The sequence below is a fragment of the Canis lupus genome, chromosome 2 (genome assembly GCF_011100685.1).
Source record: "Canis lupus familiaris isolate Mischka breed German Shepherd chromosome 2, alternate assembly UU_Cfam_GSD_1.0, whole genome shotgun sequence".
Taxonomy (NCBI): Eukaryota; Metazoa; Chordata; class Mammalia; order Carnivora; family Canidae; genus Canis; species Canis lupus.
In genome coordinates, this window is record NC_049223.1 from 14,546,615 (window position 1) to 14,618,072 (window position 71,458).

Sequence of the window (71,458 nt, forward strand, 5' to 3'; positions counted from 1 at the left end):
ACACATAATTTGTAAATACCATTTTGTACCTGCTTAACATTTAATAAAAAGATTATACCCCTGGGCAGCCCGGGTGGCTCAGCGGTTTAGCGCCGCCTTCAGCCCAGGGCGCGATCCCGGAGACCCGGGATCGAGTCCCATGTCGGGCTCCCTGCATTGGGCCTGCTTCTCCCTCTGCCTCTGTGTGTGTGTGTGTGTGTGTGTGTGTGTGTGTGTGTGTGCGCGCGCGCGCGTGTGTCTCTCTCTGTCTCTGTGGATAAATAAATAAAATCTTAAAAAAACAAAACAAAACAAAAGATTATACCCCTGAGGGGCGCCAGAGTGGCCCAGTCAGTTAAGCATCTGCTCAGGTCATGATCCCGGGGTTCTGAGATTGATCCCCACATTGGGCTGTCTGCTTGGCGGGGAGTCTTCTTTTCCCTCTGTCTCTCCCCCCACTTATGGTCTCTCTCGTGCTCTGCTTTCTCTCAAATAAATAAAATATTTTTAAAAAGTTATACTCATGATATCTGATTATTTTCTTGTTAATGACTTCTCTTTTGAAAAGGCAAGTGCAAATACATCTTTGTCAAACAGTTGAGGATTCTAGTTAGCTGAGGTCGTCGGTTCATTCAGGTTTCTCTATGTCTATCAAGAATTGCCCCCCTAGATTCTTTGGAACATGGGAAGAAACAACCAAACTTCCAGGTGTTACTGAATATCTGTTACAGACAGTAGCCTTAAATTTTTTATTTACAAAGTTTATCTACTGTTTTTTTTTAAGTTTATCTACTGTTAAAGACAGAATTATGTCCTCCAAAAAAAAAAAATGTGTTGAAGTCCTAGACCTCTGCACCTCAGAATATGACCTTATCTGAAAATAGGGTTGTTGTAGATGTAATTAGTTAAGATGACATCATAATGGAGTAGCGTGGACCCCTCATCCAATGCAACTAGTGTCCTTATAAGAAGACAGCCATGTGAAGATAGAGACATAGAAAAAGAATGTCATATGTTGACAAGGCAGAGACTGTAGTTGTGTGACTGCAAACCAAAGAATGCCAAGGATCTCCGGCAAACCACAGATGCTAGGGAGAGACAAGGAAGGATTCCCCTACAGGTTTCAGAGGGAACACTTGATTTTGGATTTCTAGCCTTCAGATGTGAGATAATACATTTCTGTCATTCCAGCCACCTAGATAGTGGTATTTTGATAAGAGCATGACTAGGAAACTAATAAGCCTGCCTTATACTTATAATTATTACCAATAATATTGTGACATCAGATCATAGTCATCAATAAGATTCAGTGTGTTTCACACCACGAAGCCAAGGGATCCTTCTCTCATTTGAGAGAGCCTGCGAAATACAGTGTTGGAAATGTCTGGAAGGACACTCTCCAAACTGTCAGCAGCGACAGTTCCCTGTGAGGAGGGAAAACAGAGGCTCAGGAACATAGAAATGAAGGACTTTTAACATTGCCATCTTAAAAAACAAACATATTTGTTGCATCATTAAAAAGAAAAAAAAGAATCCTAGGCAGATTGGAAAGCCAATAGTAGGAAAAAAGCAAAAATTGTGTGTACATTTCACGTGTTATGAAAATACTTATTGTAAATTAAGCTAATCTTTGATAAAAAGTGAATATGTGGTTGCCTATATGGCTCAGTCAGGTAAGCTTCTGCCTTTGGCTCAGGCCATGATTTCAGGGTCCCGGGATCAAGTCCACATCAGCTCCCTGCTCAATGGGGAGCCTGCTTCTCCCTTTCCCTCTGCCCTCCACTTGTGCTCTTTCTTAAATAAATAATTTTTTTTTAAAGTGAATGTATGTGATTTAGGGCTCAGAGACCATATATATTGTTTGATACCATGTAATTACTGAAACACTCTCTTTCAGTCTCAAAAGTGATCCAGGTTTTATAACAAATTATGTGATTACCTCACTAATGTCCTTTCAGAGTCACTAAGAAGGACTTTCTTGTTCAAAGACAAATATATCAGCTAAGAAAAGCTCAGCAAACAGAGGTGCCAGGGAAAAATTTTCTAGCAGAAAAAAGGAAACCGAAAAGCACTGGGACTTCTGAAACGCATGAGCTAATGGCAATTTTTTTTTCAATTTCTGTGAAATTGTGTCTTTTATCTTTAAGATCGTGGAAATTTTGCATTCTTTACTAGAGTATTTATATGTTTGGAGCAGTAGAAAAATAATGCTTTTCTCACTATAGAGTTGAATTACTTTACTTTTCCTTTCAAATCATCTCTGAGTAAAATTGGATTGGCAGTCTATGGTTCTTGTGCTCTGTCCCCACCCCACCCCCGCCCCCAAAACCTGAGATTGCTGCCCTTCCATCTGAGAGGTACAGCTCTAATGCTGCAGACTTCTTGAGCTCCTTTATTAAATGCCTGGGTGTTCAGAAGGCCTAACTGAACATTTTCACTGCTTTCTAGTGCAATCACATCATCTATTAAGGGGAGACTCCTGTGAGTAAATGGCCCTTATTAGGGAGCCAGGAGGCTGGATTCTTCCCACCCTTGCCAGGAACCTGCTCTGGGTGTCCTTAAGGAAAGGAATTCAACATCTAGCTTTTTGTCCTTAGTGTCTGCTAAACTGCAGAAAGAGGAACACAGGATCTTCTGTTTCTTTTTTAAAAGATTTTATTTATTCATTTGACAGAGAGAGAGCATAAACAGTGGGAGCGGCAGGCAGAGGGAGAGGGAGAAGCAGATTCCCTGCTGAGCGGGGAGCCTGATATGGGGCTCGATCCCAGGCCCCTGGGATCATGACCTGAGTGGAAGGCAGACGCTTAATTGACTCAGCCACCCAGGTGCCCTGCCCCAGATCTTCTGTTTCATCATAACATAAAGACTTAGAATTCAGTTAAGACCTATTCTCTTAAAATTATGTGCCAGTACTATAAGGTTATAAAAGACTTATATCAAGAGTTTCTTGGGGCACCTGGGTGGCCCAGCTGGTTAAGCATCCAACTCTAGATTTCAACTCAGGTCATGATCGCAGGGTCCTGAGATGGAGCCTCACATCCAGCTCTGTGTTGGGCATGGAGCCTGCTTGAGATTCTCTCTTCCTCTCCCTCTGCCTCCTCCTCCTGCTCATGAGCTCTCATACTTTCTGGCTGTCAAAAAGAAAATAAATAATAAAATAAATAAATAAAAATAAAATAAAAAACCAAACTCACAGCAAGTGATTCTGCCCTCATAGATTCCATTCTCTGCTGAGGAAAATAGACTAATCAGGAGATTACTTAGGTCTAGTGATAAATGCTAAGAGGGGTAAAGATTAATGTAGATATTCCCCCAAAGGTAGAGTGCAGCAAAGAGGGAAAGAGGGAGCCACTATAACTGATGATACTGGTAAACACACCCCCTCACACACACGCACACTCAAGATTGTGAGCAATTTGATATTAGGGAGTGTGACTTATTCATCCTGTTTCTCCAGCAGTAAGAAGAGAGTAGGTTCACAATTCATTGAATTATGAACAAAAAAATTTGAAGCATACTTGTGCTAGCATAGGACATATATTCATAAGATTGCCTGTCGCTTTCCCTTTCAATCAATCTGATTATCCTTTTCTTCAATTTGCTCCCTTAAAGAAAAAAGATTTTTAAATAATTTCATATGTTTTAAAACAAAGAATTAAAAAAAATAAAAAATAAAACAAAGAATTTATTTATATTCTACCAATTTGGAAATAAGGTAGTCTGGACAGAGATTAGACTACAGTTACCCTTCTGTTATATGAAACCAGGATTTGCAATGAAAACTTAAATGTAACTATATCTGAGTTCCTTTGGGCTACTTAAAGAACAACTTTTTAAAAGTGTCCTTCAGATTGTTTGGCAATATTTATTAGAATTGCAAATGTAGGGGCACCTGGGTGGCTCAGTCCGTGAAGCATCTGCCTTTGGCTAAGGTCATGATACCAGGGCCCTGGGGTTGAGCCCCATGTCTGGCTCCTTGCTCAGCAGGGAATCTGCTTCTCCCTCTCCCTCTGCCTTCTGCTCCCCCTGCTTGTGCGCTCTCTCTCTCTCTCTGTCAAATACATAAATAAAATCTTAAAACAAAAAAATTGCAAATGCATGAAACCTTTGATCTAACAATTCTACTTTTATAAATAAATGTATATACTTGCTTGATATTGCAGCTGCTTTATATTGAGAGATAACAACCCTAATATACAACCCTAAATGAATGAAGAGAAACTTTATTTACTGATCTAAAATTATCTTCAAGATACATTGTGAAAATTGCTAAGTAAAGCAAAGGGTAGGACACTACACACACACACACACACACACACACACACACTTGGCTTGTATGTGTACAAACTATTTCTGGAAGGATACACAAAAAGCTAGTCGTTTTGATTGACTTTGCAGATGGAATCGAGTGTGAAAAGGGGATTATTTATACCTTTTGTTCCTTTAAATTTTTAAAAATTTAAAATGTTGTAATTCTGAATTTTATTTTAAAGATTTAAAAAACTTCTTAATTAAAAGTGCCTTCAGATCTTCCATTTGCTTCTAAGGAGAGAAATTGAATATCTAATTATCAGGAGAGCCAGGGAGACTTACTTTTCATCATCTACATTTTTGCCCCTTTTAAATTTTGTACCATGCATATTTGGGGGGGGGAAAAGAAGTATCCTTAAACACATTAGGTCCTCAATCTAACTTTATTAATTGAGTGATTATATAAATTCCTAAATACAAACTAAACTTAAAAATCATATAAACCTTTATAATTATATTTTCTAATTTTATTATAATTCAAACTGACCATCCACATCCATATCTTACAGGTTTTGTGGACTTGCTGCTGATAGTAATTTTTCAAAACTGTTAGATATAGCTCTATACTCCAGACATTCATATACTTAAGATAGTAGAAGTGTATTTTAAAATCTTGTTTCTTTTGCTTGATCCTTCGGAGTAAATTATAGAAACTTAATTAACTGAAACTTAATTCTATTAAGTTAATGGTTGGGATTGACATGACATTCTCTGAAATAAAATTAATGAAATATGTAATTTCATTACCTGATGAGCTAGCTATTGAACATATTCAATATGCTCATTATATTATCAATTCTGGTTGTCTTTCTAATCTCTAAGCATCCCATTTTTCCAGAAGTTCAAGCTAAGAGGCCTTTCATGAATAATAGGTTGGGCATCAGCATGCCAATCCCAACCATTCACTAAAATTCAGTCTTAGAGTTTGCCAGGATTTATATAGCCCAAATAAAGTTGCCAAAGTGATTTTTCATGGTTATATTATGCAGAGAGAAAAGCTGTTCCCATGCGTATCCATAGAAATGATGTTGAACTCTTCACCAGTTCATATAATCTATGAGATCTAAATGAGATCATCTTTCAGTATTTTAAAGCAATCGCTTTAGACCCTCATACCCAGATTGGCAACATTTATTATTTCCTGAGTCTGTCTGTCTCAGATCACACATGAATCCTAGGCTCAGTCTTCTGCCTTCCAAATAGTCCTGTCACCACCTCCAGAAGTCCTGATGAAACTGATCATTTCTGACTCCACACTATTTTCTGCTGCTGCTGTTTCAATTACGGCCACACGGGGACACTGTTGAAAACTCGTAGTAGTGCTCCTCCAAAGCCAGCATGAGGCCATACAGTGCTACTGGTGGCCCAAGGTCCTAATGAAAATAGTTTATGCTGATTTGGAATTCTCTATGAGCCTGTGCTGTATTGTGTCTAATTGCATCATCTTATTTAAACCTTATAATATGCCTCTGAATGTTATTATTATCCTTGTTTTATGGATGCTAAAACAGATGTGAAAAGATGAAGTAAAATGACCAAGGTCACAAAGTAGTAACTCTAACCCAGGTTTGACTGACTTCCACCATGATTATAAGTTCATCCCTTCAATATATTCATGCTTGTTAACCTAGTAATTCCACTTCTATGATTAGAGATACATGTAAGGGTTTACATTCAATGCAGTACATGATGTAGGGATATTGGAGACAATTTAAAGTTTCAACAAGGAGACACTAGTTAATTTATAATCCATTCACAGATTAGAATACTAATAGATTAATTTATTAAGTAAATAATATCAGTTAGTCATAGTTTCTAAGCATTTTGTTTCTTGGCTCAGTTACCCCCCAAAAAAATCCTAAGATAGAGCTATTATTATATTTCATCTAGTTTAAGCTACCATCATTATTAAACAACCCATTATTTATGTACCACTAAGAAAAATGCTACTAATCTAAGATACAATGTTTTCTCATCATCATAGTGAAATACACTTTGACGTCAGAGATTTTAAAATTGGGGGAAAATGTTTATCTTAGACATTTATCTAAAATGTTTATCTTAGAATTATCTTGGAATAAGCTATCATCATGTTTCATTTTTGGGTGAGGAAATTGAGGCACAGCAAAATTAAATAATTTGCCCAAGGTTAATCAAAAAAAGGCTGAGAGCAAAGGTAGAATGGTGATCAGAGTGACCAACAGTCCCAGCTTGGTCCATCTCTATGTGCCTCTCTCTTCCTTTTTCTGAAGGTAAAATGTGTAGTATTTTAACAATATTTTTTAGAAAACCAAAAAAAAATTATCAAAGATCCTCAAAGAGAGTAATTCAAGCACCTCAAAATTCACAGAGGACTTTTGAAAAAGCCTGAAATCATAGGAAATATTTGGGATTACCAGAATGTCTTCTATTCAGTGAATTACCTAGTGCTCTGAGCTACAAGTTTGCCTTAATTGAAAGAGCTCTGTATCTTCACCATCCTTGGAAATGCTGTATGTAAATGAGTAGTATTGACAACTTTTCTCTTTCCCGTAAAATTTGAGATTTTTTTTCCTAAGCAATTACTGCCGTTTTGGGAACATGAACGGTCAATTAGGTTTAACCTCATGTACAAGTGCTTGTAAACAAGTGTTTTGAAAACGTGAACGTCAGCTTTTGGAATGTGACACCAGTGTGGTTGCAGTTTGACTTTGTATATTCCAGCCTAAGTGTTTTTTCCCTTTTTGGGAGGCTAGGCTTTCTAAAGTTGGTCCAGGGACCCAATTCTTGCCTCAAAAGCATTTGGCAAGCTTATTAAAATATAAGAGTTCCAGACTTTACCTGAAGATTTATTTAATCAGATTCTCTAGGGGTAGGATTCAGGAACCTGCATTTTTTACAAGTTGTTAGGTGTGCTAAAACTTGAGAACTGCCACTGAGGACCATCACTGTGTGTGTGTGTGTGTGTGTGTGTGTGTGTGAGAGAGAGAGAGAGAGAGAGAGAGAGAGAAAGAGAGAGAGTCTACACTCTTCTGAAGAGGTTTTTATACCACATGAAAAACACTGCGTTGATCTAGTTATTCCTGGAGGTACTTTTCTCCCTGGAGAATGGGTTAGTCCTTTTTTGCCATATTCAGAATAAAGTAATAATAATAATAATGATAATAGCTATATTTGCTTATACTAATTTTTTACTTGGATTATAAAGATGGATTTGTATGGATATGATTTGTACGGATTCACATGCATGTGAATTTTGATTGTGAAGCCAATTTTATTTTTTTAAAGATTTTATTAATTTATGCATGAGAGCTGCAGAGAGACTGGCAGAGACATAGGCCGAGGGAGAAGCAGGCTATTCATTGGGAGCCTGATGCACGACTCAATCCCAGGACCCAGGACCCTGGGATCACGCCCTGAGCCAAAGGCATATGCTCAGCCACTGAGCCACCCAGGTGTCCTGTGAAGCCAACTTTAATATTTCATTCTATGAACTTAGATCCTAACAAGCCTACACATTCAGACACATAGTCACGGCTGCAGACATACTTGTTTCCCTTCTTGCCACACTTAATATTAACTAATATCTTCTTTTATTTAGAAAAGGAAAGGAAGAAAGAAGAAAGAAAAGATCCTTTGAAAAGGCAAGAGGGAAGGGAGATTGCTGTGCCATGTTTCTTTCCTGTGTGTTACTCCCTCTCGGAGACATCTGTCACTGGCTTTTGCTCACCCCTCTGGAAATGCTGCTGCCACCAAGCCACAGGAAGGCTGCCTTCTTATGGGCAGAAATGCTTCCCCTGGGGCTGCAAGGCAAAGGAAACTAGCCTCTAGTTGAAGACCCATATCTGGGAACAGTGTGATCTCACCCTTCTGGATGGAGCACATTTTCTTCCTGGACCAAGCCACTTCTGTTTGGTCCCTGGCAACCCAGCTGAGTTAGAAAAAGAGAAACCTGCCTGATAAGTCTCATAGCTCAGGCCTCCAAGACATCAAAAATTAGGCTTATGCCAGTCTGTCTCAGTGTTCTAAAAAGATAAATACTCCATGCAGTTCCCTGAGACATAAAATAGGCCTTTTGATTGACCTTTCCAAAGAGGCAGTTAAGACCTTCTGAAAACCTCTACAAACTGTGTAAGCATTCAATGATTTCTTAGTTGGGTTTTTCCTTAAAAATGTCCTGTTTCTTATCAGTTTTAGATATTTTTCCAAGAACCCCAGGGAGATTTGCAGTGGGATAATCCAGTGTACATGGTAAAAATGAAACCACTATCACAAGGCTTATGAAGGGACAAATCAAGTATAATACAAGAAGCTCTAAAGAAAACAGGAAGATTTAGCATGTTAAAAAGAAAAACCACAGCAAGATGGCTTTGACCATCTCCACGCACTGACTCGGGGTTTATGTTCCTAAACAGAGCCCTATTCAGGTGAAAGAAAAACCCAACCACCACCAAGTTCTACTTTATTCTCCCTGATGGAAGAGGTTAAATTTTATCACTCTGTGTGTCGTTTTCCCCCTGTACTCTCTTAGTACTTTTTCCATTCAAACATTGGAATAATAACCATATTTATTAAGCGTCTTGGTTTCCTAATAAGGCAACTACAACTCATAAGGATTAAGTAGCTTTTCCAAATCACACAGCAAGTGAAAGGAGGAAAAAAAGGAATCTGGACATCACATAATACTAAAACATGTTCTTTCTTTCACCCCAGACTTGCATCAGGAAGAAAAAGATGATGCAGATGATTGTATTTGATTACAGTGTATTTATGGGAACTATATAGAGCAATATTCCATGGTCTTCTCCCCTGCCTGGCTCTGCTGTTAGCATAGGGATGGAGCTGAGCTGAGTATATAGGAAAGCTTCAAATAACAGAAGGTGGAGCCCACCGTCAGCCTACACTGTTGGAGAGTTTGCTACTTGGATTGAAATGAGATATTCAGATGTACTACGGAATATTAGAAATGTGAGAGTAGGGTGCAAAAACAAAGTTAATAACCTTAAAAGTGTCAAAGTGCCTAAAAACATAAAATGTATCAATAGGCAATGGTGTGCTGCTGCTAACTATTTAACAACCAGCCTTCTCAAAACCCAGCCCTGGTTTGTAGCATCTGCTGGTTTCCGTGGTGTGAACACTCACACCATGGCCTATTTTAAGTTACCAAGGTGAGGCCACCGACTGCAGAGTTGCAAAGACAGGCACTGGAGCACGTCATGGTGTTGTATTTCCACCACACACATATAATGGATGCGAGTAACCTCAGGAGCCTGGGAAACAATAGAATGCAAACAAAATAGTCAGAGATAAGTTTTCAGTATTTAGTATTCATTACTTTCATCTTTAATATCTATTTTATTTGTGATTTCATATCATTTCATTTTTAATAATGACTGTTAACAACCAGCTCTCACAGATCCTACAGAGGTTAACACTGGCTCTGTGAGTCGGTGAAAACGGGCTCCAAACATGCCACTGCCTGTAGGGGTCCTGGCAAAGGACTCTTATTTTGGGGGACAGTGTTGGCCTGGGGACTGTGTATCTGTGCCAGAGTTGGGTGGGCAAGTAAGAACAGCTGCACACACACCTTAACAACATCTTAGACTCCAGCAGCATCTACACAAGCCTATCATCCCACCCACCATGGCGTGAGACCCTCTGGGTTCCTGCAGACCCCAAGAGGAATTAAAGCTGGTTTGCCTTAAGGATAAGCAAAATTAATGTCCTACTCTTGAGGCTTCCTAGGGCTCAGCTCTCTGCCACATCTCTGGACTATAGTTTAAACTCCTTTGACTCTCTCCCCTCACAATTAGAGATAAAAGATTAAAAATATAAACACCTGGTTGAGGTCTGCCTGAAATCCATTCATGTCTAGAGAAAGGGGACCAAAGGAGAGAGGAAAGGCTGGGATGGGAAAGTAATTGGGGCATTTCACGACTGGCCTATGGTCAGTCTTGTTTTCCTTCAGCTGGCACAAACAAGCGCCAGCTGTGCACTGAGGCGCTTTTGCCATGGAGGCACCCATGTGCTGCTTGATGCAAGAAGTTATTATCTGGGGTTGGGGTCAGACAGGCATAGGTTAGAATCTCGTTTTCTTAGACACAATACTTAACCTCTTTAAACACATACAAATCCTCCTATGCAAAAGGAGACACTAGCACCCACTTCAGGACTGATGTGAAGAAATCTAGCAAAGGGGAGTACCTGGGTTACCATAAATTTTTGAAACACGTAGCTATTGTTGTTATTTTAATATGGTCAGGTGTACAGTGATGCCTATTATGAAATCCACCCATCAGAGCATCTTGATACTAAAAACAAAAGTTGTGATGAACAGTAATCCATGGCTTTAATTAATAAAGGAAAGAGGCTATCGCCTGCCCCAACATACACATACTAAAAATATGGAATCTGTGGGTGCCTGGGTGACTCAGTCGGTTAAGTGTCTGGGTTAGGTTCCCTCTCCTGCTACTCCCCCCCTCTCCACTCATGCATGTTCTTTCTCTCTGTCTGTCTCTCTGCTCTCTCTCTCTCAAATAAATAAATACAACCTTTAAAAAAATAATAAAAAGATGGAAACTGTTGGCAATTATTTCTAGTGCTCTAACACAACCACAAAGGCAAACCACAAAATGTGTTTAACTCACTTGATTTAAAGCAAATCACATGAAGATAAGCATGCCACAACTTTTATAGGCTGCTAAAATAATGTGACCTGTTTCCTCACATGTTGGGTGAATACCACCTTAGAGGAGGAGAGTTAATTAAGTTCATTGGGGAGGGTGTGCTACTCTAGCATGTGTTTTTCCCTACTATGCATTTACATTTGCATTTATACATTTTTAAATTTCATTTATATAAATTTTATGATTTTATTTATTTATTTGAGAGAGAGAGAACACAAGTAGGGGGATTGGTAGGCAGAGGGAGATGGAAAAGAGAGGGAGAGCAGAGCAGAGCAGGGAGCCCAATGCGGGGCTCTATCCTAGGACCCTGGGATCATGACCTAAGCCAAAGGTAGCTGCCTAACTGCCCGTTTTTTATTTTTTAATTTTAGTTTTAAAATTTTTCATTCCAGTATAATTAATATAGTGTTACATTAGCGTCAGGTGTACATGACAGTGACTCAGCAATTCTATACATTACTCAGTGCCCATCATTGAACTTAACTTTTTGCAGCAATGCCTCCCTTAAGCAAACAGTACGTTGCCAGCACTTCCCTCCCTCTGATGGTGGGCAGTAGCTTTTCCATGCACCATTTGCAGGTGATTGAGTACTAGGTGGGGGCTTGAGGTTTACCAGGAGTGACAGGAGGTACCTGAGGTTGCTAGTGGATAAGCCCCACAAATCCACGTGGGACTGCTCCAGGCAGTCTGGGGGAGCAGCCCTAATGAGCCTCTCTCCTCTTCTAAAAATGTGAAAAATGAAAGCCAGAGGCCTGCACAGTTCCTGGGGGGCATCCTGAGCCATGTGGCAATCTCGGAAGCCCAGGATTAAGAAATGCTGTACCAGGACTTTCTATTCAGGAGGTGGAAGAGAGAAGCATAGAGTGGTTTTTGTTTTCAGTGTGGTTCAAGGACCTCAAAATTGAGGAAGTCGTAGCACAAAGCAATTAATAAGAACATCATAGAGATCACACAGAGCAATGCAATTTAAGCATTTGAAAGACCTCAATTTTAGCTTTCTGCACAAGAGGAGAGCTGATTGACACACAGGCCCAATTGATACACAGCCCTCATAGACAGTGGCCACAGCGGAGAGTATTCCGGAACTTCCCTCCCTTCCCAGGGCAGCTGGGGGATTTTTCTCCCCTTCCCCCCACGTGAGGTCTCCATCTCAGCCTCAGGCCCCATTTCCCCTGTTCAGTTGCTGTTCCCACTTTGCATAGTGCTGACAAAAGTCAATGAGCACAGGGGCCCAAAAGGTGAGGCAAAGGCGAAAGGAATGAGGACAGAGAAATTGTCCCTTTCATCCTTGGCTGCACTTCTCAGCCAAGAGTCTGGGGGAGAATCTTTAGGGGAGAAGGCTGCCAGAGTGGAGGGCATGGCCTGGCACACAGATGTGCCATGAGGGCATCATAGATACTTACCCCTTATTCCTTCAGGCAGTCAGATGTGGGCCCCGGGGCTCCAGGGCCTGTTGCCTCTGCAATTTCATCTGGGATGGGTGCTGCTGGGGCAGAGCAGAATTTAATGCTGTGCCATGTGTTCTCTATAGGTCGAAGGGACATCCCTAATCCACCTCCAGATGGTGAGTGCGGCCAAGCAGGTCTGTCAATCAGCAGCTGCCGTGACTCAGGCCCTACTGCAGGAAAGGGTTTGTTTCAGGTACCAGAGGAGCACGGCCAAAGGCCACTGACAGCTAGGGGTAGGGCAAGAGGTAGGCCTTGTGGTCCCTGAGCAGAGGGAGTCAGCCCTGAATCTCCTCCTCCACTGGCTACTTCATCCTTTGTGTTGATGTGTCCTTTTAGTGCTGTCCAAGCTAACTGCTGTTAACAGAAGCTTTGTCATTTTGAAAGCCTTACTATGTAAAGGTCCGATTATAATCGAAATCCACACACATTAGCATAAGAAACTTACATATGCCCAAGAAAGAAAATGAGCTACTAGATTTTTTAAACAGCATTTCAACTTTTAAATTTTTGCAGATTATAATCATTCTTTTATTTTTAAAGATTATATTCATTTATGAGACAGAATGAGCACAAGGGCAGGGAGGGGCAGTGGGAGAAGCAGACTCCCCACTGAGCAGGGAGCCTGATGAGGAACTGGATCCAGGACCCTGGGATGGAGACTTGAGCCAAAGGCAGATGCTTAACCAACTGAGCCACCCAGGCGCCTTATAATAATGATTCTAAATTTATTACCCGGGACTCCTGGGTGGCTCAGGGGTTGAGCGTCTGCCTTTGGCCCAGGGCATAATCCTGGAGTCCCAGGATCGAGTCCCACATCAGGCTCCCTGCATGAAGCCTGCTTCTCTCTCTGCCTATATCTCTGCCTCTCTGTGTGTGTCTCTCATGAATAAATAAAATCTAAAAAAAGAAGAAAAAAGTTAAAAAAAATAAATTTATTACCCACATGTCTGCCTGTACAGTGTCTCATCTGAAGGTTTTTCTCAGAAATTTGTACAAATCATTATTCAAACAACTTAATTGGTAAATATGTATAGTTGTTACAACAAACACCTACAGAAAAAAGTTATGCTCATGAAGTCACCCTCAAGTTCCTCTTAACTTTAAAAGTATCTTATTTAGGGGCACATGGGTGGCCCAGTCAGATAGGTGTCCAACTCCTGATTTTGGCCCAGGTCATGATCTCAGGGTTGTGAATTGGAGCCCCTTGTGGGGGCTACATGCTGGGCCCCACCCCCCGCATCATGCATGCTTTCTCCCTCTAAAAAACAAAAGAGAACTTATTTAAAGCTGTATTCGAATTCAGTATTTAACTATTGCCCTCAAAAGCTTCATATTTTACGGTTATAATTTAAGAAAAGGAAACACATTTTTTCACCAAGCTACATATAGGTGTCCCTTAACTTATTCCAGTATTTTCTAAGCATTATATGACTACAAAAAAACACTGGAAAGCAGTGTCTCATATTCTGTTCATTAGTATAGAGCCCCATGTGGGGTTACATAAGATCAGTGTTCTGCCCCCTGACCTACCCACTGTTAATCATTTCGTTTCCATGAGTAAATGAGATCTGATCTGCAAACTACAGTTTACGAACCCATTATCATGCCAACCTGTAGGTGGAGAAAACCTCAAGTAAACTGCAACTGGTTGCAACTCAGTTTTAAAGTGCATTTTGTTGGCTGCAGAACAGCTTCAAAGGAGCTGTTTTGTAATGCACTTCATAATGGCTCCTTGAGTAACTCTCCTGTGGTTGTGCCCACACCGGCTCAGGTGGTTTCTGCTTGGCAAGGTGAAACCTCACTTTCCTAGCAAGCTCCTAAAAAAGCAGGATTGCTTTTGCAAGTCTGTTGCAACACAAAGTCCGGACCAAGTAAAACGTTAGCCTGCAACCTTTTTTCTTTCTGCTCCGTTGTTCATCTTGTCTCTTCCAGGACACCAGATCCAATTTTTGTTGGACTTACAAAAAAAGTATTTTTTACATTAAACTTCCTCTTAATTCCCTCCCACCCCATATGAAATCTGCTATGGAGTACGGTCATGAACAGCCCGAGAACCCTGCTGAGGCGGGCATCGCACCAGCTCCCTAAACTGCAGCTGTATTCCGGAGACCTCTTTGTAGGAAATAAGGCTAACACTTAGTTCCCAGAAGATGAGGTGTGGTTGTAATGAGCTCATTCTACTGGGTGGAGGCGGGACTGGTTCCATGTTTCTATTTTTAAAATGTTTATAAAGATCATCCCTTGTTGCTCAAAGACAACAGATGAGGGAGAGACGTCTCTCACGTTACCATTAGAGACAACAAGGCGACAAGCCGGCTTCCAGAGAAGAAGCTAGCTAGAGCCCTTTAGACTTCAGTTTTCTGCGCACGTTGCCTCTCCCCGGTCGGAGCTGCAGAGTTAGTCCCTCCCTCCCAGGCCAGAAAAGCCCCGGCGCTCGGAAAGGTTCCTCTCCTCCGGCTGCTGGGGACGCCCTCACCGCCCGCCACCTCCGGGGCCTCCGGGACGGCTCCAGGGCTCGGCCTGCATCCCGCGTCATTCACGTCACGGCACTCCAGTAGCTAAAGTCATTCGGGGGTGGCAATTTAGTGCCGACTCAGCCCGTGCTGGCCGTTTTATTTGCTGGTTTGGGCTCACTCTTGCTGATGGGCTCAGCCACTTGTCAGTCACTTTATCAGCCCCGGTCCCTGCCTGGCCGGAAGCACCGAGAAATCCCAGACCGGAGTTAGGGCCCCACGCGGAGGGCCCTGCGCTTCACCTAAGCTAGCCGAGGCCTGTCCGCAGTGTTCATAGGCCTCCTTTGGCTCGGAACAGCAACTCACTTTCCACACAAGAGACATGGAAAGCTCTCGAGCGGGTCCGACGCCGTTTCGAAAGCGCGGGGGCGGAATGAGAGTGGGTACTGGAAAGGACTGGGCGTGGACTCGGAGTTGTGGGGCTTGCGGACCTGGGCGCAGCCTGGGACGCCCAGCCGTCCGGTCGGCGAGACCCACAGACTGCCGGGCTCTCCGGGCTGCCCTGCAAAATGTCAGGCTTGCAGTAGGTGCTGGATACGAGGGGAGTATTGAGGGGCGAGGGGGTGGGGAGGTGCCAGTCGGCTCTTGGCACTGCCCGGCAGAGTGGATTTCGTGAACGGAGGCGCTTTCCCCCCTACACCTCGCTTCCTGTTTCGCCTGGAGGAAACAATTTCCACTCAAGAAGGAAGAATACTATAAACAAAACTTTGATCTTCCCAAGCGGTGCAGAAAACCCCAGACTCGCAGCCGGGGTTAGGGAGGGGAGGTCCATGCAGGTATATTCCGTAATGGGACAGTGCCACCAAATAACGCGTTCCAAGAAAGGCCGCGGGGAACAAAACCAGGTTTGGCCGGCGGAGGACGCTGGCCGGTCTCCAGGTGCTCATCGCCTTGCGGCATCCTCTCGCCAGCCCGTACCTGGGAGGCCGCCCGCGTGCGGGCCGCAGATCGAGGCACCCCCCGCGCTAGCCACCCGCCGTCGGGTGCTTGGACGCGGTTCTGAGGCAAGGCCCGGAGCCCCGGGGCGTGGGGGTGGGCGCAGGACAGGGCCAGGGCCGCTCGTCCCCGGCCCCCGAGTACGCGCGGGCGCTAGCTCCTTGGGAAACACCTCCTCTTCCCGGGACTCGGAAGGGGTGCGGGCGCCTGACACCGCCAGGGCGTCGGGGCCGCAGGTCCTAGGTGTCCGAGGCCCGGGACCCGAGCCACGGCCGCGGTCCCCGGGGCCCCAGCTCCCGGCTCCCGCGCTCGGCCCGCGCCCCTCGCCGCGCCGCGCTCGGCTCCGCCCGGGTCCCGCCTTCCGCTCCGCCCCGGCGCCCCGAGGACAAACGGGGGGGGGGCGGAGGGGACGGAATTTCCCAGAGCGGGGGCTCCTGCTTCCCCGCAACGCGGCAGTCTCTTTCTGTTTACGGAGTGAAAGGGGAAATGGAAAAGGCGGGGAGGCGGCGGCTGGCGTCCGCTGCGCCGCCCCTCGAGCGGCTCAGACGCCGTGAGTCAGGGGCGGACGAGGGCGGCCTGGGCGGAAGGTCCGGGCTGCAGGCCGGGTGCTCACTGGGGCGCTCGGGTCGCGACGACGCGCCACGCTCCGGGATCGGTGGCCCCGGCTGCAGCCTCTGCAGCCGCCGGACCTCGCCGTCCCCGCGCGCCAGGCTCCGGGGGGCCGGCCCCCAGCGGCGCGTCCGGCCGTCGGGGGGCCGCGGCTGCAGCGCTGCGCCCGCCAGGTAACCCTCCGTTCCCGGGCTTCGGGGCGTCTTTGTGGTCGCAGCCCTCCGGGGTGCCCGGCGGTCCCCGGCCGGGGGGCGAACCCCCAGGCCCTGGGAGGTGGGGGCGCGCCCGCCGCCCGCGCTGCTGAGCTTCGGCGCCTGGCGCGCGTCGCGGGCGCAGCCGGCACAGCTGGAAAGCACCTTGCGCAAGGGTCTCACGGGGTGCAGGCTCCGGCTCCTCCCCCTTCCTCCTCCTTCCCGGATCCCTAGCGCGCGAGCAGTGCCGGGCCGGGCAGTGCGCGGGCACCCGGAGACCCGCCGTGACCGCCACCCGCCGCGCACACCGCCCGGGCCGTGGCACTGTCTCCGCGGACGCCGGTGAGTCCCGCCGCCGCCCACCCAAATCGTGGGGGCTTTGCCGGCTCACAAGCCCTGGTCGGCGTCTTTGCTTTAAAGATTAATAGGAGGGGAGTGAGGGTGGCGGCTGGCGGAGCCGAGAACCTTTCGAAGAGATGAAACTTAATTTCGTGCTTATGTAACCCGGGCGCTATTCTGCCGCCAAGGGGTCGTTATAGCAGAACGCGAGGGCTGGGCTTTCAGCCTAGGAAAGAATGTCAGGGGGAAAAGGTTATTTCACGGATGTTTCTCGGTGGTAATACGATATCGGGACTCTGAAATTCTAGATCTGGGCGGGGGACGACGCTTAGAAAGAACGGCGTGCACAGGGATTGCCCCAAAAGTTAGCCGGGAAGGCAGGAGCTGTCTTTGAGAAATGGCTATTTCACTTGTGGAAAGACGTTTTGGCACGGAATAAAGAACTGTTCCTAATGAAAACAGGGAAAGAAACCCCACTGTAGTTGCATTAGGTATCTGTGGCCTGTGTCTCCTGTATTTGCCGAGTGGACTGTAATCTGAATCCAGCAGACGCCCCCAGCTCTCTGAGGGGTCGAGGTTTGTATGCAGGACTTCTGGCAGCTAGCTGGCCCCTGGGGACTTTTTCTTATAAGGAAAATTGGATGGTTGAGGTGTCTAGAAGTTTTGAAGCAGAGTGACTGTGTTCCTATACAGCTAGAATGTGTAATTCTGGGGCTTTTGGAGAAAAAAAATGTAATAAGAGATATGCCCCGAGCGGACAATGTACTGTTTTGGCAGAAAAATCTTTTAAGTGAGAAGCAACAGGAGGTATAATTATCCTTTGTTAGGCAGAGGTTTATATCTATAATCTTGGCCTTTTTTTTGTTCACACTTGCTAGGAATTTCTCCACTTTTGTTTATGTAAATGGAAGTAGCCAAGAGTGTAACATTAATCCTTAGGAATAGGGTTGCCTCTTGGTCTTATTGTTGATTTCTGAAATAATTCGAAGCAAATAATTTTAACAATCTCTGCCCATTTCTAAGATGGTTGTAGTTGTCTGACTCCATTGACAGGTGGGGATTTGATGAGGATTTTCATTGTAAACTAGGAGGGAAGAGTCTGTTGGTAAAGTAGAATACCTTCACGGTCCCCAGTTTTTCTAGATGGGTACTGATCGGTATAAATCAGAAATCACTAGCATATTGTCTACTCAGTTAAGGCTGGAAGTGCTGAGGCTTTCTGCAGGGACATTTAGCAGGCTGCCTGGTCATCTGGGTTGCTGGGGTGCACTGATTTGTGTGACAGGAGCCCTGCTGTTGCTAAGGAATTATCCCTGGCATCCTGTCATATACTCCTCCACCTCCCCTGGCACCCTCCTCTCCACTCCCCTCTTTTCTCCTCCCTTTCCCTCTTTTTCCCTCCCTTTCCTTCTTTGCCCCTCCCCTCCTCCCCCCCCCCCTCCTCTCTTCCTTCCTCTCTCCCTCAACACACAACTTAGGGGTGTATGTGTTCAGACCTCTTAGGCTTCCCATATAAATGCTCCAGACTTTCTGCAGAATTTTAAAATCAAGGCATATCTTTCCTCTCTGGATTCAGTTGACCGACTTGTAAACTGTGTGGACTTTTTTTTCTTTCTTTCTTTCTTTCTTTCTTTCTTTCTTTCTTGAGTCATGTTACTACTGAGAACTTTATTTTCTCTCCAGTCAGCCATTAGCTAAGTCCAGGAGCCTTGGAACTTTTCAGCCAGTGGGGTCCTCCGAGGCTGGTGTTTTTTGTTTTAACTTCCCTTTCTCAGTAAATTCTATAAGCAGAAACTGCAACTGAATGGGCCAACGAAATCAGAGGTGAATGCTCCTCTGTTAACCTAAGAAATTCCTTTCCTAACTCAAGACTCCAGGAGCCTGAATTGTAGGTTCCCTCAAAGATGCAGGAGATCTCTGAGGGGAGCTTCCTGTGCTCTCTAGATGTAACTGTGATTAGCAGCTTTCAGAACATCTCAGAGATTTTGGCCTTTATTTTCTTTGTCTTTTATTCTAGATACAGCCTTTAAAGCTTTACTGTGAAGAAGCCCAGGGAACAAGTAGCCACAGCCCATTTGCAGATAAGAGAAGAGGCCTAAGCAGTATCTGCAGAGCCAGGAGTGTGACTCAGTACTGCTCTCTTTTGTGCACATACCATCAACTGCATGTGGCAGAGCCTTTTGACTATGCACCAGACACCTTACGTACCTGAAATTCTTTAAACCTCACAACCCCCCTATGCGGTAGGTGCTCTTGTACTTCCATTTCACATCTAGGGGAAGCAGAGGTGCAGAGTGGGTAAGGTGCCTACCCAGGATCATGTAGGCAGTGAAGGAGGGCCTGGGATGCAAGATAGCGTGCTTTCTGCAGATACAACTTGGACATCAGAAAATGGCCATCAAGTAAGTGAATAGTGTCATTAGATTGCCTGGGTCTTTTCTCAAATGAAATTCACTCAAGGCCCAAGGTAGGGTGGTGGAGTCCTGAGTTGCAGGTGGAACATTTCCTGGAGCTTTGTTCCTGAGCTCCAGTTTCGAGGGAGGCCTGTGGCTTTTAGCACTGAGCATTGAATATTGAATGTGTTAAAGGTTTGTGCTTTCAGGAATCAGAAACATCTTCCAGAGAGGCTTTTGGGAGCACAATAGTTTAAGCAGACATTCATGTCTTTGAATTTTCTTAGATGTCCCAAATCCTTTTATCTTTAATCCTCTGGAAGGAGTTGTTCTAAAGTCACAGGAAACAGCATCGTCTTTTACCCTGGGTTTACCTTCTTTTTCTCATTTACAGCTCCCAAGATGAATCATCTGATTTGCATATAAGAACTAAAGTAACAGTATTGGCTACTGTACTTAGCTCTGGCCCTACCTGTGTCTTGTAGGATATGTTCAGCTTTCCTGGCCTCCTTGTAATACCACAACTTCTAGAGGGTGATTGATCTAAATATTAGATTAGCTTTCTTGGGCCATTGAGATACATGTTTGTACCATTAAAGAATTCAGGTCTCAAGAGGAGACAGCTGATTCACAGGCTAAAAGAATCTTCCCATTTCTCATAGGTTTCCAGCGGGCAGATTTGAGGCTTGTGGTCCCCAGTCTAAATGAGCTGTTTCGTTCATTTGCATCAGAATTATTCCTGAAACTTGACCTCTCTCTCTCATCATCTGTTTGCATAGATTAGAATCCATTTTACAGGCTTTAGGTTCCAGGGCCTGAATTTTCTTTGCCAAGGGATCTCCTGAATTGGATAAAATAGTTCTTTTTCTTTAAAGTCACCTAAGGCACGGAAGCCACAGAGGTCTGGGCGGGGAGGGTTGCCCCCTGGAGGAGGGGGGGGAGGAAGCAGTGGGGTCAGAAGGTGTTAAGGGCCAGGAGCCTCTGCTTCTCAGGTTTCTGCGTTGCTCCTATTTGTGTTTACGTTTAGTGAAAGTTTGTTTTCAGTGGCTATAGCTGATGCCTCCAGATCAGTGAGTGAGTGAGTAAGGAGTAAGCTCTCTAGATCTCAGATTTCCCTTCTGCAAAGTATACTGTTGGGCTAAGAGGTTATCTAAGGTCCCTTTCTTCACTGTCTGTCAACTTGAATTTACATACACTGTTGACACAGAACCTTCATTTTATAAACTAAGGCATAGGGGGGCCTGTCCCCAGTCCCTTTGATATCAGTTTCTCCTTGGTCTCAAATGCAAATACAAATACAGTAACTAAGTGCTTGTCTTTTCCCTTGCAGACTCTCTAGAAAGCATCACAGTGATGGAGTACATGAGCACTGGAAGTGACAATAAGGAAGAAATTGATTTCTTAATTAAACACTTGAACGTGTCCGATGTAATAGACATTATGGAAAATCTTTACACAAGTGAAGAGCCAGCAGTTTATGAACCCAGTCTAATGACCATGTGTCAAGACAATAATCAAAATGAGGAGCATTCAGAATCTCTGCTGCTCAGTGGCCAAGAGGTGCCTTGGTTGTCATCGGTCAGATACGGAACCGTGGAGGATTTGCTTGCCTTTGCAAACCATATATCCAACACGGCAAAGCGTTTTTATGGACACCGACCACAGGAATCTGGGATTTTATTAAATATGGTATGTTTTTTTTTTTTTCCTGAGCAGTTGAGGGCTGTGTTCAGCTTTACTCGTGCAGCTTCATTTAATGCAGAGGGGCAGTTAAACTTGGCTTAGACTGGCAGCCAGTGACTTTTAAAAATGTGATACCTGTTAGAATCACCTCTATGTTAAAGATGCCAAAAAGGTCTTCATTCAAAGTCCCACTTAAAGAATCTTTTCCTTATGTCAGTAGCAGTCATACAAATAGGTAAGAAGAATGTCTTTTAACTTAACAATTTATTAAAAATCTCACTCACCAAGTAAGCAGAAGAAAAAGAATTCTTCATCTGAGAGGGGAATAAATACTTCCTCTCTAATATTTTTGAAAGCTGGATTTTTTTTTGTTGTTGTTGTTCCTCTCTTGTCATGTCTTGGAATGTCACAATATTAATACTGGCTAACTTCAGTTTTTGCAGAAATGTAGTTTGCAGGCAGTAAATAGCTATCCATGGATTCACTCTCTTTAATTGGCAGAGTATGAATGACAAATGAGATTTTTCCTTAGCCATACCAAGCATGCAAATAATCTAAAATATTGTGACAACACGTTGTCAAAATCGTTGATCAGATGATGTGTTTGGGTGTGCCTGGGGTTTCTCTCCGTGTGTCAGAGGTGAATGTAGGTGCTGGGTAAAGGTCATCTAATTCTTTAAAAAGGACAGTTTGCAAAGGAGTAGGTAGTAACTTGCAAAGTGTACATATTGAGGAAAGTGATCCCTTTTCCTTGGTGCATCTATGTGGCAAAATGGCTAATGTAGGGGGAGGGTCAGTGTTGAATGATTAGAGTCTGGACAAAGTACTTAATTTTTTTCCCTGCATACTACATTGGTTCAGTTGAAAACAACACAGTAATTTAGGTCAGCTATGTGGCGAATTGTTTTGTTAGAAGCCAGTTGTGTTCAGCTCTAGCTCAATTTGGAGCAAGACTACGTTTTGCATAGTGGTGTGAATTGCTTTGGTCTGAGTAACTGTGTTTAATAGTTGACTAAGTACTTAACCTTGAGAATATTATTTTTTCTCATATGTAGAAGTAATATTGAACTGGGAGCACTACCTGATTTTCTAAAGTAAAATATAGCTGGAGAATTCTGGTTAAAAATGTCCTATAATGAGAAATAATTATTTATGTATTTTTCTTTCTTTTTTTGTTTCCTTTTTCATATATGTATTTTGTTAAAATGAGTATTTTAAAGGAACACATGCAGGTTAACAAAAATATTTTTGCTTGTAAATATGTAGAAACTTGCATATATTTCCCCTGACCCATCAGACTGATGAGAGATGGGCTGTAGAACTTCATAGGGAATGTACAGAAGAGAATTCAGGAAAATTATAAGAAATACAGAGAAATAACTTCCAAAAGGTTTGGAGTGGGGGGAAAAAGCCAATTCAGAAAAGGAGAGAAACAAAGACATTACAGGGAAGTGGAAATATTATCAGTCAAGGATAGGAGTAAAATGTTGTCTGTCCCTGCCATGGAGTTTGTGCTCTGTAAGGAAACAAATGAATATTCAGGAGAAAATTTAAGAACAGGACATATCCTAAAAGCAGGGATCTTTAAAACTTTAAAAAGATTTTTCGTTTAAAAATGATCAAGAATATTAAACCAAGATTTAAAACCAGAGGGGAATAATAGGAGAACCTCAAAATCTGCAGGAGTGTAGACCATGCCTCCCTGGGCCAATCCAGCCAGGGGTCCCTGACTCTCGGGGTTGTGGTTGACTTTTCTGTCACTAAGCTTAAGAATCAGATACATCCTATGCCTGCTAGTAACCTGTGCCAGGTCCGAGCTTTATAAACAGTGGCCCAGAATCATGACTTACCATGCTTGATCTTTGGCAGTCAGAGACAAGATGATGAAGGAGGCATAGTTTGCTTTTGGCTCCCATTCATCCTCACATGGTGCTCTCCTTGGAACCATCCTGTGTTCAAGACCTTTGTCTCCCTGTGGCCCTTCCCCTAATAGCCTGTCAAAACTTTTCCATTCTGGGCTTCATTGGTTGCTATCTGTTTCTCTGCTTTAAAAAACAATTGCTAATTATCTAACAGACTGGTTCCAAGGTAAATTTGATCTATAAAGTGTATCTGCATACAGACCAGATACCTTCAGTCAAGTATTCATCCATTCATTTGCTAGACATAGGTCAGATTTGGACAGTGTGTCGGGCACTTTTCCAGGTGCTACAGATCCAGCGTGGAAGAGTCTGTGCTCCCTGTAGCTCACTGCCTGGTGAATGCTAGAGATGAGGAAACAGGCAATTATAATGTGGTATGTTTCTTCCCAGTACAACTACACCCTGATTGCTGTGGGGATGCTCAGACAGGACACCTCACATAGCCACGAGGGGAGAGAGAATGTCAGCTTCTAAAAGGATGATGCCTAAGCTGAAATATTTAGCCAATTCTGATTGTAGGAAAGACCTTCCTTGTATAGCACTAAAATCCATCTCTGATTCTCCTTAGCCTACTCTTTAGCCATAAAAAAGGTATGGATGAAAAAAAAAAAAAAAAAAGGTATGGATGTTGACTAGTGTAAGGATGCAGGCCCATGAATTAAAGTACCTGGGTGTGTATTTCAGCTCTGAGATGGATCAACTGTGTAGCTTTTGAGCTAGTCTCTCCTCCATGGCTCAGTGTACTCATTTGTAAAATGGGTCGCATCATAGCACTTAACTCTTAGTGGCTGTCGTGTGGGACAAATAATGAATGCACGTGACCTATTTACGCATAGTGAGTGTTGAAAGAATGTAAGCTGTTGTGGTAGCTGTAGTTGTAAACAATTGTTGGTGTCCTTCCTTACGACAGTCTTTCCAGTATTTTAAGACTTGCATTTTCCCCACATCACGCTTCTGTCACAAACACTTCTTCTTGTGTCTGCTACTTGTCACTTACTGGACTGGTAACTTTCATCCTCACCTGGGCTGCACTCTCTGAACACAAGCCTGGGTCAGCGCCTGCCTTATAGCCCCAAACTTGAGCGTGGCAGTTCATTTGTTGTGTGACCAGACCAGCATCTGGATAAGGAAATTAAAAGCATGCTGATAAGGTCTACACTTGATGGTGGCTTTGGTAAGCTGAAGAATTGGGAGACAAGAGCAACATAGAGTTCCATCAAATTATTTGAAGGAGCCCCTAAAAGAAGAAGAAGAAGAAGAAGAAGAAGAGGAAAGCAAAAAACATCACAGACCCAAAGAGGAAAGGTCTGGGCCAGAGGAAGAACTGGGGACTTTGCAGAACTGCTGACTGGTGTGTGCTTGCATATCACACATTTCAGGGCCTATCATCAAAGGAGAACTTGCCCTCAGAGGAGGGTCCCCAGAACATGGGAGGTTGTAGAACAGAGATGAAGGAACTCGCTGCATTCCATCTAAAGAGGCGAAGGCTGAGGTGCTCAGTGACTTGTAAATGTAGGCTTTTAGTAACAGGCTTTTGATCATGGCTTGATCATGACAGTCTTCTGGAAGAGAGAAGGCACACAGGAGCTATAGCTTTGGGGTCAGACAGATCTGAGTTCAAATCCTGACTCTGTCATGGCCTAGTGAGTTACTTGACCTCTGGAAACCAGCTTCCTCACCTGCAAAGTGGAGATAAAAATAGTACTTATACCTCCCAGAATTGCCGGGAGATCTTGATGAGAGCTAGCATAGTGCCTGCCTTATCATTAGCACTCAAAATAGGGCTGCCATTACTAGTTGTGATCTGTTGGGTCACATTGGGTTATCACAAATTGAGTTGGACAAAAGTAAAACTTATACAAAGGCGAATGAAACACTGAAGTGGATAACTGGAGCCTAAGTGACATGGGATACGTAAATATTTAAATATTTAATAACAAGAAAGAGACAGTAAGCAAGTGAGTGCCGTGGTAGGGTTCTGTTTAAATGTGGCAAGGGACTAAATTTATCACGTTCTTAGCATACTGTTAAATGAGGCCTCCAGTAACTTGAGGTGACACACTTCTTGAAAGGAGGTCATATTTTAAACAAGGCAAGACCATGGACTGTAGTGAGTGCTTATTCATTTTCCTGCTAGGGCTCTACACAGGAGCTGGCTCAGGGGAGTGCTCAGTAAATGCTTCATTTTAAATTTAGTGACTTCACATCTCTAAGTATTGGAGTCGTCCTCCACTTCGTTCCCTGACTAATAGTGCATGCATCTGTTTGTGGGGTACAGCTAAGATTAGCAGTAATGAAGCCTGAATGAATAACCCTGGGACTATTAGAACTATTCCCAGGCAGTGGCCTTATGAGGGGCCCATGCATCTGTAGATGAATCAGGTGTTCATTCTTTTCCCATGTGGTCCACATTCCCCTTTTTAGCCTCTGCGCTTCAAATAACTTAATGCCACTTTGACAGTTTCACAATTCCTGAATCCATAATCTGAAGTCAGGATATTGCTAATGACATTGAAGAAAAACTCCTTTTTTTGAGATCCTTAACTCTTAGAGAGAACAATTTTCAACATATTTTAGTCATGTGCTCCAGGTCATAACTCTGGTGGACTGTCTTATTAATTGGTTTTCATATTTATAATTATAATTATTCATCCTTTTAATTTTTTTACTCTTTTGAAATTAAGATCTGCTTTATATGCAGTAAAATACACAGACCTTAAATGCCCAGTCTGTTGAGTTTTGACAAAAGCACATGCCCTTGTAACCCACCCTGCTATCAGGATACATCTTTGTTCATTTTTGAGTTGACTGGTTTTGAAATCTCTTGTTCTGATGTTGACCTGTTCAGGAGCTCTCAGAGGTTAAGGGTCATCTCTCACTTGTTCATAGTTGCCCTCCTTGGCACTGAACACAATGCCTGGTGCTTTTTATGCACCCAGTAAATATTAACTGTTGCAAGTAGATGAGAAATAATTCTGCCTTTACTTTATTTATGCAGCGCTGTCAACCCATAGCTTTGGCATAACACATTATTTTCCAGAATCCTCTACGATCATCAGTGTATTTCCACGCTCTCTCTGTATGCGTCATGTGTGAGTAATAGCTATGTGGACTAACAGGTTAGCACATTTTAATTGGAAACAAGTCAACTTGCAGGCATAGTTTATGCAATCCTTATTTTCAGCCTTTTGGTCACAGTAGTCATGCTCCCTTAGATAAATAATTTTTAAATTTTTGTTTGACAATTAATTACTCACTGGTAGGTAGGTAGAAATTCGATCAGGTCTGACCAGGGACGTGTTTCTGTTACATGCTTTCTCTAGCTTGCTGAAGCTCTAAATATAGTCTCCCTACACTGTTAAGATTACACAACAGTGACATTAATTTCAAACACTGCGTGGAGGAATTCGATCTAAAGTAACCAGTTTCTAAAGGGTGTGTCTTAGAAAAGGAGTTTGCTGCAATTCTCACCTCCTGTCTTTTTGTTTTTGTTGTAGGTAATCACTCCCCAGAATGGACGCTATCAGATAGACTCTGATGTTCTTCTCATCCCTTGGAAGCTGACTTACAGGAATATTGGCTCTGATTTCATACCTCGGGGGGCCTTTGGAAAAGTGTACTTAGCACAAGATATAAAGACTAAGAAAAGAATGGCATGTAAATTGGTATGTACTTTATAACCAGACATCCTGCATCCTATGTTTGGCCTTATGGCTCTTGTTTGTTTGCATTACCCAAAGGTTGTTACCATTTGACTGAATCTTATGCAAGGTGCCCTGTCCAAATGCATCCTTCTTTTTTTGCGGGGGGCGGGGGGGAGGTGGGATTTACTTGCTACCAGGGGCTCTATGGCCCCTAAGTCTGTCTAATGCATAGTTGGTTCTAATCTGTTTTGCCTTGATAAAAAAGAAAACACTGCTAGTATACTTAGCACCAGCTTGGATAACACTGTCTCTCTTGTACACTTGTATAAGAGATAGGGTGTAATAGGGTGGAATAGAGGGGAGCTATCCTACAGGAGCAAATCTTGTGATAGGGTGGAGTAGAGGGGAGCTATTCTCCAGGAGCAAATCTTCATGCTGCTCCTTTAATCCCACTGACTGGGGAGGGAGCCAGGCAGGGAAGCAGAAGCTGGGAAAGCTCCAAGGCTTCTCAAGCCTGCAGATTAAAGGACTGAATGTAAATAGACCAATTATCGAAAAGGCCTCATCTCTTTTTATGAAGTAGCTATTGCTAAGGCACCCCTGCTCGGGAAGACTGTCTGGCAGTGTCTGCCTAAGCTGGACGTGTACACACCCTGTGGCCCAGCAGTTCCACTCTGATAGGCACACACCCAATAGGTGTGTACACATGGTCACCACAAGCTATGTACTAGAATGTTCATCATAGCACTGTTTGCAATAGTCCCAAACTGGAAATTTTCCAGATGTTGCAATGTGGTATATTTATACAATGGGATACTATACAGTGAGGAGAACAGATGATTTATAACTGCAATAATGTAGATGAATCTTATAGCCTTATGGTAAGCCAAAACAGCCAGATACTAAGTAAGATTTACTCTGTGAGATTCCACTTATGGACCTGGCCCCAAATAGGCCAAACACATCCGTGCCATTGGAAGTCAGGATAGTGGTGGGTGCCCTTGAGGGGCAGTGACTGGCAGAGGTCAGGAAGGGGTTTCTGGGGGTATCGGTAGAGGTCTGCTTCTTGATCTAAATGGTGGTGACATGGGTGTGTTCGGTTGAAAATTCAGGGAATTTGATACTTAACCAGTTTTATACCTTTTAATGTATCTGTTTCACTTGGAAAGTTTTTAAAAAGTATAATAAAATAAACTCACTTTTGATTTGCTAAATATGGGCCTTACTCTATCTTATTGTAATTAAAAGATCAACCATACATTGGCCTCATTTATTCCTCCATAAGGATTTGCTAGAGTATCTGTTAACAAAAGAAAAGAAGGAGATATCATAATGGGCCATTTGAAAAAGCTTGCATTTCGAAGGGACATGTTCCGGTTCTCTTAAAAGAAGCTAGTGACAGTTTAGAAAGATCTTAGAACCAAAATTTCCTATTTTTATAGTTTTACCACAAAAGGCATGAAAAAATAGCTTTGTGGGTTTGTTTTCCTAAGAGTACTTATATTTAATTTTTAAGCTGTATTTTCTTTCTTAAGGAGAAAAACATGTAAGATGATTAACAACCCCTAGCAGATTCAAAAGAATGTAGGTTGAAGAATGAGATCCCTTTCTGTGAGGCAACTACTGTTAATGAATTCTTATACATCTTTCTGGAAAATTTCTATGGACATGTGTATGTGTAGCTTAAGTGATTTTTACAAATGGGAGTGTAGTGTGTATATATATATATATATATTTACACACTTCTGCATCTTGCTTTCATCATATAACACTGTATTTTGGAGACATTCCATATCTATCTACACTGAAAAATCTACTTCTTTCTTTATTAATGACTTTTGAGTTTCCCCAGAAAAGATAGCCAGTGTTTATTTTAAACGTATTGCTAGAGCATGAGCTGTGGGTCCAAAGATATTCTATTATTTCATGACAAGTGGAAATATTGAAAATACAACCTAAAATCTAGGTGCCATAGAAAGGTCATGTAAAATAGATGGGAAATTATCTCTCTTTTTGATTCAGTCATAAATAATTCTTTGGTTGGATTGCTATATTCTAAATGAAAATATTTTATATTGTGTTCTTATTTTTTTATTTTGAATTGTTTACCTAAAGCTCACATGATGTAAAAGCTGATTTGAATATTATCTTAATATGGCAGCCTAATTTTACGTAGATCACAATATCCTTGAGGGCATTTATTTGCTCTCTGGTTTGTGAGTTGACCTATATCAAATATATTTTTCATTCCCCCAGAGTTGTTTAGAATCCTATTTGTATTTTTGTTTTCTAGATCCCAGTAGATCAATTTAAGCCATCCGACGTGGAAATCCAGGCTTGCTTCCGGCATGAGAACATCGCTGAGTTATATGGCGCAGTGCTATGGGGTGAAACTGTGCATCTCTTTATGGAAGCAGGAGAGGGAGGGTCTGTTCTAGAGAAACTGGAGAGCTGTGGACCAATGAGAGAATTTGAAATTATTTGGGTGACAAAGCATGTTCTCAAGGGACTTGATTTTCTACACTCAAAGAAAGTGATTCATCATGATATTAAACGTGAGTTACCATTGGACATGTAACTTTTTTGGCTTAGAGATGAGTTAGACAGAGGAGGTGAATGGGTTTACCTCTTCATTGTAAAGTTCCTTGGTGGCAGGGAAGACAACTCTCCTGGATAACTTTTCATCTTCCTCCCCTGTGCTCCTGAAACATGTTTTAGCACCAAATGGGAGTGCTAAATCTTTCAAAGTCATCAGGAATTATGATTATCCAATTGTGGAGGATTAGGGCCACACATCTATTAAGTACTGGCCATGTCCTTGTTCATAAGGCTTTAAAAAATCCTAATTTACTTTATTTTTTTCTTTTTTTTTTTCTAATTTACTTTAAAACATGCACAGAGTCACATAGTTTTTGAGAAACAAATAGCTTTTTAATTTCAGAATTAAACACCATTTCAGTAAATAATTCAATAAACAAACCTTCACTGATGGCTTTTTAGGAGGAAGAGATGCTGGGAAATGCACAACAAAGACCTACTATCAATCCTTAATATTTAATACTAAATTGAACGAACAACATTTTTACTTCTAAAAACATGGGTATTTTACTTTTTAATTTTAGGAAAGTGATTTGATAATATGCATATATCTTAGAATTTGAAAGTCAAGCTCATGAGCATTATCATATTTTTCCAGCTTTATTGAGATATAACTGACATAACATTGTATAAGTCTAAGGTATATAATATGATTTGCTGTATGTGTATATTGCAAAAAGATTACTCCGATAAGATTAGTTAACATATCCATCACCTCACATAGTTAGAATTGTGTGTGCTTTTAAAATCTCCTCTTTCAGCAGCTTTCGAATATCTAACACAGCATTATTAACTATAGTCACTCTGCTATAGTACATCCTCAAAACTTGTTCATCTTACCACTGGCATTTTGTACGGCTTGACCACCTTCACCCATTTCCCCCCATCCCACAGCCCCTGGCAGCCACAGTCTATTCTCTATTTCTATGAATTTAGTTGTTTTAGATTGCACATACTAGTGAGATTCATACAGTATGCATCTTTCTCTGTCCGACTTACCTCAGTTATCTCACTTAGATCTTCAAGGTTTCATTCATTTTCAAAAGGCAGAATTTCATCCTTTTTTGTGGCTGAATAATATTCTGTTTCAAAAGTATTTCTTTTTAATTTTTATTTATTTATGATAGTCACACAGAGAGAGAGAGAGAGGCAGAGACACAGGCAGAGGGAGAAGCAGGCTCCATGCACCGGGAGCCTGACGTGGGATTCGATCCCGGGTCTCCAGGATCGTGCCCTGGGCCAAAGGCAGGCGCTAAACCGCTGCGCCACCCAGGGATCCCTATTCTGTTTCATATGCATATACACATCATATTTTCTTTATCCACTCATCCATCATGGACCTGTAGGTTGTTTCCATGATGTAGCCATTGTATCTTGAGCATTATTAGTACGTGCAACCATTTACACTGACATTGGCTGTGTTCTTGGCATATCTGAAGTGATTTTCACTTCAATTCTCACCCAGATTGATCCTCCTCTTTTAAATATAATACAGTCATCTCGGTAGGGAGCACATTTCAATCTATTCTGATTCGGGATTCATTGTTTTAGATGCTGTTTTTATTTTATTTATGGGTACACAGACAATTTTATACTTAAAAAAAATGTCCTCTTTTTATAGCTAGCAACATTGTCTTCATGTCTACAAAAGCTGTTTTGGTGGATTTTGGCCTAAGTGTTCAAATGACTGAGGATATCTATTTTCCTAAGGACCTCCGTGGAACAGAGGTAATTCTATTCTCACAGGAAAGGTCAATATCTTTTTATTTTTTTATTTTATTTTTTTTAATTTATTTTTTATTGGTGTTCAATTTACTAACATACAGAATAACCCCCAGTGCCCGTCACCCATTCACTCGGTCAATATCTTTTTAAAAGTAAAAATTAAAAATATTCTGGTGTTATTGCAGAAAGAACAAAGAAGGAGAGGAAAACCATTGCATCAAATGTTATTATCATTGAAACATATTTAGTGAGCACTTGCTCTGTGCCAAGTAGTAATTTTAGCATTTTAAATGAATTATTTAATCCATATAACAACCCTATTATTGGTAGATACTGTTTTGTAGACAAATACTATTACTTATAATAAGGAAATAAACTTGAAGAAGTTAAAGTGCCCAGAGTTACTCAGCTAGTGACATATCTGACACTTAAACCAAATTTTTTTCAGAATCTAAATTCTGTCAACTACTATTTGACTTTTTAATATAACTAATGTATGTATTCTTAGTATAACATATATATATTCTTAATGTATATATATATTTTTAGTGTATATATATATTCTTAGTATCACTAAGCAGTACTGTTTTGGTTCAATTATAGTCAGAATTGTCATGGTCGTTAATATATATTGAGGACCAACCTTATTCTAGGTAGCCTATAATAAACCTCAAATTTGTTATAGCACAAATAGATTGTATTTGAAGATACAAACTAGCTATAATATTTAATTCATTTGAGAAGCAGAAACCAAACCAAACCAAAAACTTTTCTGAATGCAAATGAGATTCAGAGGAATGTGTTCATGGGCTTCCAAATAGTATATTTAATTTAACATGCACAAGATTAGGCTGAATAGTGTGGATTCTGGAGCAAGCACCTGTTGAGCGCCGCTCTGAGTCGGGCTCCTGTGGGCATCAGGGATAGAGCCCTGGCTGCATCCAACAAGGACGGTGCCCTTGGCAGTACTCTGGCAGCCCCCACTCTTGGTGAAAGGACCTATTTTAAATTTACCTGTATTATTAAACGAAGCAAGAGTTTAGTTCATAGTAGATTATCATGGGCATGTGGTTGGATGCAACGGGGACGGTAAATGGGTATGAGAGCTACCTCCCTGGCCCATGCTTAACTATCAGAGCCCCCCAACCCCATGCCTTCTCTCTGCTTTAAGTGCCCCCAGCCAATGGAGAGAGGGCACTTGGCTGTGCCTTTGCCATAAGATTATCAGTCAGGGGGCACCTGGGTGGCTCGGTTGGTTAAGCTCTACAATCGGTTCAGGTCATGATCTTAAGGTTCTGGGATCCAGCCCTGCGTCCGGCTCCCTGCTCAGCTAGGAGTCAGCTTCTCCTTCTGCCCCTCCACCTGTTTGTGCGTGCTCTCTCTCTCTCAGATAAATCAATAAAATCTTTAAAAAAAAATTACCAAGTCAGTCTTAGTGTTCAGCCAAATGACAACCCTTAGTCTAGCTGGTGGATATATTGCACCGAACCCAAAGGCAGTGCAAAAGCAAGCAAACAAACAATCTTCCACTTAAAAACCAAGATTGTGTTAGCTTTTTCTTAAGTCTCTCAAGGAAGAAAGTCTCCTGGGAAGCAGAAGAAATTGCTGGTCTTGCTGCATTATTCTGAAAAAGACTTGAGGAAGGGTCCTTGATAGTTGCCTCTGAGTAGCATAATATTTAGAAGAAAAAACCGTAGACTTCTTAAAAAGAATGTTTTAGTGGTCAGATCTTAAGACTACTTCAGCGAAGCACAAAATCTAATAAGACTTAATGCTTATGACATGTTTTTTTTGGAAAATGTCTCAGCATATTTTGGCATTAGTCAGAAGTTCAGATATGTGACATTCTATTCTTTTTCCTGGAGCCAGTTTGAGAAACAAACTATTTATGGTATTAAAGATAGAAAATACCTTCTCTTCCCGGCAGTATGATCAAATTGAACATTTTGCAATGGCTGGAGAAGGAAACTTCTTCCCTGGGATTCTCTAACAGAGAGTCTGTGCTTGAGTATGAGATAATAACATAGTGTTTTCTCCTAAATAGTATTTGGATTATTTTCAGCAAGTGTAAATTGCTTTTTATAAAGTGCTAAACCGATATTGAGAGTTACAAACGTTCTTCAAATCAGCCTGCATTTATTATCTGTACAGTACTCACAAGTCAATGTTTGATAATGAGCAAGGTTGTGAAATCACCATGGAAAGCTTTTAGCAGGTTGTTTTTAGTCTTCCGATTTAAAGAGCCAATAAGATGTCATTAGTTAATGTCAGCCATGTCGATTTACTTTCCATTAGATCTTGATCACTTGGCTACTGAATCTCTGTAGATGATTTCTGATCCCTGCAATGTAGGGATCAAACTCCCCTGTTTGATCTCTCTCCCAGCATTCATATTCAGAACGTTACATTGTAACCATGAAATAGAAGCACAGGATTGATCTGGCATATATTAATCTATTGGTTTTCAATTATATGATACAGAGAAAGAATAATGAATGTAGATAGCCAATTAGAATTATTTTTGCTTTTTTTAGAGAGAGAGAGTGAGCTTAGTAGGGGATGAAGGGGCAGAGGGAGAAGGAGAGAGAGAATCTTAAGCAGATTCCATGCCCAGTGTGGAGCCTAACATGGGGCTTGATCCCAGGACCCCAAGATCATGACCTGAGCTGAAATCAAGAGTCAGACGCTTAACTGTCTGAGCCACCCAGGCACCCCTAGAGTTACTTTTATAGCATGGTTCTTTTGTAAAAGTTCTTATTTTCTTCTGAGTCTGTGTTTGGTCTTACTTGATTTAAATAAACATGTAACCGTCACATGTGCACGCCCACGTGCATGTGAACACACACACCTACATAGTATCTTATCTTTTTAATAAATGTGTTGAGAGATGAGGGCCTTGACCCCTGGTCATATAGGTTCCTTTGCTCCAGTGCCCATGCCTGAGGCTGTGCAGGTGTCAGAGAGCCTTGCATGGTTCCCACCAGGCCTGTTTTGTGCTTGCAGTGAGCCAACCTGAAGCCTTCTCGAACACCATGCCCTGCTGCTCTGGCTCCTGTTGAGCCCGAGGGAGCAGGAGCTCTAAGCCTTGGAATGCTAGGGCATCTGCCTGGGGGGACGGGGGGCAGCAGCCAAGTCACCAGGTGGACAGGATGCTGTATCCCCAAATGTGTACTCGTTTGAGAGCCTCCAGAGCCCTGTGTGCAGAACTGCTGTTGGTTACACCAACAGTAAATAATTGGCCTGATCTTTGCTTAGGAGGGCAAGCAAGGGGGAGGAGATAAACATCCTTTATTGACAACTAATCCTTCCTGCTGCATTTGTTGTTTACTTTTTGATTATATTTAGTATTTAGTAAGAAAGTCTGTCATAGGGATCCAAATGCTCTGCCTTCACTTCAGGAAATGTTTGAGAACAAGGAGCTCAGTTTAGCCTGTTTGGTGAGACAGACAGACAGAATGAGCAAGGGAACAAAAAGCAAGCCAGCCAGGAAGTGTGTTGTAGAATGGTGTTGAGTATGGTTAGGATGGGGAAATTGGGAAATTTTCCCAGTTTTTGTAAGCCAGTTTTTTTTTTGTTTTTTTTACTTATTGACTCTGAAATATATTCCAGGAATATTTACCCTTTTTTCATATTCAAAGGATGGACAGCATAAAAATGTCTTAATGTTAAATATTGATAATTAAGATATTAACTCCTGTATGTCTGTACCAGCCATCAATATGGATCATTGGTCACTGGCCTTTGCTTACTTTTCTTTCTTTTTTAAGTTTACAAGCAAAGACTAAGAGAAACTATTTCTGATACTAGCCCTGCTTTTCCAGCATGAAACCAAATAGAACTTATTTTTTTTAATTTATTTTATTTATTTATGATAGGCACACAGTGAGAGAGAGAGAGAGGCAGAGACATAGGCAGAGAGAGAAGCAGGCTCCATGCACCGGGAGCCCAACATGGGATTCGATCCCGGGTCTCTAGGATCGCGCCCTGGGCCAAAGGCAGGCGCTAAACCCCTGCGCCACCCAGGGATCCCTCAAATAGAACTTATGCAATGTTAAAATGGCATGCGTTTAAATATTTAGTCCCTGGGCTACATGGTAGCTATAAAGAAGAAGTAGTTTGTATAAAATGACCGATGAGGACCACTTTACATTACAGCATTACACTGTAAGTGCTTTTCTCACATGTGATTAGTGTTAATACCCAAAGGATCTCTGCCACCTTTAATCACTATAGATAATTAGAGGTTTGGCAGTTTAATGACAAACATGAAGTGAGGAAGCTTATTTGTAGTGTCCATTTAAATATAAAAGGAATCGGTGTTTTAATAGAAAAATTAAGCCTCAGTTGATATCTTCCAGAACCTGGATAAGTGGATGTGCCAGGTGGGTTCTCGGCTGTAGGCCCTGCAGCTACCAGGTGTGTTTAGTATGTAGAAAAACGGTGTTCTTCCTTAGGCTGCAGGGATGCCTTAGGCCAAAGCTGTCTGCCTGACCGCCCCCCCCCCCCCCCCGCCACCCCGCCCCTCCCCCGCCAAGGGTGTCTGTGTCTCTCTAGCTTCAGGGAACACAGCATTCACATGCTCTCCTAAAGGGCAGGAGTGTACAATAAATGTGGTAAAGGCGATGAGCCAGCTTCCAGAACTGGCTAAGGGAAATGGACACCCAGACAAATGGGGAGAGTCAGACTGATTTTTTTCTGCTTCTTTTTTAGATTTATATGAGCCCAGAGGTGATCCTGTGCAGAGGCCATTCAACCAAAGCAGACATCTACAGCCTGGGGGCCACGCTCATCCATATGCAGACGGGCACCCCGCCTTGGGTGAAGCGCTACCCTCGTTCAGCCTATCCCTCCTACCTGTACATAGTAAGTGGAGGTCGGCCAGGGCTGAGGGTGCAGGGGGGGTTCCACTTGCTCAGGAGAGCTGCTGTCCCTCTTGTAACACACCCAAGTGGGATGATGTGAACTAGTGACTCATGAAGCTGAAAGTTCTTCCCACATGGAGGAAAGTCCCATTCCTGCAAAGAAGGCATTGCTCTTGTAGTGGGAATTTACTAAATGTGTGCTGGGCACAAATTATATGCTCTTCTGTTATTCGTGACTCATAAAATGCCACTTAGTGAAATCAGGGGAGCATAAGTCTCTGAGCCAAAGAAGCTGTACATATTCTTTGAATACTTTCGAAAAAGAAATAGTAGATTACAGATCCCCAAGCCAGTCTGGCATTCAATGAAACATGCAAATTCCATTTTACCATTGAGAGATCAGAGAGCATATGCTTCTCCATTATAGCACAGTGACCCTTGAACATCATTAACCCAAAGGATAGGTTTAACTCAGGGTACCTAAGAAATGAAAGGGAAATCTGCTTACGGGTATGACTGTATTTGCTGCAGGGCATGCAGTGGGAAACAAATGACTTTCCAGGTCTTGTTCACCAGAACACTTTTAACTATGGAGGGTGTACTTTTATACCATTGGTGCTAAGACTGCTGATCTGTTGCTAGATCCACAAGCAAGCGCCTCCGTTAGAAGATATTGCAGATGATTGCAGTCCTGGCATGAGATTGCTGATAGAAGCCGCCTTGGAGAGGAACCCCAATCACCGCCCAAGGGCAGCGGACCTACTCAAACATGATGCCCTAAATCCCCCCAGGGAGGATCAGCCACGCTGTCAGAGTCTGGACTCTGCCCTCTTTGAGCGGAAGAGGCTGCTGAGTAGGAAGGAGCTGGAACTTCCTGAGAACATTGCGGGTATGGACACCTGCTGGGTGCAATGCCCCTTGTTTCCCTTCTTTTCCTGTCTACCTCGAACTTCTGACGTCATTCATGAAAGCACTTGAAAGAAAATGCAGTGACTTCTTGAGTGCCATAAGTTGTCTGAGAAATTTCAGCAAGAATTAGCAAAAGCTAATTTATTTTTTTAATAAAAAAATGTGGCTAATTGACCATGAAATCATAACGTGTTTCAGAGCAAATGTAGGTAACAACGGTCCTTAAAAATTGCCTCTGGCTTGCTTTTTTTTTGCAACAGGGAGTATCATTTGCCTTTAAAAACAAAACAAAACAAAACAAAAAAATCAAACCTGGCAGTTTTGCTTGTTGGTTCTGAACAGGGTTCTGTTTCTTTCAGTTACAGTAAACCACACCAGTCCTGAGTTGGAGACATCAGGGCACTGCTCTGTACTGATAAAACACTGAGTTTGAAGTCAGCTTGCATTTTTGTCTTCCTCTGCTTAAAACCTCTTTGCCAGCTATGAATTTTTCCCACTTAGAAAAGTCAGTACACATTCCAGGAACATTGAATATGCAAGGAGAGGGTTTCTATTTTTATGATTAAAATCTGTAGCATTCTTAATCCATTTGGGTCCAAACCCAGATGTCAAGCCTGGAATGTTTATTTGCATTTCCTCCTCTTCTTGTCTGACTTTTCTATATTTAAAGAGAACCATCTGGGGTGTTGGAAAATATGCCACACTTTCTAGCTAATTTCTTGTCATCATTGACTCTTTCTTGAACCCTTTTTTGTAGGCCATATGACGTAAACTAGCCCATCATCTACAGCTGTAAGTCTGTAGGTCTTTTTTTTTTTTTAAAGATTTTATTTATTTATTCATGAGAGACACACAGAGAGAGAGGCAGAGACACAGGCAGAGGGAGAAGCAGGCTCCATGCAGGGAGCCCGACGCGGGTCTTGATCCCAGGTCTCCAGGATCAGGCCCTGGGCTGAAGGCGGCGCTAAACTGCTGAGTCACCCGGGCTGCCCAAGTATGTAGGTTTTTAATAAAACCATAGCTTGAATGCTGTTTGACTAGAGTCAAGGTTGGTTGTTTTTTTCGCCCCAGAAGAAATATTTATTATTGAGCATGTCACCTGGTCATTTGTTTAATTTTCTTTTTCAATGTTTCCCTTTCCAGATTCATCATGCACAGGAAGTACTGAGGAATCTGAGATGCTGAAGAGACAGCGTTCCCTCTACATAGACCTTGGGGCCCTGGCTGGCTATTTCAACCTTGTACGAGGTCCACCAACCCTAGAATATGGCTGATTGATGGCATCGTATGTTTTAGATGATTAAGACTTGGTGTTGGGCTCCTGGAAGCTGGTTCTGCTGACTCTATCCTGGGGCTGTGGCTAGTGAAATGTGCCATCCATTAGCTGGGGATATGGGCTCCCGTGACTCAGGAATGTGACTCCATGTGGCTCCCCTAGGTTTGATGCATGAAGCTGCCCTGGGAGCTGCCAGGTCTAAAAGTTCTCATTTCTCAGGTGGTGTGACTCCAAGGAAGCTGAGAGTTCGTAGAAGAATCATTTCTGGTGACTGACTCCATTCACTGTGCACTTTGCTCAAAATTTTTAAAAATACCGATCACGAGGATAATGTATTAGCCTGAACTTAGCATTCTTGGTTCTGATTTAAGTATGGGGACTTCATTTAACTCAGTATAGTTGTTTTGTACATATTGGTGTATATAATATGATATAACTTCTTGAGCCTCTGTAGGTAGATTGTAGTATAAATTAACGTCATTATATTTCGGGTAAATAGAACAACTTGAATATTACAGCAATAAGCTGAACTAGTGTCTTAAAAATGGCTGATTATTTAGGAGCCATCTGACAGCAGGCCACTAGTGACAGGTTCTGTTATGTTCCTATGGAAACATTTTGTACTGTATATGCTATGCCTAAAACATTTAAAACATGATGTTTTGAATGTGGATAAAACTGTGTAAACCACATAATTTCTGTACATCCCAAAGGATGAGAATGTGACCTTTAAGAAAAATGGAAATGTTTCTAAATTCTTAATGATACTACTTTTGTAACTCTTCTGACTCTACTTTCTCCTATGCATTTGTATATTAAAGTAGCATACCATGTATGTTTTATATCAAATGCCTCCAGGAATCTTTCTTGTATAGACATATATTTTTAACTTTGTGATTATGTGCGTATTTCTCCTTAAGGTATGTTTTTTACATCATGCAAATGAAACAAACACTTTTATCCAGAATAATTGGCCAAATCAACTGAATAAACTCAGTATTTTGCCTCAATTCTTTTAAAGAGTATAATTCTCAATGGGGACTGGGGAGTGAGTTATGGGGTTTGAGATATAGGTCAGAGGAGAATGTGTATTATGAGGAAGGAAAAAAACCCAAGAGCTTTGCAAATTGTTTATATGCTCCTCTTCTATTACTGCAGTGTTAAGCCATTGTCATCTGGATTGTGCCTCTTCGGCACATCGGGGCAGAGAAAGAATTGTCAGCCATTGGTTCAGGCGAAATGTGATTCTATTTTGCCTCTTGTTTTTATGCATTCATACTACCTTTGAATATATTCTTGCCTGCTCTGTGTCTGTTGTTTGTCAAATTAATACCTAACTTGCCTTGGGAGGCGCCTGGGTGGCTCAGTCGGTTGTCTGGACAATCGATTTCACTGATTTTGACTCAGGTCATGATCTCATAGGATGAGAGATCAAGTACTTCATCAGACGACACTCAGCATGGAGCCAGATTAAGATCCTCTCTCTCCCTCTCCCTCTGGCCCCCACCCCATCTTGTGCACTCTCTCTCTCAAATAATAAAAGAAAAATTAAAAGAAACCTAACTTGCCTTGTATAAGGTAAATTTCAGTCATGTACACAAATTCTAATGGAAACTGTTGGATGGGAGTCGGAATCACCATTCACTGAGCAAACAGTATGACACATTTTTAAGCGTATTATGTAAAACCTAAAGCCATCCCTATAATCCTCATAGCACGCACATGAAAGATGGACTATTATCTCCAGGTTTTTTTTTTAGAGGGGGAACTGAACCATGGGGAGGTTAGATAACTTTATGCTTAAGACCACAGAGCAAGTCAAGAGAGCTGGTCATGGAAGCCAGGCCTCTCTGCCTCCAGTCTCCCTTCACTTTTTCATATCGTGCTGCTTGTGGGTGATAGACCATTGCAGATCATCTTGCTGCAGAGAAAGCCTGTGCTCCTGCTGGGAATCAGTTCTCCAAATAAGGGCAGAGGTGGCTTCACCACTGAGCTAATGAAGCTTCACCCTCAGGGCCCCTCACTTGCCTGGGCCTTGTCTCCCCATGGCTCTGTGCCTGCTTATGCCTGGACCTGTCTCTGGGCCAAGGTGTACAACCTTTGATGATTTTCATGAAAAACCAAAACAGTTAATGTGGATTATTTAGTTAACAAATTCCATTTGGAGGAAAAAGAAAATGCCTTTTAAGCAAACTGGAGCTTTCATGGAAAGATCTGGGGATGTTTGCCAAAAGATGATCAGAGCCAGTGGTGACTGAGAAAGTGGTCATGAAGGCTAGCAGGGCAAGTTCAGGGCTGGAATCTGTGCATGGAGCACTTGCAGAGCTGTTGGCCTGGGAAGCCAAGAGTTGCAGCCTGGGATGGGCCAGCAGACTGAGCTTAGGAGAAGGAAGAGGCCCTCAGTTGGTCCTGAGGGAATCCATCATTTGCTTCCTGGGCAAACAGTGGCTGTCAGGCTTGAGTGTAGCTGGCAAGGAATAATCACACCCCGAAACCTCCTTCTGGCCCCCTTGAAGATTCTGGTTTCAGGCAACAAGATTCTGATTTCGTGGGGCATTGGAATGCTTCATGGAAGGCAGAACGGACCTTTCTAGCTCGGGTCCTGGAGATCATTGTTAGGTAAGTTGGTATACAGATAAACCTGCCGGTCGTCACATGGCAAATGCTGGAGCCATGTCTCATGATTATCACTCCCCACCTTGCGTGTGCCTTGAGGTCTGTAGAAGAACCTGAAACAGATCATGAAGACTGCCTGCCAGGAATTTGCTGGCCCTAGTGGGGATTTGCCCGGCTGTGGATAGACAGGCACCATCTGGGGGAGCTACGTTTCCACCAGGGGTTTGCCATGGTGCTAGGCACTGCCGTGGGACTTGAAGTCAGCCCCCATGTTCCTCCCTAGTGCATGCCCATGACAAGACAGACTGAGCCTATCAATCTTTAATTGATAGCAAATGTCTGTAGGGTAACTTCTTAAGAAAGCCAGTTGTGTACAGGCTTGCTGTGATTTCAAATCCATGTTTTGAAAGCTCATTATGGACAAAGTTGTTTGTGGTTTGAACTTGCTTTGAGTAACTTGTTTTGACGAAATGGTTCTGAAATTGGATATTAGGACTGTGTTCTTGAACTCTCACACCTGGAGTGGAAAGGACCATTATGTTATTGACTCCATAGTAACGGCAGTGGTGTCCTCACTCAATGGACTCTTAAACTGCAAAACCGAGAGATTTGACCAGCAATTTGAGAGGGATCGGTTGAGATAAGACACTCTTTGCTGATCTAAATAGTTCTCCAAAGATCTTGAAACACTTGGCTCCGGCCATGGCCAGGGTATTCTTGGTTAGTGGTGCTGAATCTCAGGAAGAGAAGGGACATCTATCCCTACCTTGGCGAGCCTCTTCCTCAGTGGCTGTGGTGCAAGCTGTGGAACAGTCACTGGAACAGCCTTTGGAACAAGCCACCTTGCCTTCAAATGACGATGCCATCGCCTGCCAGCTATATGCCCCAGGAGTGAGGAACCTAAGCTGGCAGCTGATACCCAGCTTTTAGTTAGAAGGACTGACCACTCCGCTGAGAACCAATTTGTAGAAAGGCACACCTTTGAACAGAATTTGGGCTTCATTTCTCCCACCTCCTCTTTGCTTGGAATAATAGTGTAATTAATCTGTCATTGGTTTGGAGTATGCTTTTTTTTTTCTTTATTGGTTTAATTAGGAGGCATGATCTTATATGCTATTGGCTTGTAAAATATTATTATTATGAATTCTAATTCCTGTAATGAACCTGTGTCAACAAAATTATTGGCAATGAATCTCAGTCTCTGAGCTTAATATACCCTGAATAAAACACTAGTGTTTTCTAAAGGGCCTGGGGGAACTTTTTGTAGGTCTGCTGTATGATTGGAAGTAAAGATTGCTTAATACCATGGGTCTAGGTCCAATCCCTTAAGGGCAGCCAGGAGAGAATGCACCCAGGGGGAGAGCAGACCTATCTAGTGGAGTGCAGGCCAGCTCTAGTGGAGAGCTGAAGCCTTATTGGGGACCTACTTTGTGCAAAGAACTACGCTGGCCCCTTCAGGGAACATAGGTAAGAGAGGGCCCAGCCCCTTTCATATCCAGTCCCTGCAGAAAGGAAGTGTCTTCCACGCTGCTGCAATTGTTAGAAGACTCTTTGTTTTGATGTACATCCTCACTGTCTCAACAAAGACTTCTTTGGCCAAGCATTTACTTGCAGTTTTACCTTACTGCCCCTGAGCTACATTTATAAACGACGATCAAATGCACAAAGATGCTCAAATGCACAAGAAAACTGTGATTGCACTAACATGGTTTCAAAAGCCCACTTTGGGGCAGAGAGGAGAGATGCAAAGTGGCTACGTACAAAGCACTTTTGTACTCATCTGTATGCTGCCTCGCCAGCATTTTTGCTGGGCTCTTGGGAGGGTGTTCAGGATGGAGTGAAGAGGGAGAGAGCACGGCACAGCCCACAATCGTGCTCCCTACTCCGCTGCTCAAAGGCCCCCTGCCCAGGAGCAGCATCTGCCCCCTTGATGGCTGGAGCTTGGCTTGTGCCTCCACCCGGACTGCAATCTCCTCCCATGTTATCCAAGGTTAACCTAGATGTGGGAAGTCTGTCTTGTCTCCCTCCAAAACCAGAGTTAGACGAGACCCCTCTGAGCTGTCCCATCAGGGAACAGAGCATGTGCTTCATTTATGTTCAGTGTCGGGTTAAAGTTCTGGGTACTCAATCCATTCAGAGGCATCTGTTGCATCAACAATGAGAGTGAGGTCAAAGCTGGTTATCTGGCTGCCCCGCACGCAAGAGCTGGTTTCAGGAGAACCTGCTCATTCGGGTGAGCGGACAAGGGGAACCTAGTGGAAATGTGGATCAGTGAGGCATCAGCTACAGCATGGACCACAGCATCCTCTCATGCCAGCTCCAAGTCTTTGGGGAGCTGCCCTGAGCCTGCCCCCAACTGTATCATCGCACGGATACCACCAAAGTTTACAGGAGTTACAACATTGCTGTACAAAATTGGCTATTGTTATTATTTTTTTAAAGATTTTATTTACTTATTCATGATAGACACAGAGACACAGGCAGAGGGAGAAGCAAGGTCCTTGCAGGCAGCCTGATGTGGGACTCGATTCCAGGACCCCAGGATCACACCCTGAGCTGAAGGCAGGTACTCAACCGCTAAGCCACCCAGGTGTCCCCTGTTATTATTTTCTTTAACTCATGCTAGATTTTCTCTCTATGAAGCTGAATGTACTCAGGTCTAAATTTTCCCACACACGTATAGAACTCCAAAGAGGAAGAGTGGTCTTGCTTGTTGCATCATGGGCACAGGAAACAAGTAGTGGTCCATTTCTAGATTCCAATAGACTGGACTCCTCTGAGTCTAATGAACATTCTTCCGAAGCATCAAGGAGATCAAAAGGAAGAAGAATATTCTCAGGAGAAAGGGTTAATGGATACTACTGAAGGCTTGAAGCTAGGAATGGAGTTGAGTTCTGGTTCAGTATCACTTTTCCCTCAAAGTGCCTACAGGGACTGGGTGGCTGTGAGCGCCCAGGCAGTGCCGATAATGGAGAGGTTGTGGAACAACTCAGCCAACCAGATCCCCTGCTAACCCCCGGCTGGTGAAAAGGTGAAAAGGCGATGGCATTACCCCCACCTGTACCACTGCCCCCCCCCCCCGCCCCACCCCTTTCTGCCCAGATATTTCTTCTGATCGGAAATTCCGGTCTTGCCAAAGTTTTGGTCTCCATAAGTCAGAGGGCTGGATGGCGACTCGGGACCAAGGAGACTCTCTGTGCCTGCGCTCTCAGCTTCCCCATGTGGACTCACATGTGAGTCCTTGCCAGGGACCGCGAGCCAAAAAGGCCCAATTGTTCCTATCTTAATTAAGTTACATAGGAAAGAAAGAGGACAAACAAGGTAATTAATTCAGATTTTCTCACTGAAATCCAAAGTTTCCTTTTTGTCTGGCCAGCAGGCAAAAGCAAACAGAAAAGATTTGGCAAATGCCTTTGTCACTTACCATTTCAACCTGGCCTCTAGCTCCTCACACCCCTTCCTTTCCCAATTCCCCAGTCCTGTTTCTAGAAGTGCTTGCTGCTAGCAAAGATACTCTATGCATATACAAACGTGATTATGTAACACCCTTCTTTATAAAACAACAATAAAATGTGCACCTGCTACCATAATTTATGCATAGTTTTATGTCTTGGTGTTTTTTTGACAGTATTTCCCAGAGATTATGAAAGAAGTATTGTGATAGGAGTGATCTTGCCTAACATGAGTCTTGCATGTCTCAGACAAAGCTTTTTCCCAATCACTTCTGCCACAAGGTGGGAGGCTTGAATCTGGCTCTCCTGCTTTTCTTTCCTCCTCTGGGAATGAGGGTTGGAACTTGATGACCTACCAATTTGCTTCCAGCCTTTGAAATATTTAAAATTTAGTTTAGGGGTACCTGGAGGACTCAGTCGGTTAAGTATCTGACTCTTGATTTTGGCTCAGGTCATGATCTCAGGGTCATGAGGTCAAGCCCCAGATCAGGCTCTGTACTGTACTGGGCATGGAGCCTGCTCAGAATTTTCTCTCTCCCTCTGCCTACCCCTAACCCCAACTCATACTCTCTCTCAAAAAAATTTTTTTAGTTTATAGGAAAGAAAGTGGAATGGCAACAAGTTTATGGATTTAAGTTCTGAATCTAATTGTGCACAGAGGGGATGGGATCCAAGCCCTTCACTTATACATCGGGACCTTGCCACCAGAGCATATTGCTGTCTGCCACTCACTGTTGCCTTCTGACTGCTGATGGCCCTGAGAGTCCTTGAGCAGAAGCAAGACAGCAGTTTACACTCATGTTGACCGTGGGGTGTAGAAATTGATAGGAACTATTTGGCTAGACTGATCAAGTTTCCTTTCTCCTGATACCAAGAGGCTACATCCTGTCTCCAGTTGATGTCATGGCATGTGATCTATGTAGATGAGAATAGGTTCTCGGGTAAAGGATGCAGGGGAGAAAAGATTCTACACATGGAGGAGATTCAGGGTAATGGTAAAGGGAAAGAAAACAAAGCCAAGAGCTGCTCATTAAAGTTAACGATCATAATGAATGTTGCTAAGTGCCAGCTGTGGTGCTCAAGGTCTGGAGATGTAGTTGTGGCTATCATCATGTTCTAGTGAGCTAACTGTGGGAATCAAACTCCTTCCATGTAAATCACACTGTCATTTTGACAAATTCTAGTCACCAATTCCGATGTAGAGGGTGGTTTCCTGTTATCACCACCAATTCTCAGACACCTGGCAGGTGTCCTGTAATTCAACTTAATTCTGACACGACTTTCCTGGAGACAGCGCCAGATCTCATGGATTAAGGGTTCAGTCTCACAAAACTGCTGCTCATGCAAACACACTTCAGATGCCAACTGCAAGTTCAGGTTGTCACCCAGGCTCTGACTGACTTACTGGCTATAAATCAGAGGTCCCCATGATTTTCTCCTTGGGTTTTATTTAAAAAGTGGCTCAAAAAAATCAGAGAAACATTTTGTTTCCTAGATTACCAGCTTATTACAAAGGATATTAAAGAATATGCATCAACAGCGAGAGGAAGAGATACATAGGGCAAAGTTCTGAGCAAAGGAGCTTTTATCCTCATGGAGTTTGGGGCCTGGAGTAATGGCACCTAAAGCGTTGTGGGTCATCAACCTGAAATCTCTGTACACCCCCATCCTTTTGTGTTTTTATAGAGGGTTTACTACAGAAGTTCAATTGATTAAATCATTGGCCATTGATGATTCATTCAACCTTCAGCCCCTCTCCCCTCCTGGAGGTTCGGGGTGCGGGGTGGGACTGAGACTTCCAATCCTCTAATCACATGGTCTATTCTCTTGAAATCTGTTCTCTATCCCTAGGTGCTTTCCAAAAGTGACCTCATTGACATAAACTCAGGTGTGGTTAAGAGGAGTTTGTTATGAATATCAAGATACTTTCATCACTTTTATAAATTTCAAGGGTTTTAGATGAGATATGGGGAAAAACAAATATATATTTCTTACTATAAATTAGAATATCACAGTATTTTATTTCTGTTTAGAATCAACAGAATCACAGAATTAATCAATTGTGAATTCAGCAAAATTATGCCTAATGACCTAAAAGCAAAGCTCGGTCCAAACTAACCTCCACCTTAGAGTTGGCAGGTATGTTGGGGAGTGCTAGTCTCTTTTGTCATGTAATTTGGTTGCTGCAACTCAGAAAGCAGAGGCCAGGGTGAATCATAGTTGTCTTCTGTTTAAGCCAGAACCCAGGCCTGGGCAGGGGAAGGCTGCGTTCAGGATTTCCAAAGTATGTTGATTTAGAAGTGGCCAAACTATCACTGAGCCATTACCATGTGAGGTTTCACATTGTTAAACGAGGGAACAACCTCAGAAGAAATGAGACTGACCTTTTCTAAGTGCTGGCATCGTGGCTGACATTTGAGTAGCCACATTTATGTATAATAGTAAACCAGGGAACTGAGACTCTAGGAGGTTGAGTGAGTAATGTGAGGATACATTCCTAGTACATGGTAGACCTGAGATTTGAACCCAGGGCCATCTGATTCCAAAATGCATGCCCTTCTCACTAAACTCAACTCTTCCCCGTGTCACTGGAAGGAAGAGGGAAAAGAAATTACCCACCAAACCTCATTACAGTGAGAATCCAAAACCTATGACTCCTATGTTATGCCTATCTCTAGAAATAAAGTTACTTGAATTATTGTAATATTTGTTACTGGGACATATCCTTATCTCCAGAACAAACAGCTCTGTATAGAAGTGGTCTTAGCTCCAAAAAGGTGTACAATCTGACTGTCCAATAAGATCAAAACCCATATGCAAAGCAACCAGGTCGCACTCCATGTATTGAAGAACATGACTGTGTGGCACAGAGGGTTTTATGAGTACACAGAGGATATAAAGTTAGAGGAATAAGATCTGTAGTGAGAGTGGGGAGGGGTCTGCTTCAGTTAGAATCTTTCTCAGAAAGAAAGGAGGGCATGAGGCCAAGTTTACGTGCTGATGTTTTATAGGATGTACAATCCTAGAGTGAGGGAGAAGGAAGAGAAGGAAGAAGGAAGTGAAACAGGAAAGGACAGGAAGCAAATGAACAGTAATATTACCAAACTGGCCACAGCTTTCAGAAAAGACACGGCTGGGTGCTTTGTTGTATGGAATATGTTCAGAGGGACTGTACGGAACACCATGTCCCAGAACAGCTCACTGAAGGGATGAAGGAAAAGAGACTCATTCTGTCTCCTTCCTCTCTCCTGTCTCATTGGTTGAGCTTTCCACATGAGTGTTGGCTTCCCTGAATGTCTGGGTTGTGTCTCCAGACACCTTTGGGCAGTTGCTGGAAAGCCAGTTTTCATGTGCTGCAGCTTATCACTTCATCCAGCTCTGTCTGTGAGGGGAGGGACCAGAGCCTCCTGGCCTGGGCATCAGAATTGTCTGGCCTGGGCATCAGAACTGCTGTGGCTCCCACTGGAGCAGAAGCAGTAGAGGCCATGTGGGCACTTTGGTAGAGACTTGGAGATGGTCAGTGCTGGGAGCTGTGGCAATGGGCAGTGGCGGGTGGGGAAGGATGTCTCCATGAATAAGCAACCAAGGGCTCTGGAGACAAGTGGGGTCAAGTACATCTGAGGAGGTGTGTAAATTGTATCTGATACAGAGTTCCAAGAGATAAGAGATGGGACTTTCAAGAGATAGGATATTCTAGGATATCCTACTCAAGAGATAAGGTAATCTGAGAAAAATGTATTCACAGTGACACTCCTCCAGAGATAGCAGTGAGGAGGAAACATGGGGGTGTGGGGTAGGGGATGATATTTGATAGCTCTGGGCTAGTAGCAGCAGAATTATTATTTTTTTTTAATTTATTTTTTATTGGTGTTCAATTTACTAACATACAGAATAACCCCCAGTGCCCGTCACCCATTCACTCCCACCCCCCGCCCTTCTCCCCTTCCACCACCCCTAGTTCGTTTCCCAGAGTTAGCAGTCTTTACGTTCTGTCTCCCTTTCTGATATTTCCCACACATTTCTTCTCCCTTCCCTTATATTCCCTTTCACTATTATTTATATTCCCCAAATGAATGAGAACATATAATGTTTGTCCTTCACCGACTGACTTACTTCACTCAGCATAATACCCTCCAGTTCCATCCACGTTGAAGCAAATGGTGGGTATTTGTCATTTCTAATAGCTGAGTAATATTCCATTGTATACATAAACCACATCTTCTTTATCCACTCATCTTTCGATGGACACTGAGGCTCCTTCCACAGTCTGGCTATCGTGGCCATTGCTGCTAGAAACATCGGGGTGCAGGTGTCCTGGCGTTTCATTGCATCTGTATCTTTGGGGTAAATCCCCAGCAGTGCAATTAGCAGCAGAATTATTATCAACTCCAGGCTGGAGGGACTTAGGGGAGAGAGCAGTTACTGAACTCAGAAGTAGAAGAGGTCATGTAGAAGAGGTCATTTGGAAAGGAACAATGACTTTTGGTCAATGGACACGGCCAACTCCAGGATGATAGATAGCACAAAGGAATTAGATGGTATTGGCTCCTATCAGAGGCCAGAGAATAAAAGTTTACTGAGATAGCTCATGGGAGTGGAGAATGAGAAGTTCAGATCTGGAGGGGCATTTGGCAGATCTCTGGCATAGTGTTTCAGAGAGACCTAGTTTGGGCCTTTCTCACTCTTGCCTTTTTTTTTTTTTTTTTTTTTTTAATGAGATGAAAGATGATGTAGCTTGCTTGAGGTTATAGCCCTGGGAGAGGCTTTTGTGGCTGGGAACAGGAAAGCTTGCCATAGGCAAGGAAAGTGGAGTGAACACATGCCTGGGTGAGAATGAGCAAGACAAATTCGTGGAACATCAGTGGGGGCATCCTGACCCAATAGAAGTTGAAGGATTGTGAGAAATACTGGTAAATGGGTGGGATCATCCTTTGAAGGGCATGGAAAACAGGCAGGTCCATTTCCCCTCGGTGTGGCCGGAAAGAGGTTGCTATTGAAGATTTTGAGATGAAAGCAGCACTGAGTAAGATCAGCCGAGGCAGAACAATAAATCCATTTTAAAAGAAAGGGGAATTGGATCCAGGGAGTCTAGTGAGGAAACTGTTAAATAAATACAGAATGGAGGTGAGGCAAGCCTGGATTTGAATACGGTGGAGGATAGAATCATAAGATGTGCTTCAAAGGGAAAATTGGTAGGAGTTGCACATATTGCCGGATGTGGAGGTGAAGGGGAGGAATGAGCTGGTTATCATAAATGTTTAAGTCTAGAGGACAGAAATGACATGGTGCTTGACCAGGAGAGGAAGGTGAGGTGGGAGGTCCTCTAGGGCAAGTGTGGGGCCTGAGGTGATGATCGGCTCAGCTGGGATGTGTTGAGATTGGGAAACCCACTACTTATCTCTTCATCTTAACATGTGTGACCAAGGCTATTACCAATGAAAGGACAGAGCAGTGACTCACCAAGGCTAGGGCAGTGGGAGCTGTCCTCCAGGGTACAGGGGCAAGGAAGTGCATTATCTATAGAGAACTCACAGACAATCATGAAATCAACTAGAAGTCAATGTGCTTTTGAGTTTTATTATGCCCTGGTCAGTGAAGAAATGCTCCTTCCTAAAAGAACTCTTTCGTTGGTCTAAATTCTAAACAATTGTGATTACTGTTGACTTTTAACAACACATACTCCCTTAAAGTTAGTACATTTTAGTTACCTGCCCCCCCCTTTTTAAAGGTAGTTATTTTTTTTTAACTATGATAAAATATACCACATAAAATATAAAATTTTCCATTTTATCCACATTTAAGAGTACAGGTCAGTGGCATTAAACATTCGCATGGTTGGGCTACTTTTACCACCATCCGTCTGAGGATGGAGGGTGGTAAAACTCTGGAGATGGATGGTGGTAAAGTTTCACTTTCATCTTGCAACATTGAAACTTGGTCCCCACTAACAGTAACATCAAACAAATATCCCATTGCTTCTCTCCCCAGCCCAGTGACCCAGGTGTTCCAGAGGAGGTGAGTACTAACAAGTGATCTACTCCAAGCGTTATGTTAGGTCTGCCACTGTGATAGAGTCATCTTTGCAAGTTGTACAAAGAGATCCTTTTTTGCCAAGGTATTCAGAATAGGGAATACCTTCTTAACTTAAAAAAATTTTTTTTAAATTTATTTACTTTAAAGAAAAAGAGAGTGTGTGTTTGTGTGTGTGAGTGAGGGGAGGGGCAGAAGAAGATAATCCTCAAGCAGACTCCCTGCTGAGCATGCAACTAGATGTAGGGACTGATCTCATCGCCCTGAGATCACAACCCAAGCCAAAATTGAGAGTGGGATGCTCGAATGACTGAGCCACCCAGGAACCCCTAACTTCTTAACTCTTAATCGAATTTTGAGACTAGGGCTGGAATTTGGATCCTGTCTCACTATAGCCATATCGTTGTAGATGAGAGGATGTTTTATAAAGTTTATACATAGGTGCTTATAAGCATTTCTTGAACAAATGAGTGAATGAATAAGTGAATGAAGGACATTTCTCTCTGGCAATCCCTGTTCTGCACAAAGGAGCATGTAGGACTTGGAAGGGATTTGAAAATATACTACAAAGATACCGAGGATGAGATAGTTTATTAGTGAAGGGGTTCCAGAAGTTTTACAAGCTTTGGCATGGCTCTTAATATCTTGGTTGTACACAGCCTACCTAGCAAAAACTTACACTCATAAAAATTGAGTGTTTCCTTAATGAATAAAATTTAATTTGAGAGGAAGTTAAGTGGTCAAAAAAGAGGGCAAAATAACACAAAGAGCTTTGCAATGAGTAGGAAATGACATGGAAAGGGGGGATACCGCCTTACCTAAATAGTCATAGCCAACACATGTTTTGGCTCTTTGACACCCAAACCAGAGAAATGAGGTTAAGTAATTTATGACACCGGTGTGAAGCTTAATAAAACTTTTAGTTCAAAGCTTCAATTGTGGGTCCCTCACGTTTGACTTAAAATAGCTCAGCTACTCAAGAAGGGTGGCATTTGCTTCCTTCCCCTTCTACACTCACTGGTAATCAAGAACTAAACTGGAATAACTAAAAAAAGGTCCAAAAAAAAAAAAAAGAGGAAGTGTGTGAACATGGCTGGTATGAGTTTTCTGTACATTTTTGGTCAGTGTGCATGCCGGCAATTTATCACTATGCTTTCTCCCTACTACTACGACTCCCGACTCCTTTCAGAAACTCATGCCATCTGGTCCCTGGGGCTTTCTTTTTGATGTGAAATGCACTGAGTGCCTCTCCCTGAGATATGGAGCACTCTAGTGGAAGTTCGGTCATTAGGAAGGTAGGCATCAATGCATGCCCCAGTGGGACTACCTATCTAGCAGCTATTGCTAATAGGCCGTGCTAAATTCGTAGACCAGTGCAGGGCTTGAATTGGAGGCATAAAACATGAACTGGAATTGGAACAAAGAAAAGATAGGGTTAATTACATAGAAGAGGTCATTTAATTGGCATCGAAAAAGGGTTTTAGTCTGTATAGGTAAAAACCAAAGAGAAATATGCATACTGCAACATTGTAATTTTAAAATATCAGTAATAGCAAGGAAATGCTGAAGTAAATTATGGTACAGTTACTTAGGGTCTTGTGTTATCAGCAGAAATATGTATTGTGAAGAGTTAATAATTATACAAAGAAATTGATTGATGCTCCATTACTATAGGTAGAGATGTCTGATCAGCAAATCTGATTCTGCTCAAAAGGAAGTCTTCATTGATCTTAGGATAAAATTCAAACTCAATAACCTAGTTTACATGGTCTGTTATCTCTAGAATCAACCTTCAAAACGTCTCTGTCCACTTCCCTTCTGTGTTGCACGCATACTATTCTCTTCACCTAGAATGGTCCTTCCTGTTGGCCAGGCAATTCTTCAGAACCTGGCTTGGGCCTCACCTCCCTCAGGAAAGCCATCCCTGACCACCAGATTGGCAGCCATAGAACGTGCTTTCTGCACAGTGTCATAACTGTCCCATTACTTCTGACACAAGACAGTAGGCTCATGAGGATAAGGAACCTTGTATCCCCTGGATCTTGATATAATCAGTCACACATAAAAATGCTTAATGAATATTTGATGAGTCAATTTTTGTATTGAGTGAAAATGGAAGGATCCACACTGTGTGATATAACTGCGAGTATGGTTTATAAACTATGTCTTTTAAGCAATAGGAAGGACATACCATACAACGAAATGTTAATATTTTAATCGCTAAATTTTGATTGCAAGTATGTATTACTTTTACAATGACAAATAATTGCACTTCACGATTTTTAAAATGCAACAGAAAGAGGAAACTCTGAATTCAACCATGCAGTTGAGAATAGTGTTTCAAGCACAGTACCAACAACTGCGATTTGATTAAAAAAAAAAAAAAAAAAAAAACCTGGGGTAACCTTTGGGTGGAGGGAAGTTACACTTATATAAACTACACATGTGTTGGCCGCAGCAGAGGTGGGCCCAGTGTGAGAAGGGAAATGAAACACAGGGCTGTTAGTATGTGCCCAGAGGGCAGGCACTTCATGGATGCCAAAAGGGCAGAGCCTGCAAGAAAGGTTTTAGGCAGGAATGGGGGATATACTGGTGGATGCTGAGGAAATGTGAAAGGATGCTGAGGATGACCTGGAGAAGCCACAGGGCACCACCTGGGGCCAATCATCCCCACTAGGACAAGGATGGCCTTGCTTGGTGTAGATCCAAAAAGAGAAAGAGGGAGAGGGACAGAGGGGAATCTAAGGAGGTCGAGTGGTGGTGGCTGTGGTGGCAGTGGTGTTTGTGTGGTGGGGAGCTTGTGTGTGTATCACAAGGCATGAGTAACTAAGCCCTCAAAAAAGACCCCAAGAGAAATTCAAGGGGAAGTAGGCATAACTTTACAAAAAGAAACATCAGATTTCATCTACAAAAAAAAAAAAAAAAAGTGCAAGGTGCCAGAAGGAAAGGTGTCAAAGGTGAAGAAAACTTGAAATTTGAATGAAGATGAATAAATCACCATGAGGTGACACTCAGCTGACGAACCCGGCAGGTGAGGGCAGGAACCAGAGGAGCTAGTGAGGGCATGGAAGTCAGAGGTTGTTTGTTGTGCTAGGAGACTGGGTGAGGTGAGCGTCAGGGACGACTTCTGGCTTGTTTGGTAGCAGGTTGGGGCAATCATGTAATGACAGCCTATGAGGATCTTCCTAAAATAACACCTTCAGAAGCAGCTGACAACAACAAATAAAATAAAACAACAACACAAAAGGAAGCTAGCATGAATTTTCCCAATGGTGTGTTTCATGCTGGATGGGAGAAAATGGGCCTGCAGTGCGTGTGGGGGTGGTGATGAAAAGTGTGGCCGCCTGAAGGGCTTCTTCAGCTGAGGTGGGCAGTGCCAGGGGTCCAGGAGACTCAGCATCCAGGAGCCTCTTACCTTTCTGCCTGGCAAATCCATTGTCCTGGAAACTACCCCACCCTTCTTGCTTCAGCTCTGGCTGATTCTCTTAGGTATAGAAAATCAAATCCATGCCACCTCCCATCTGGATCTTTGGACTGGAGACCCAATTCCATGATCTCAGGTGTTGACCTCTGGTCAAAGCACTAAGATGTGTCAGACATTCACCAAGCACATCAGTTAAACAAAATTAGTTCTTCCTTCCCCAGTTATCAAAAATTGGCGGAAGAATCTGAGAATGGAAGTGAAATCACCAGTGTACATATACCACCAATAAACCTATTTCTTGCAGAGACCTTAAAAACCAAACAGTTAGGAAAGCTCTCCCCTGTATCCAAGCAGAGAGCTCATTGATTCTCCTGAGAGGCAATATGCCTCACCTGCTGTGTCTTCTGGGCCACGTGTGACTTCAGGGGATCCTGGCTGCATGCCCAAGTTCACATGTAGGAATTGATGGAAATATACCTGTAGCCACACACACACACACACACACACACACACACACACACCACCACCACCACCACCACCATCACCACTAAGGTGCAAATCTTGGGAGCCTAGAAACCACATTTCCTAGCCATCAAGGAGAGACATTCAAGCTGATACTCCCAAATAGGGCCAGATATGCAAAGAGAGTCCAGGTGGCACTCAGATTGCTGGTTCTAGTCTTTTCCTCAAGCCTGGCTGTATCCCTGTCCTTCCTACTGTCAAAAGTTTACTTAGATCCTTGAATCAATGAATTGCTCTTTGGGGCTAAACTAGTTTGAGTTGGGAGTCTATATCCCTTACCTCTGATGCAGAGGCTAGTGAAGTCAGCATGGCACTTGCCAGAAGGTATCTAGCTGCTAAGGAAGAGGGGCATGATCCTCAGAGTCGACACAGGCTTGTTACAGTCTGGGGATTCGTGACTCACAGATTCTTGCTCGTGACTTTGGGAGTGTCCTGGTGGGTGTTGCTGCAGGTACCTGGAAAGTTGGGGCAGGGTGGATAACAGAAGTGACATAGAAACCTGGGGAAGTGGGGAAGGCCAGGCAGGCAACAGATACTATTATTGGAACTGGCAACTTCAGTGACTATGACCATGAATATGACAGCAAGTTTAGCCACCCATTTAGGGCTCTTGTCATTCAAAGGAGGAATCTGGGTGATCCGGGGGACAGTCTGAGACATGCAAGACATGACTCAACAAACCATACGGTCAGGGCTGGTGACTCAAAACTACAGGATTAGGACATAAATGCATCTCATAGAAGAAAATTATACGAAATCTCAGTAGTATAGTAAGCAGGTCATATGTCTGCAGACAGTGGGGTGGCCATAAAACCCCATTTGGGACAGTCCTGGTTTACACCTATTGTTTTGGCGTGATGACCGACAGCACCTCTTTCACACTCAAAACTCTTCTGGTTCGAATGGTAAGTTCTCCGGCAGCCCCAGCGAACAGCTAACTTGCCACTGTGTCACCACGGACGGGAGGGTTGCCTTTCAAGGTCCCAACGTGGCTAAGTTCTGCCCCGAGGAATGCAGGGAAGCCACAGGGAGCAGCGAGAGGGCGGGGGAGGAGGACAGCGGCAGCTTGGGGAAGAAAGGGGGGAAAAATGAAGCTGCTGCCCACTGTTGGTAAGAAAAAAAAGAGGAAGATATAAAGAAAAAATGAACTGATATGTAGCAAAATCAGCAGCTGGAAGAAAATTGTTGAGGACAGAACAGGTGGAGCTGCTGAGGAGATGTGATGAGCTCAGCACCGCAGGGACACATGATGCCGAGCACAGCGGGAATGACCTTGGAGAACACTGAAGTGTCACAGCTGGAGATGAATGAGTCACGGAGGTAGAACCAGACGGAGCGGACTCCCAGGGGTGAGTAATTTGCTGCAGGCAGTCGGCTCGGCGTTTGTCACCGCCGGGGGACCAGAGCAGAGCTGATGACAAACCGGCTCAAGACTAAGGTCAAGGGGATACAGACACGGTGAGCCGTCCGAGGAGGCTGTTGCTCGGAGGTTCTCCAAAGGGTTCATGCTTTTGACTTGAGACATCCAGGCTTAGAGGGCGGCGCTGGCTCCGGGATAGACGTTGAATCCTAAAAACGTGAACATCTAAGACCAACCCCTTGACTCGGGCAGGCAATGAAGGGGAGATCCGACGGGGCTGAGCGGCCTGCGGTGTCCGCCCAGAGTTGAATTCAAGAGCCAGAGCTGCCATGGCCAGCTTCTCAGGCCGCGCTCGGTGTGCTTTAGAGAGCGCGCGGGCCCAGGCCACGCTGCCAAGAAGCCCTCTCTTTGGGAAATCAACCAGGGGCACTAGGTTAAGTCAAGAGCTTCACAAATCTGGGAGTGAAAAATCAGTTTAACCCAGGACTTTCTGGACTTATTTGACCACAGTACCCATTTTTTAATTATATCAGAGAATTGCTTTCGGAGACGCACATCCACGAAAATGCTTTGGGCGTGAGATTCATCTAGTCCATGACTGCTTAGAACAGACCCAGTTTCTCTGGGGCTGACGGTGCCTTTTTGCCTCCGGGAGCCTTTGCAATACAGGTGTGAATACACAGCCAAGCTCTTTTTGTCAATGAGAGTCTCAAGGAAGAAACATGAGGGTACGTGTGTGCCTATGTGTGTGTGTTGTTGGGTTCTATGGTCCTTATGCTGCGCAACCTCCATTCACCACTCCAGGTCCACTCCCTCCTCCTCCCCTGCCCACTCACCTGTATAACCACATTAGTGTGCTTGGGCTCCCTTTCACCCTCCTTCCTGGCTTCTAGTTGTATTTGGATGAAAACAACCAATAGGATATGAGGAGGAGCCTGAAGTTAGGCACTTAGTTCCTTGGTTCTCCTCCATGTAACAAGATCCCAGGTGCTGCCATATGGCCCTATTCTCCTCGCTTGCTCTCTCCTGGCTTCCTCCATGTCCCTTGGGCCTTGTGATGGTGATGGAGCACCTGCTGCTCCTGGCCCAACGGACTTCACTCAACCTTCTGGTTTCTCTACACACTTCCTACATCTTGAAAAGCAGTCCCTTGGGACGTCTGGGTGGCTCAGCAGTTTGGTGCCTGCCTTCGGCCCAGGCTGTAATCCTGGAGACCTAGGATTGAGTCCCACATCGGCTCCATGCATGGAGCCTGCTTCTCCCTCTGCCTGTGTTTCTGCCTCTCTCTCTCTGATGAATAAATAATAAAGTCTTTAAAAAAAAAAGCAGTCCTTTTATTAAACTCTCCTCAATTTAAGTTTGTCATCATTTCCTGTGAGGGCCTTGCTGATGCAGTTCTCTTTCATGGAGGTTTTGGATTCATTATCCATTCATTTATTTGGCAAATGCTAAATTTGTCAGGCTTTGCACTGGGCACAGGGATACAATGGTGTATGAGACAGAGCAGATCCCTGCCAGCATGAAGCTTAGTGAGGGAGCGAAAATGCAGTAAGTACGTGACTAAACCCATATTGCCCTGATGATCAGGAAAGAAATAAGCACACTGCTGTTCCTGAGAACACAGAGACACCGATCTATCCAGGAAGGCCAGGGAAGAGCTCTCTGAAGAGACCTGAAGAACAAAGTGGTGGAAAACCAAAGGAGAATTTTCCAGACAGAAGAAATAATAAGCACCAGGTCTTTGGGTAGGAGAGAGTTTGGAGTGTTTGGCATGTTGTTTTGTTTTGCTTTCCACTATGAAGAAGCTTTAATGGTGGCACCTGCACAGCACGTGATGCCCAGAAGGAAGAAGAGCAAGTGCACACACAGTGTGAACAGGTTGTGAGTGAAGAAGCCCTCATGTGGCTTTTGCGCTTTACGGGGCACCAGACAGCGCTAGACCACCTTCTCCCCTGCCTCCTCCACACACCTGCCCTCCTCCGCATGCCCACCAGACGCAGGGACCTGGCCAACCTGTCGCTTTGGGCCTCGGGGACTCCATGTGGTCCACGCCCCACCCCCAGGCCCTGCCCCGGAGCGTGGCCTTGACCTGCTCTGGATGCGACAATAGCTCCTGGATGGCTGTGCTCTTGCTGATGAAGGTGGGGGTCATTTTTAGCTGCCCGGGGCCTGATGTCACAGACAGCTGTTCTCACCTTGTTGGAGACTCACTCAGCAAAAAGCTGCTGTTCTCGGTGTGGACATCAAGCGCCTGCTCACCCGCCTTCTCCGTGTGCACGTGGCCCGACACAGAGGCACAGAGGCCAGAGTCGAGGGGCAGCGGGGGGCAGCTGGGGGTCCCAGGCAGCCGTGGTACTCCTGGCGCAGACCATGTGCTGGGTGAGCTGGGGCTGCTGCGCCCCACTCCCCGCACCCCCGCATGGCAAAAATGAAATGGCAGCAGCCCCGGCGGTGGTCCTGTCGGGAGGGCGGGCGAGGGCCAGGTCACAGCTCAGGGAGAAGGGCCCTTGGTTTACCTTCCCTGTGCCCACCTGCCACCATCCATCCTGGAGCCCTCACTGGGTCCCTCCAGCCCAGACTCCCTCCCAAGCTCTACTCACCCCCACCTGCATCATCGTGTGCAAAACTTTTCTCCTATTTTCCTAGACCCGCTCCTCCTCCCACGCCTTTGGGCCCCTCATTACCGTGCACCCTGTTGCCTTTGTGGAAATTCCGAGAGCTGTTCTGCTCTGTCCCCTCTTTGCTCATTGAATCTTGTATCTTCTCCATCTGAATTGTGTCCCCCACTCTTCGACTGCAGCCTCTGTAGCCAGCGTCAGACGCCCCTCTGCCTCCTGCTCCTGCCTGGGGACTCCGAGTGGGCCTTGCCAGCGCGGCCTCTCTCAGGGTGTCACTCTGCTCCTTAGGCATGAGGGCTCTGCATTCTTTCCACATAAAACTAAAATTCCTTAACCCTGCCCATAATGCACAATGACCTTGGCCTGGCCCTTCTCCCGGCCCACTTCCTCCTCACCCCCTCGTGCCCTCTCATTCCAGCCATAATCCTAGCAACCCGCCCCGTGAGTGGGGGGTGTGTCCTCCCCGCTTTCCAGCCCCTTCTTAGGAATCAGCTCAAGTGTCACCTTCTCCAGGAAGGGTCCCTGCCACCTTCAGTCCCTCCCCTGTGCCATGTTATTCTTTGCACTATGTGACAAAGGTGGGTTTGCGCATCCGTTACCCTCAACTGTGAGCCCCTTAAAGAAAGACTGCACCCTTCATTTCTGTTTCCCCCAAATTTATTACTCTGCCAAGTACATAAGGTGCATTCATTCAGTGAATTCACAAAGAAATGAATGTCTCCGTATGAAGGGAAGAAAGCAGCAGTGAGAAGTAGACACGTGTGACATGGTGCTGATGCAGGGAAAAGAAGAAAGGACAGAAACAGCAAACAAGGACCTCAAAAAAAGAGGAAGGGAAGTGGAAAGAGGACCATGAATGGGCCGTGGAGGCTAGAAGCACAGCTGCAGGGATCCAGATATGAGAAACAGTACGGGAAACACTGTCGCTCACTGAGCAGCGGGAATCAGAACACATCAGTTGGTGAAGACTTCAGTGGGGCTAGCGAAGATGGCATCTTCATTCCACGTGTGTAAGAGGAAACAGGAAAGGTGTGTTTCTTCTTTTTTTTAAAGGGCTGCACTATTTTTTTTAAAGATTTATTTATTTTTTCATGAGAGGCACAGAGAGAGAGAGAGAGAGAGAGAGAGAGAGAGAGAGAGGCAGAGACACAGGCAGAGGGAGAAGCAGGCTCCATGCAGGGAGCCCAATGTGGGACTCGATCCCGGGACCCCAGGATCACGCCCTGGGCGGAAAGAGGTGCTAAACTGCTGAGCCACCCGGGCTGCCCGGTCTGTTTCCTTCCAATGCACAAACTGCTATGGAGAACCAACGGTCTATGATCATATTGCATTTTGTCATCAGCCTTGTATGGTTAGAGCACTTACACATGAAATGGCACCAGAAATATTTGCAATAATAAATGATACAGAGAGAAGTGAGCACCATCCCAGTGCCTTCTCTAGGACGTCCATTTTCACCTCGTTGTTTTGCTGACTTTATTTAACTCCCACCTCCAGTTACTAGAACTGGGAGCAGCCAAGCCCATGTGGAACAAGTGTGGAGCCCTGTTGATCCCCCATGGCAACAGTTCCTTCTCAAAGGTCGATGTTTCCAAAATTTTATTTGGAATTTCTGGTCATTTTGGATATGAGAGCTACACTTTGTGGGACTGTAACTATGGGAAGAAGAATCAATTCAGTAGAGACATTGAAGCACCAGGAAAAGAAGGCACATCTATTTGCTGAACACCTATGAAGTGACAGGCACCATGCGAGAACGTTCTCCTGTTCTTCTCATTTGGTGTCTTTCCTTTGCCATATTGTTTTCAAGTCTAGGTCATCTTTGGGAGAGGCTTTAATGATTTGAGAAAACACACCCATGATCTTAGATTTTCCCTTGCAGTGGGAGTAAAGTGTGTGGCAGAGAGATGGGCTGGTTCCCGGCACATCTGTGATGCTAGTAGGTTTTCCCCTAGTGAGACACCACCTTCCCCTCCTATCTGATCTCTGTCTCCACTGGCCTACCTTGCTTCCTGGTATCACATATTAGACTTATTTGCAGTAAAGCACCAGGGAGAGAGTGTGATCTGTTTCCCAAAAGCATTTATCATTTTAATGAAAACTGAAGAGCTGGCAGTGAGGTGGCAAAATTTCAGGCATTGTAGAGAAGACCATTGTGTAGGAAGAAGAGAGGAATGTTTACCCTTCCCAAGCCCTTCAAAGCACACTGTGTAGACAACTGTATCCCCACCCACCAGCAAGACTTGTCCACCCGCAAGGAGGTGTTGTGTGGTCTTGTTGCACCTCAGACCTCTACCAGTCACCTTTAGGACCCCTAGGTACCTAGATACCCCTAATAGAGATCTAGCACTACACTGGCTTGAGGCCCAGTGCCCAGAGTTGTATGGATTTCCTTTGCCTTCAACTTCCTCACTGGCCTAGGTCCTCAAATTTCCCTAAAGTGCAAAAGATTGAACTTGGGTGTACCTAGGCAATGGCTTTGCTTGATTAGCCAAAGTACATCAAAAGGTCACTGGAACACTTGAGCTCTGAGTGGCCCCACTGTGCTAAGCTTGTAAGCATGTTGGTGCACTGTTGTTCTGATTTGTGTGCATTTTTATGAAGTTTTTATGAAGTTGTTCAAGGTTTTACTGCTTGAAAAGCTGAAATTCCATTTCAAAAGGAGAGAAGAAGAGAAAGAGTGAGAGGAGCTCCCAGGCCACCTGATGTAAACTAGTTGGTCCAGTCAAGGCCCACAGCCAGCTCTCAGAAGAGCGCACCCCAGGGCACTTCTGATAGAGGTGTCTTAGGGAATCACTCTAGCGTGTGATTGTTTGCAGGGCCAGAGAGAGAAATTTCCCCACACTTCACTGACCACTGTTTATCTCCTTGAGCTCACTACAGACACCTTGCCTTCACCACTTCCTTCCCACACCTTCCCTTTGCTTTCCCTGCCAATCTAGACACACTACAGCAGGGATGCCTGGGTGGCTCAGCGGTTGAGCGTCTGCCTTCGGCTCAGGAGGGCGTGATCCCAGCATCCGGGGATTGAGTTCCACATCAGGCTCCCTGCGAGGAGCCTGCTTCTCCCTCTGCCTGTGTCTCTGCCTATCTCATGAATAAATAAATAAATCTTTAAAAAAATAGAAAGACTACAGTATTAGTACCTAAGTCTTTGGAGAAATGAGTTTTCCCAATCCAGAAAATAGTGTTGATTCTAAACTACCAGATTTAGAATTAGCTATTTGAAACTAATAGAGGTATTCAGAACTAAAGAGAATAGCACCATTAAAAAAAAAAAAAAAGTTTTATGGCTACAAAACCTGAAAAGTAAATAACATGAAAAGATCACTGCATTCCAAAGCAAAAAGTGACATTGGAAAGGATTTGGTTGAATTCTGTTAATTCAGAGCTGCTGAGACAATCTTCCTAGAAGGCAAGCTGATGGCCTAGAAGACTCAGAGCTTCCAGGAGTCAAAACCAGAAGGAAAGGCTCAGTTTTTCTGACTGTTGGTCCTGTCCTAGTTCTACATGGTCCAAAAGACTGAAGAGCTTATTATGTCATAGTTTACAATGTGAGGATGAGGTTGGGTAGATATTTTTCAAAGTAAGATGTAAGAAGTTTAATGTGATCGGTAATAGGAAAGCCATGAAGCTTTCAGCCTGGTGAATTTCTCTTCAAAGTTTAACAGAATTTTCAATTTGTCTGGAGAATATAAATTCTTCTGGAATGAACACTATCACCCACAGGGGTTGCATGCAGTTCCCACCATCAGAACGTGGACTTAGGAGCTCCTAGAGAGGAGGAGGCCAATGGTATCCACATCTGGATACCATTGGCCACTGGTACCGATGTCCAAACACAGAATTTTTTGAAAGACAGCACTCTGGTCGGATTTGAATAAAAAGATGTAGTTGGAAGACAATATTGTATAGAACAAAGGATTGCAAAATTTGGAATTGGACAAACATGAATCGGCAACTTCCTCCAGTGTGAACTTGAACTGTCTGAATCTTCAAGTTCTCATCTATAAAGCAAGGTTCAGAGTATTTACCCCACAGGTGTGAAGATAAGGTAACAATACATACAAAGGAACTGGAATATAGTAAATGTCAATGCAAGATAATTCTCCAGCCTTTCAACATTTTAAGGAGTAGAAGAAGGCAAAGGAGAGATTGGATGAAAGAGGCAATTGAAAATACATTCTTATCTGGAGTGCAAGCCAATACTAGGTGCTGAAAGGAGAGAGATAAGACAAGCAGGAACAGAGTAGAGGGGAGACAGCACAATTTTTAAGGTAACTTCCCTTAATTTATTATTCCTTTTGATAGAGACTGGTCTTGGCTACGTTCTAATCTAGATTACCTTAGATTTGTTTTTATGCAGTTAGTAGGACTAGGCTTGTTTTTGAAATGAGAAAAAAATAGGCCTTTCTCTTCTTTATTTGTAAAAGCTCCCATTTTGCTCATAACGATAAGAGAAGGCTCATGCTAAGAGAAGCTTAACAAAGCTTTCAAAGCCAGATATATATCCAGTCTTGATCCAGAGACACTTGAAATCCGCTCTGAGTTAATGAACATGCTCTCAAGAGATAGCATAGCTTAAGGAAGAGTGGAGATCTTAAGGAATCATTTATCAAAGGAACTAACGGAGGAAGAGGGAGCAAAGAATGGAGGAAGAAAAGAAAAAACAAGCAAGCAAGCCAGGAAAGAAGGAAGATGACCTGTTCAGTTTGCCCATGTTGAGTTAATGAAGTGGTCCAATGGGATGCAAAAGGGAGAAAAAGCCCTTGGGGAGAGAAATTGTGCAATAGGTAGGCTCTCCTCAGGAACAGCTGCAGCCTGGATGATGAGGAACCTCTGCAGCTAGAAGTGGACTGCTAAGGGAGTCCCCATGTTTCTAATGCATTGCCCTGAGTGCGGTGTAACCGCGAGGTTGTTTTGTCTACTAGGGTGACCATGACAAAATACCACAGACTGAGTGGCTTAAACAGTAGAAATCTATTTTCTCTCTGTTTTGGAGGTTGGCAGTCTGAGATCAGGGTGACAGCAGTGTTGGTGTCTGGTGAGAGTTTTCTTCCTGGCTTGCAGAGGGATGCGTTCTCACTTCTAGCTGTGTGGTCACATGGCCTTTCCTAAGTGTGTGTTTGTTGGGTGAAAGATGGGAGAGAGATCTTTTCCTCTTCTTGTAAGGCCACCAGTCCTATCGAATTAGGACCTAACTCTGATGGCCTTATTAACCTTAATTACCATATAAATACCTTATCTCTCAGTACAGTAGCATTTCCATTTTAGGTTAGTGCTTGAACGTCTGAATTTTGCTGTGTGTGGTGGTGGTGGTGGGGGCACGATCAGTCCATAACATGAGTTATGAAGTCCGTTTAGTGGTTTGCAATGAACAGTTACAAAAATTTAAATAAGAAAAAAGAGAACAAAGGGCACTGCACACAAGGCTGCTAGATATGGTTGTGCAGGTTGTGCCACTGCACACTTTAAGAATGTCACTTGCATTTTAGTTTATGGGGATGACACACCTAGTGTTTTTTGTGCACCACCCACAGGTCATAAGGTGGTGGGTCTGATAAGCAATGATAAGTATCACATGAAACTTTTCTTTATGTGAAGGAGTGTGTGTGTGTGTGTGTGTGTGTGTGTGTGTGTGTGTTCTGATGTGTGGTGTAAATGTGTTTCTTATTAGGAACGCAGAGAAAAAAGATTGAAACTTGCTCTGGAGGTCATGTCACTTTTTGGTTGCCCAGCATTGAAACACCCTCTCTGGTTTTGAGGAATGCCTAATTGTATGACTCCTGATAAAGACAGAGTCCTGTCTTCCTCTACGGAATCCAAAATGGAAAAATGGATTCTGTAGGTTCTCTCCTTGGAGTCCAGAGTAAGATTTCATTACCAAGGCTAGCACAATTGGATATTCTTACCTAAAACCTTGCATTTTGAGGGGTTGAAGCAGAGACTCAGGGCAGTTAGAGATTACTACTGTGACCGGATGGGGGTGAGTGGCAGAAGGATGGCCAGTCAAAGGTGGAAAGTGACAGGGATCTGTAGCAAAGGCCAATGGCAGCATTCTAAGCTGTGGTGTGCTCAGCAGCTGCCTGCTTTCTGATGCCAAGTCATTCACTATGTTTCCAAGAAGTTTTGCAAAAATTTACTGGAGTCACTTTTTATCATTTACAGCTAAGAACTGTGATTAAAATACATAGATTTTTTCCAGGGAGGTGAACGTTGGATGTAACTCACCCATCCCCTGAGCCTACATTTTCAAGCCACGTAAATAATGGAATACAAACGAAGAAGTAAAGAAATAGATGAGAAGAGAAAAATACATATATTCCTGTATTTTTTCCAAATGATTATTTAATAAGCATTGTCTTGAGAAGGCAAATAAAAGAAGTAAGCATTTCCTTTTAATTACAGCACATGACCATAAATATCATGGCTCATGTGGTTGAAACCACTATTCTTTGATTTTTCTAATATTTTTTACTCCCACCAGTTAGCATTTATTAGAATGAAGCAGTCTTCCCCTGAAGCATTTACTATTTTCTTACTATCTATGCCAATCAGACAATACACAGGATCTTTTTTTTTTTTTTTAAAGATTTTATTTACTTATTCATGAGAGACACAAAGAGAGAGAGGCAGAGACACAGGCAGAGGGAGAAGCAGGCTCCATGCAGGGAGCCTGATGTGGGGCTCAGTCCCGGAACTCCAGGATCATACCCTGAGCTGAAGGCGGCGCTAAACTGCTGAGCCACCCAGGGATCCCCCAATACACAGAATCTATGCAGAGTATACCCCCATGGCCCTTCCAAAGGCCTGAAACTTGCACACTTAGCAGTGTTGGTTTTTTTTTTTTTCTTTTTTCTGAAGGAAAATGTTAGAATACTTTCCAATCAGGTTTTTTTGATGTTGTTTTATTAAGACAGTGTGTAGAAAAAACAGCATTTGATAAGACTTTTTCAATATAAGACTTGTTATTTTCACACTTTTAAGCTAGGTATTCCAGTTTGGCATAATATACTGTTCAGGTACCCTTTCAAGAGGGCCTGTGTTTATATTTTATGTTTTACCTGAGTAGAAAAACATCTCATTTCGCATACTTAGGAAGTGGTTTCAGCAGTTGGAAAGACCTCAGTCACAGAGTGTGATAAGTACACATGGCAGGACAGGAGGTTCTCACAACATATGTCCCAGGCCACCCACTGATGGGAGGAACCATCCAGAAATGACACATGTCAGTGGCTAAGGTAAAGCAACGTGAGAATTTGCATCAGTCTGACCAAATGAATGACAAAAACCAAAGAAATCACACAGTTTAGTTTTCATGCATCAAACAAATTAACCGGTTGGTTACAACAGTTTTGCACCCATGAAGTCAAGTGTTAACACTCTCAGAAGTTTAGCTAATTTCCAGTTTGTCACAGTGTCTTTTTTTTTTTTTTATTGTTCTTTTTCTTCATTGGCATCATTTGAACCTTCTTGTGCCCCAGGCTTTGTCACCAGCATCACAGCTGGTGGGGACTCTCTCTTGCTTTTTCTACCCATGGTGCTCAGCCTGCAGCCCTCTGGTCAAGTTTTGTTCTGTTTGTCTACTCTTGAGGCTGTTGTCTTTGTGTGGCTGACGTCCAGTCCTGAATGTCTGAATTATGTGTCTAAGTGAACCCAGTGGATCTCCGAGTGCGTCCAGTGTACCCTCCACAGGCTTCCTCCCTCCCTCACTGGCAATTCTTTCTCTGCCTCCTTTGGCAGCTCCTCCAATACTTAATCTTTATATCATGGTGCAACATTCAGCTCAACCCAGGGGTTTCACTCTGGGCTTTCTTCCTAAACCATCTTCCTTCTTCCACAGATTTCAATTACCATCACTCTATTATGTTAACGACCCTCAAATCTTCACGCCTAGGCCAGATCTTTCTTTTCCTAAAGATTTTATTTATTTACCTGAGAGAAAGTGAGAGGAAGCAAAAGAGAGACAGAGAGAACAGAGGGAGAAGCAGACTCCTCACTGAGCAGGGAGCCTGACACAGGACTTGATCCCAGGAATCTGAGATCCTGGCCTGAGCCAAAGGCAGACACTTAGCTGACTGAGCCACCCAGGTGCCCCTCAGCCATATCTTTCTGTTAAGTCCATGACTTCTGACTCCAATTGCTCATTTGACATCTTAGATTCAGATGACTTAAACCTGTCATAACTAAAATTGAACTTCTCTCTGATCCCACATCTGCTGCTCCTCAGTAATATGCCTCCTGTGCTTTCCCAATAACTCAAAGCCAATCCCCCCAAGGGCCTCAAGGAAGACAGCTGGCTATCATGCCGGACTGCCCCCTCTTCCTTACCCTGTTCCTCTCCCGTCTGCCTCCAACACATTCTTGGTAGCCTCAACAGTGAGCTTAAACATGAATGTGAGACACCCTCCCACTGAAAACCTTTCAGAATCTCCCACTTGGTCTTCCTGAGTGAAAGGCCTGAGCTAATGTGGCTGACAAGACCCAGTGTGGCACCATCTGGGCATCCAGGCTCCTCGAGTGCCTTTCTCCTCACTGCTCAGCACACTCCAGCCACACTGAAATCTAGTCCACTCTATTTCGGACACATCTTATGGGTTGTAGGTTCCAGTCCCCAGGCCTTTTCCACCCACCTTTCATGGCTAACCCTTCCCTCTCTTTCACCATCTGCTTAGGTCCTTCCTCTTGCTTCACAATTAGCTTCCTTGCAATGCATTCTTTGGTTTTACAATGTATTTTTTAATAACAAATTTATTTTTTGTATTTTTTTATGAAAGTTATAGTTGTACATAGTTTAAGAGTTAAATTGTTCTTTATGTTTTTAACCCCCCCCAAAACCTAGTTCTCTGAACTACCTCCTTCCATTATCTGCTCTCTAGGGGCAACTACTTCCAACAATTCTGATTTTTTTTGGTAACATTAACCTTATTTCACTATGTAACATACTTGCTGCTTCTTTATTTTCCTGTTTGTAGGCATTATCTATTGATTCCTCAATATTAAAGGTGAAGATTTTTAAAAAATTTTTTTAAAGATTTTATGTATGGGGCACCTAGGTGGCTCAGTGGTTGAGTTGTCTGCCTTTGGCTCAGGGCATGATCCTGTGCTCCTGGGATCGAGTCCCGCATCGGGACCCCTGAATGGATCCTGCTTCTCTCTCTGCCTATGTCTCTGCCCCTCCTTCTCTGTACCCTTCATGAATAAATAAATAGAATCTTTTACAAAATACAAAAGCAAAACCAAATATCTTCCACTCCTTGGCTGTCCACTCATAGTTAGCAGTTGGGCACTCAGGGTTGATTGACAGTGCTGGGCATCTGGGCATTTTTTTTAACTGTGGGGTGCACCTTACTACGATCCAGATATGCTGTTTCATTGGGAAAAACTCACTCTGTACCAGTATTTATATGTCTACTGTCTGGGTGGTTTAAGTCGGGCTGTCAGCCTATGGGAGACAAGTGTGGTCAGGGTTTCAGTATTTTATATGTCTTCACTCAATCCTTCTTTCCTTGGAACCCAAGCATCACCTTCAATTATGCTTGGCTTCCTCCAACCGAGACTCCCCCTGTTCTACCTTTTCCAGAGAATACACCTCCATGCTTGCACCATGGAAGGGAGAGGCAGTCTCAGGAGGAAAGGAGTAGATATGGAGATTTTACTGCTACTTCAACAAACTTTTAACCAAATATCTGGTGTTTTAAGTCTTTCTGGAAGTATCAGATGATGCTATTTCTTCAGCATTTTGGAGGTCTATCATTTATATTAGGTTCTTTCTTGACTTTTCCCAATACTGGGTTAGTATTCAATTTCTTGGTTCTGCAAAGTCTGTTACCATATAACTTTCCAACTCCCCCATTTGTTTTGGTCTTTATGGCTTATGCTTTAAAACATTCCTTTGCTATTATATTAGTTGAGCTTCAGGAAAGCACGGAGACTGAAATGTGTGCTCAGCTCACCATCTTTAAATGGAAGTCAGTACGATACTCTTCCAGCACAGTTAATCTCTCCTTTGTTATAACAACATAACTATAACTTCTCTTAAGTCCTCAAAAATCTTTATGCATTATTTTTTTGATATATGTGTAGGTTTTGTTTTCTATCAAGTTCATTTCACAATAGCAAAAGAGGTATTTGGTGTAAGGTAGAGACCACCTGAATTATAGTATGTAGAATATACTGTATTTGTTACGTATGCTTGCCATTAAATGATGGCTCCTTATGTTAAGCATTAGCTGAACACACAAATAATTCAACAAATAACTATTCATAACAATTTAATCCTCAGCCTGGAATCCTTCTTGATGGCTATGAAAAAGTAAAATTTCCATTCTTCGTCATATGCTATCTGTTCTTGGTTGTATTTTTAAGACCAGACTAATGTTGCTGTAATTTCTATGTGCATGGTGTTAGGTTGCCTAGATATATAAAGTACACAAAACTCAGTGTGTAGAGTGTATAGCAGTCTACACTTTGGTTAAGACCCAGGTTTTATAATGGGATAGATATGGCTTTAGAGATTGACTTAACTCTCTGAGGAAACTTGGATCATCAGACTCTCACATGGAAAATAAGGATACCAGATCACTCATTCATTCCATTGTTTGGGGATTTAAGGAGATGTGGTTGGAAAATTTATTCTGCTTCCTTTGGAGCAGAGATACATCTGGTATATGTGTTTTTGTTTAGTCATTAGAGCTCTGTTCTTCAAAACAAACAATATTTGGATTGTTACTTAAGAGTATATTCAAAAAATAAATTTGTGGTCCACAGAGTCTAAACTTTAAGATACTTTTCACAAAGATGGTGCTGAAGGAAAAGAAGGAAGCCCCTGCCTCCCCCGAAGCTGAAGTCAAAGTGAAGACTTTGAAGGCCAGGACAGCAATGCTGAGAGGCGTCCATAGTCACAAAAACAAGATCCACATGTCACCTACAGTCTGATGGCCGGCCCAAGACGCTGTTTCTCCAAAGGCAGCCCATATATCCTTGGAAGACGGCCCCCATGAGAAACAAGCTTGACCATGATGCTGTCATCAAGTTCCCCCTGACTGCCTACTCAGCCATGAAGAAAATAGAAGACAACACACTTGTGTTCGTTGTGGACATCAAGACCAACAAGCAACAGATCAAACAGGCTGTGAAGAAACTATGACATTGGCATGGCCAATGTAAACACATTGATCAAACCTGAGAGAGAGAAGAAGACAACTGGTTCCTGACTATGAGACTTTGAATGTTGCCAACAAAATTGGGATCATGTAAACTGAGTCCAGCTGGCTATATATAAAGATAACTTTTTCACCATAAAAAAATAAATTTGCTTCAGGAAAGAACCTAAACTCCATATCCTCATTAAATGTTTATTGACCCTTCATACATCCACAAGGCAGGGAGTCCCCAGCTGGTTCCACGGCTCAGGAGAACCAGAACACAGCAGCAAGCAAATATCTACTAAGCTCAAGTGACAAAAAAGAAAAGAAAAGAAAAAAAGTCTGATTAGATCCTATGGAATAACAGAAGACAATAAAACTGAAATTTAGGCTATTAGTTTTTTGGGGGTGGGATCGAGGTAAGGATAGCTTGGACATTAAATTTTAAGGAAACCAGCAGGTGATGACCCTCTAAGGACTGGAAGCAAAAATCAATGATGCATGCAAGGTCATGCCACTCATACCTAAGATTCATTATCATTGTAGACTTTCCGGCAATGTCTTTGCTTTGATTCTCCCACCCATCCTGTGGTCTCTTCCTGGAAGATACACATCTTAACTTAGATGCTTCTTATAGGAGAAACTGTGTTTTATCTGTCTCAGTAGAACTGGAAATTTTACCATAGCTTTAGAAGCATCTCCAAGTATGCAGATTTTTCTGCCTTATATCTGGGGAAAAGCTAGGTCAAAATTAAAAAATATATATGTTAAAAATCATAACCAAAGTTACTCAGCAAACTGGCTATTTAGCTCTTATTTTTAAAAAAATAACCATGACTTTTCAAAAGACTCTTTTAGTTAAATCTGCGGTATAGGAAATAATTCACTAGAACATACTATGCCTTAAATTGCTTTAAGATGTGCCTATAGTAGATTTTTGATCATTTAGAAATATATTTTAGGTATTTCATGCAAAAGCAATTCAAAGAAGCACATCTTAAGTAGCACAAGTGAAGTAAACATGCTTTCCTTTGGGTACTCTGAAAAAACACATGCATTGCTTTTCAGGGTGCAGAAAGAGTACTTTGTAGAAAGGGTAACTTAAATATTTTGGTTGAGAGACCTCAAAGTACGAGACTTGGGTGGGTGGTTTTGCGTGTTCACAAGAGTGAAGATGGCAGGAAACACCACAGCTTTCTCCTTGTATTCCCTGCCCACAAGAGAATAGCAGACAATTTTCATAGAATGACAGCACATGCTTTCCCTGAAACTGCAAGAAATGTAATTTCAGTATATATATATTTTTTTTTTTTTTTTTCTGTAGCCTCTTGAGATTTTTTTTTATCTATTGCCATTTTTCTTTCCTCTCAAGGCTACTCCTCAGGCAGATATTCTCCACATGGCTTTGTGTAATGTCTAACATCCGAACAAACCCATTCCTCCCATGGGATGGGCCAGGCCCCGTGGCTTGGGGGTGGGGTAGGGCCAAGCTGGAGAGAAGTGGTTTTCAGTCATTCAGAATTTCCCATAGGGGCTCTCATTTTCTCTAGAGCACATCTCATCCGCTCAGACTTAAGTTTATTACCACAGTATGAATTGCTGGTACAGTCATCCACAAGATGAGTCCTTTAGATACTCCCAAGTCATTTGTAGAGAGTTCAGGAATTGATACTCTACTGACTCTCCGGGAAACACTGCTCACTGTTTATTTGTTCTTTCTGGTAGATCTTTTTTTGGTAGAGAGGGAGACATATAACCCATGTCTGTACAATGCGTTTTGCTTTTCCAGGCTTTAATTTTTAGCTGATAGAGACACAGAACCTGTATTGGAAGAGTTATTCTTGTAGTCAGAGTTTGAGACCCTGTGATCCAGGGCAAGTTGCTGCCTGGCCCTAGGGAGTAGAGGGAGTAGGAACAGATGAGTAATTAATGCTGGCAGAGCTGACGTCCTTGGCCTTAAGTTCCTCAACTAGTGAAGCACAAGTATAAAAACCTCACTGAATTGGCTGATAAGATGATATAGGTGGGATTTACTTCAAAAAACCCCAGTGGGTGGGGTGGGACAGCAAATGGGGGTAGAGAGAAAACAAGATTGTCCTTGAATTCATAACTGCTGAAACTGAGTGATCAGTACATGGCAGTTTATTTTATTATTTTCTCTGATTCTGTGTAGTTTAAAACTGTTCCATGATAGATAGTTAATCCAAAGAAACACGTGCTTCTTTTAAGGTCATTTGGAATGGAACAACTTGGAAATTAGCTCCTGAAATCCTGAATTAGTGTGTT

At 43.3% G+C, this 71,458-nt stretch overlaps 1 protein-coding gene, 1 long non-coding RNA gene and 1 pseudogene across 10 annotated transcripts; 2 read left to right on the plus strand and 1 right to left on the minus strand.

Moving 5' to 3' along the window:
* Positions 1 to 239: 239 nt before the first annotated feature.
* On the minus strand, positions 240 to 16,137 carry LOC119870122. 4 transcript variants are annotated; one of them, XR_005355227.1, is made up of 4 exons: positions 14,692 to 16,137; positions 12,359 to 12,573; positions 9,434 to 9,539; positions 240 to 1,403 (listed from the first exon to the last, which is right to left on the minus strand). It is a non-coding gene; the product is annotated as an uncharacterized LOC119870122 (long non-coding RNA). The 4 variants fall into 4 exon arrangements; XR_005355228.1 differs by lacking the exon at positions 240 to 1,403 and having other exon boundaries at positions 7,644 to 9,539; positions 14,880 to 16,137; XR_005355226.1 differs by lacking the exon at positions 240 to 1,403 and having other exon boundaries at positions 7,644 to 9,539; positions 12,359 to 12,570.
* A 132-nt stretch (positions 16,138 to 16,269) lies between these two features.
* On the plus strand, positions 16,270 to 39,313 carry MAP3K8 (mitogen-activated protein kinase kinase kinase 8). Of its 6 annotated transcripts, none has more exons than XM_038529918.1 (9): positions 16,270 to 16,402; positions 19,009 to 19,234; positions 20,715 to 21,073; positions 26,487 to 26,654; positions 28,927 to 29,188; positions 30,853 to 30,959; positions 35,667 to 35,819; positions 36,461 to 36,707; positions 37,871 to 39,313. In XM_038529918.1, exons 3-9 carry the CDS (start codon positions 20,738 to 20,740, stop codon positions 37,999 to 38,001), a joined length of 1,404 nt encoding a protein of 467 aa, XP_038385846.1. In that variant the 5' UTR covers positions 16,270 to 16,402; positions 19,009 to 19,234; positions 20,715 to 20,737; the 3' UTR covers positions 38,002 to 39,313. The 6 variants fall into 6 exon arrangements, with proteins under 6 accessions (XP_038385846.1, XP_038385847.1, XP_038385844.1 ...); XM_038529919.1 differs by lacking the exon at positions 16,270 to 16,402 and adding an exon at positions 16,586 to 16,634; XM_038529916.1 differs by lacking the exon at positions 16,270 to 16,402 and adding an exon at positions 16,861 to 16,994.
* A 29,494-nt stretch (positions 39,314 to 68,807) lies between these two features.
* LOC102157109 lies at positions 68,808 to 69,284 on the plus strand (annotated as a pseudogene).
* The last annotated feature ends 2,174 nt before the right edge of the window (positions 69,285 to 71,458 follow it).

Bases quoted from the DNA above. Each gene is read 5' to 3' on its own strand.
- MAP3K8 (XM_038529918.1), top strand. From the start codon at position 20,738: ATGGAGTACATGAGCACTGGAAGTGACAATAAGGAAGAAATTGATTTC. The intron at 26,655-28,926 runs GTATGTACTTTA...TTTGTTTTCTAG, and splicing joins AAAGAATGGCATGTAAATTG to ATCCCAGTAGATCAATTTAA. The intron at 35,820-36,460 runs GTAAGTGGAGGT...ATCTGTTGCTAG, and splicing joins ATCCCTCCTACCTGTACATA to ATCCACAAGCAAGCGCCTCC.